The sequence below is a fragment of the Leopardus geoffroyi genome, chromosome B2, assembly GCF_018350155.1.
Source record: "Leopardus geoffroyi isolate Oge1 chromosome B2, O.geoffroyi_Oge1_pat1.0, whole genome shotgun sequence".
In the NCBI taxonomy this organism is placed as follows: Eukaryota; Metazoa; Chordata; class Mammalia; order Carnivora; family Felidae; genus Leopardus; species Leopardus geoffroyi.
In genome coordinates, this window is record NC_059332.1 from 475,300 (window position 1) to 536,554 (window position 61,255).

The window sequence follows — 61,255 nt, forward strand, 5'->3', positions numbered from 1 at the left end:
AAAGACAGATTCTTGGGAAGGCAGAAAATGACTGGTTTCGAGTGTACAGGGTAGTGGTTTGGGGAGGGAAAGGCAGCGGGAAGATTCTGGAGAATAGTCCGAGTGTTGTATCTGAGTCCTCTCCTCATTGGAGGACAGCTTTCACTTAAGCCTTTTTGAAAATCGTTTACAAAGTGGGTTTGGCTGATCACTAACAACCTTTTTTCCAACTGCAAGGAAGTCCGGGCTGGCTCAGATTGGCGGTACAGTGTGGGCAGCAGCGGGGCCGGGTGTGGATGGAAGCTGACAGAGGCGGGTCCTGGGCTTGCGTGTCTTCTCTTCTTTTGCAAACCCCGGGGTGGGATGATGAACAGGAGGAGGCAGCTCTGAGGGAAGCGGGAGGGCAGCAAGGGGTACTGTGGGTCCCCGAGGGTGAGAAACAGCAGGTCAGAGGGTCGGCGAGTGCTGTTGGCTAGGCGCTCCCTTGTGTCACCCACCATGACCCACATCCAGCAGGGGCGTAAAACGTCCTCCCCAAGCACATGACCGGCCGAGACAGCACCATCCAGAGGGATGATTCCCCGAAGCAGATGATAAAATATATGAGAAATGAAGCCACTAACAAGAAAGACGAGTGATTTAGAGCAGATGAGACAGAATTAAGGAGCAGAAAATAAAATAATTTAAGATAGGATGGTAAATATGTTCAAGGTAGTGAGACTATTGCTTGTGTGAAGCAAAACCAGGCATGTACCGAGAAGAACCGTTATAGTTTGTCTGGAAAGTGTAACTGGTTAAGAAAGGACTCGGTTGATGGGTTCAGCAGAGTGGACAAATTACTAAGCTGGACTATACATTCAAGACCTCGTCCCAGACGTCCCAGAAACCACGAGGGAGAGAACATGCCACGGTGGCCACCCTCCTGTGCAGATGCCCCCCACCACAGGGACGCCCTCCTCCACCCACGACGGCATGTTGGCTCTCACTAGTGCTGTCATCCCGTACAGGTGCTCCAGCATCCTGCAGGAGGTCCATGGCAACGCTGGGACATCCCATCACCGCCGTTTTCTCCCCCACCCCGTACCGACACCCTGCTCATAGCTCCTTTCTCTCCGCCTAATACCCGTGACATTCACTTGCCGTGTTAGTAGCTCTAACCGGTTTTGGTGCTAGGTTGTACCCATCCGGTGGCTGTACCTTCCTTTGTCCACCTGTGTGGATGGACGTCTGAGCTGCCTTCAGAGGGGCTGCTGTTTTACCAGCTGCTCTCTGTTCTTGATTCAGTGACTTCTCTCACTGTTTGTTTTTAATTCGGTGATTTCTAATAATCTGTATTCAAGTTCATTGATCTTCCTAAATGGGGTGAACCTATGTACTGAATCTTTCTTTTCTGATTACGTACTTCCCAGAATTTCAATTTGGTTCTTTTTTATGATTCTCATTTCCTTGCTGATATTTCAGGTCTCTGCCTCCTAAGCTCAAGAGCCCTCTGTGCTTTGTTTCAGGTCTACTTTTCTGCACCACTGCCTGGGGAGGGCCTTTCAGCAGAAAAGCAAGTGACCGCGAGGCTCATTGTTATGGTCAATTTTATGTGTCAGCTTGAGACTCCAGTGGCTGGTTGGTCAAACGCTAGTCTAGATGTTGCTATAGGGCATTTTTTTTTGAGAGAGAGACAGAGCACAAGAGGGGGAGGGGCAGAATATAAGGGCATTTTTTAATTATGTGGTTAACATTTACAATCAGTTGACTTTAAGTAAAGCAGATTACTCTGCATAATGTGAGTGGGCTTCATCCAATCAGCTAAAGGCACAATCACATGAGCCAGTTCCTTAAAATCTCTCTCAGTGTCTCTGTGTCTCTGTCTCTCTCATACACGTGTATCTGTGTGTACATATAGACAACGTGTGTGTATAGAAGATATGGAGATGAGACATATCCCACTGGCTCTGTTTCTCTGGAGAATCCTGACTAAATGCCCCCACATGTGTGTTTTGTTGTTTGTTTCCAGGGTTAATGTCCTGTCCTGCCTGTTGTCCAAATTCTGAAAACAGTGGCCCTATTTGTTTTTCCCATTTCATATTGCTTACAGCAGAAGGGTTAGGTCAGTCGCTCAGCTGTATCTGCCTTATTCAGTTTTAAATATTTGCTGCAGAGCTACGTGGTATCTACGTCTCCTTTCATAGTTTTTGACAGTTGTTTTGTGCTTTTCCTAATTGTCACTTGATTCATTTTTCCATAAGTTTTCCAGTAGGTGTGGGAGAAACAGAGAGCTGATGTTTCCTTGTAACTTTGTTGTATCAGCCTCTTTCTTTCTACGGGATTCCCATTGGAAGACACACTCATGTGCTTTCCGTGTGCCATGGCACTTGCCATCTCACGGACACGGCTTGGCTTCCAGCCACGTGTCTTTGCCCGAGAGCTTCCTCTCATGGTTAGAATGCACTGTACTTGCCCAGAGCTCAAAATTCAAGCCGCACAGCACTGATCACCAATGGTTACCTCCAGGGACTCCCAGTTGTTGGTAGACAAGCACCCAGTTTCCTGGCCCTTTGGGGGGTAAATCTGAGGCACAGATGTGCGTTCTGTCCTCCAGTCCCTGCGGACGCTCTGAGCCCTCTTCTCTGTACTGGTCACCTTCTCATTATTGTCACCTTCACCCAAGTCCTTCTTTTCCCTGTACCCACCCCCCGCCCCCCATACAGCGTTCCCTGGGTTACTTCCCAGGTCAGCTGATGACACACAAATTCTCCTTCTAGGATCTGCTCTGGAAGAAACCAAACTTCATCACAAAATAATGGGGGGGGGGGGGTAGAAGAGACAAACAGACAGTTTCTGTTTGTCCCAAATTTGGCAGTGTCAGCAGGAGTTCTGATGGGGACCTGCATCAGGACACTGAAGCAGACAGAGGCTGTTGATGTGTCTTCTTACCTGAGAGATCGACAGAGAAGGAAATGGGGAAGTGTGTGAATCTTGCTTTCCTTAAGTGTAGTATAAGAAAGATTACATTCCACATACGAGTGAAATTGTTATGGTATTTGTCTTTCTCTGCCTGACTTATGTCACTTAGCATAATGTACTCTAATCCCATCAGATGAACGTAGGGGAAGGCAGGAAAAATAAGATAAAAATAGAGAGGGGGGCAAACCATAAGAGACCCTTAAATACAGAGAACAGGCTGAGAGTTGCTGGGGGTGAGGTGGGTGGGGATGGGCTAGATGGGTGATGTGTACTAAGAAGGGCACTTGTTAGGATTTATACGTAAGTGATGAATCACTGGGCTCTACTTCCGAAACCAAGACTACACTGTATGTTAACTAACTTGAATTTAAGTAAATTAATTAAAAAAAAAAGATCTCTAGAAGTCACATTTAAAAAGGATTTTGACCACTATTTTGTCAACAAATGTTCACCCTAAGACCAGTTAGCTGAAATATAATATGCTGAAAAGTGAATTTAAGACATTCCAATTAGGGGCACCTGGGTGGCTCAGTCGTTTAAGCATCTGACTTCAGCTCAGCTCACGATCTCACAGTTCTATGAATTTGAGTCCCACGTCCGGCTCTATGCTGACAGCTTAGAGCCTGGACCCTGTTTCTAATTCTGTGTCTCCCTTTCTATCTCCCTGCCCCTCACCCACTCATGCTGTGTCTCTGTCTCTCTCAAAAATAAATAAACATTAAAAAAAAAAAGACATTGCAATTAGAGATTTAATTTGTTCCCTGCTTCTCTTTGGCCATTAATGGCATCAACAAACCCTAAAATTACTAGGTTATAAAATTAATTCTGTTATTCAGCTACAAGAAGGAAAGAAACCTTGCAATGTGCAACCACATGGGTGAATATGGAGGACATGATGTTAAGTGAAATAAGCCAGACAGAGGAAGACAAATGCTGTATGATCTCATTTATATGTGGAATCTTAAAAAAAAAAAAAAAAATTCAAACTGAAACTCAGAGCAGTAAGTGGAATGGTGGTAACAGGGACCGAGGAGGTGGGGGAAATTGGGACGTTATCAACCAAAGGCGGAAACTTACAGGTAGGTAAATTACTGCCAATAATTTGCTTCATACAATGGATAAGTCTAGAAACCTAATGTACGAGCATATTGACTCTACTTAATAATACTATATTGGACCCCAGAAATATGTTAAGAGAGTGGATTTTATTTTATTTGGTTTTACTTTTTTTATTTTTTTGCTGAGAGAGTGACATTTAGGTACATTTGTGACCTACATAAAAAAGGTTACTATGTGAGGAGTTAATATGTTAGCTTGATCGTAACAATCAAGTACATCAAATCATCCTTTTGTACACCTTAAATATATACAATTCTAATTGGACATTTTTAGAAATTGTGTTGATGTACAGTTGATGTCCAGTCTTGCATTAGTTTCAGGTGCACAGCACAGTGGTTTGATGACTGCATCTCTCAGTGCTCACCGCTGTCAAGTGCCGTCACCGCCTGTTACCCTACGATGTTCTGACAGTATCATTGGCTGCATTCCGGATGCTGTGCTTTCCAACCCCGTGACTTATCTGTTTTATAGCTGGAGGTTTGTTCCTCTTAATCCCCTTCCCCTATTTCGCCCACCCCCATGCTCCTCTTCTCTTTGCAACTGCATTTAATTCTGAGGTGCTCCAGTTATAATCCCTTATTTTTCCGTTCCTGTCTGAATTTTTGAAACTGATTGCCCCCACCACATAAATTCATTATAATCTAAGCTATATCAGAAATATCTACTGAAAGGGGGGCGCCTGGGTGGCGCAGTCGGTTAAGCGTCCGACTTCAGCCAGGTCACGATCTCGCGGTCCGGGAGTTCGAGCCCCGCGTCGGGCTCTGGGCTGATGGCTCAGAGCCTGGAGCCTGTTTCCGATTCTGTGTCTCCCTTTCTCTCTGCTCCTCCCCCGTTCATGCTTTGTCTCTCTCTGTCCCAAAAATAAATAAACGTTGAAAAAAAAATTAAAAAAAAAAAAAAAGAAATATCTACTGAAAGAGTTTAAATAGGTAATTAACAACTAAGTGGGGAGAGGTCTGGGTTAGGGTCTGGGAACGTTGAGTTGGGGAGCAGAGGTGTTTGTTTTATCCATTCCTTTTTCCCCTCCAGTGCCTTATTTGAGAAGCAGGTGTTGGAGAGTGAGCCAAGTGTGAAATCCAGGGTGAAAGCATGGTTGCTGAAGCATCAGTAGACAGGAATATGGGGCTTGTGGTGACGTACTTGATACAGACCTGAGTTCAAAGTAGGTTGAATGCCCAAGTTACCTGGAGGGTATTATGTGATGCAAAGGTCCTGGTAGAATATGATAACAGGGCACAAAACCAGCCATGAAGTAAATTATTCCCCAGAAGCAAGCAGTGAGCGTATGTAGAATTTAACGCCACCTCTTGGAAATGGTAGACGAAATGCACAATGTCACCCCTTGTCCACAGTGGGTCTTGTCTTTCTGCTGAGCCCTCATCAGACACACTAATTAACTGAATGTCAAACCCAGTTTAATTTCAGTCTAAACTGGTAATTCAAACAGTCCCTTTAGGTAACATCCAGTCTCACTTTTACATAAAAATATTTAGTCCCTCCAAGAGGCACCCATTCGTCCGGTTTCCCTTCTTAACCTGCATCCAAGGTATGAAGGAAGGAAACGTAGGTGTGCCAGGTTAAGGGATGAAGTTTCATTTTGCAAATGGTATCCTTTCTCTGGCTTTCAAAAAACATCTTTGGGAAATCCTGGATGCGTTGCTACTTAACCTGTTGGTACTGCCAGATAATGTCTGCTCTTCGAATAATCACAAATTTACCACTCTTGGCTTAATCAGACCTGGTGACCAAAACAGTCTTAACATTCCCTCAGCTTGACTGAGGTTGAGACAGGCTTCTTCCTGAGTCAGGACCCCTGACTTGCCTTTTCGCAGAGCATTTACTTTAGAAGATTTGTAATTGTAGACTCTTTCTCTGCTCCTTTGAGATAAAAATCTTTGTAAATTTTCCTGAGAGTTGTACAATCCAGGAATGTCTTTACCAAAGACCAGGGAGACATCCCACAAAGGTGTAGTCATCAAGGAAGATACCTTTCCTATCTCCCAGTGTCTGTGGGAGGGCAGGAGTCCACTGTGCACAGGCGCTTTGCTCCAAGTTCTAAAACTATCTCTTATTGAGAAGATACAAGAAAGTTCACTTTTCCAGGTGGTAGAGCCAGTTAGCAGACAGATGGCCTTCAGTCTCCAGCTGTTTGCTTCAGTTGAGTTGAGCTCAGGCTGAGTCCTACAGTGCAGTGGTCTTGGATGATGTCTTCCTTGCCAGTTACCTGTGTCCAGGGCAGTGGTTCTGATGTCCTCTGTGGTTTGAGGGCAGGGCAGACAAGTAGACATCAGAGGCCCTGGACCTAAGCTGTGGTTCAGCCTGGTTTACTTTGACGTGGCTCCTTCCTTGATGGGACACACCAAATTCCACTCTCAGTAGTACTCCCGAATTACGGGACATTTCCTCCCTGGGATTTTATCCCAGAAAGGCCGTAGCAAGGGAATGCATATGATCTCAGGGATCTCTTCAGTCCTCCCCCTCCTTTCTTCAGGCCATAGCGTCTTGGATTAGATAACGTGCAGGTGATTTCTCTGCCTTTCCCTGTTATGTCTCCTCCTTCCTGAAGTCACTTGAGCATTACTGGCAAGCGGTCGTCTCTGTTTGCAGGAGACAGAGCCTCATGAAGTGAGTACGTCCAATGTGGTTGCCGATTCTCTGAAGGGGGATCAGGGAATAATCATGTCAGTAGCTGATTTATAAAGCTCTCATCCTGCTTCGGGATTCGATCTTTTTGTTCATCTTTCTTTTTTCTATTATAAATTCTGTCACCACCACAACCTTATGGAGGTATAGACAGATTAGTTCCCCCTTATTAGGCGCTTATTATCAAGTGCTGTTCTAAATGTCCTACGTGGGTTAACATTTAGCAAGCTCTGCCAAGTCATAAGTCCCTGTTAGGAACCCTATTCTATTCTAGGTAGAGAGACGGAGACTTTGAAAGTGTAAGAAACCACCAACAGTCATGTGACTAGCAAGCAGAGGAGCCAGCGTTTAAACCCTGGCAATCTCAGGTAAGTCCTTGCTTTTAACCTCCATGGTACTCCAAGGGCAAAATAATTTATTCTTAGGATAAAAACAGCAAAATTCATTAAGACATTGAAAATATTACTTCACAAAGACACACACTTTGTTTGCACAGAGTATTCCCAGATCTACCTTGCTTCTGAATAAGAATTACGTTTGAAAGATGGATTATTCTGTTTGTTTATTTATTTATTTATTTATTTATTTATTTATTTATTTATTTTTGAAAGCAAAGAACTCTTTATTACTTGTTACAACTAAGGACACAGGGAGAAAACTCTCAAAAGACCGTGTCCCTGAGAGGTTAGTACAGGAAGCTTTCATGCAATGCATTAGGGGACAAGGCACAGGGAGCTTACAGGTTCAGCTGTGATGCCCAGCCTGTCAGCATGTTACTGCCTGCATCCTGTATCCCAGGATGGTGGATATGTCCGCCCACAGGAGGAGCTCTTTGTTTTATAATGAGCTAAGGGTAACTTCAGGACAACTCAGGCCGGTGTTCTGTGCAGGTCCTCAACCTCCCAACTGCTCATACTGGCTCATATTTAGGGCTGTCAGGTAGACACCTCGCTGGGCTTCCCCTTGGCTGGAAGTGCTGGTCTGGCAAAACAAAACAGATTCCTTCCCTAGTTTTGTTTTTTCTCCATCCTCCTACTGATTGCTTTCAGCCTTCCTATTGGAGTCAGTTCTCATTGTCTCCTAGCTAACACAAGGAGAACTCTCTACAACAAAATCTTCACCAGGTTGCCCTTCTGAAGCCCTTCCTCTCAATTTGGGGCAATGCTCCATGACACCTAGATGTCCCAACTTCAAGCTCTGTGCTCCCTCACCTGGTGCACATTCACCTAGACCTACTGTGTGCCAGGCTTTTCCAGATACCAGGGCACTACAGAGGTGAAGCTGGGGTAGGGGAGGGGCTTCTCCATTCTCATACAGACTAGCAAGATGACAGTAAAAAATAAGTAAAACCTACTTGTTCAAAACCCAGGGGGTGATTTGTCCCATGAAGAAAAGTGAAGTCAGTAAGGAAGTTTGAGAAATGCCTGAAGGCATTTGGGGAGTAGACAATGCAGTGTACGTGTATTTAAATCTGGGAGAACACCAAGTACAAAGGCCCTGAGGTCAAGATGGACTGCATGTGGAGAGTCTTGCTTTTTAGACTGGGTTCTGAGCTTTGCCTTGTATAGGAGTTTTGCTTTCATTGGTAGTGCTAGGCTTCACTTTCATAGCTAATTAACCTGTACCTGGTCACCAGGCGCTTGAATTCAGTAAATTCTATTCCAGTGATTCAAACTGAAACAGAGGTCATTTGGGGTCTAGTCAGCACATGGTTACTGAGGGTCCTCCCTTGTCCCAGCACTCTGCTGATGATGAGGAGGGTGTGGCATGAACACACTGGGCTCTCCACCTTGATGACTACAGTTAATGAACTGCCTCCGTGTTGTCAGGCACCTTTCACGGTGACTGCTCTCCATGTCTAGTGGGACATGACCTCTGACCTATCTGTCACACTTTGTTGTCTACGTGCGTCTTGACTCAGCACACTCTGCCAGCGACTCCCCCTGCACCGCACAGTGTGTATCTCAGAAACATTCTCTCTGGCATCACCATTGCCTCCTCTTGCTGAAGTCCCTCTCTTTGGGGGAAGCCCCAAAGGCCCATTCTCAAGCCCCAAGTCCACCTCTGCCACACGCTCCGGTGTATCTCCTGCAATGACTCCACTTCTGAAGGCGTCCTTGACATCCATCCTTCCCCCATCAGCCTGCGGCTGTGCCTCAACTTCTCTCTCTTCAATAAAACCTCTTGAGGAATGTACAGTTTCATATTGGGACACTGAGGGCACACAGGCGTTGTTGCTCTAGGGGGAGGGTGTCTGTCCCTTGCAAAAGCAGCCTGAGTGTCACGAAAGAAAGGGCTGTGCTGGCATCAGGTGGAGACTCAGCCCAGGGCTTAGATGGTTGGGGTACCAAGTGAATTGCTTGGGGCTCCCAGGATGCCATGGGGAAGAGGTTATAGGGAGCCTCTGGTTGGCTCTGGGTGTCGTTAAGGCTGCGAAGGGGAAAGGGTGGGATGCTGTTGTCTGCCCACCGAGTGGTAGGGGGATAAAGATGGCCACAGGGATTGCAGTGGGCAGGTGGAGTTTGGGGGTTGGAGGCAGGAAGGGAAAGAGGCAGGAGGTGTCTGGAGGGAGCCTCACTTGAGGTGATAGCATCAGGAGAGGGCAATGATGGGAGGCATGAGGCTACAGCACCCTATATTCCCAGGCAGTCTCCCATCCATGTTCAGGCTTGGGTAGCCAAAGTATCTGGGAGAAAAGCCACATGGACCATTTTCTGTGCCGAACCTGACCTTCCTGCCCTTCTCTTACTCCGTCATGCATTGCTCAACCCGAGCCCTACCTAAACACTGGTCACATGTCTGGCTTCTGCTCTGTGGATGGCACTAAGAGGGTGCAACCACAGCTTCAGCTTCGCAGTGACCAGTGCAGGTGCCTGGCCAGCCCTGCCTCTGATACGGCGTCTGGCACAGCATCACTGTGAGGGGGCCACAGATTCACTTAGGGCTGGGAACTGAGGCTCAAAGGCCTTAGCTAAGCCACCTGATTCTTATAAGCCACTTCTAGACTATAATAGAATTTATATAGAAAACACACACAAAATCAGCTATTACTCTTGGAATTATTAGAAATTAAGCGAGTGGCTAGATTTAAGTTTAAAGTGTAAGAATCAGTGTATTCCTCCTTAACAGTTATATTTCCTAAATTTCTTAGTTGTAACACACAGAACCAGTCCTGGCTACACTTAGCTATGTCCCAGAGTCCCCCTGATAATCCAGTGTAGGGACAGGAGCCCAGGCAGTGAGGGGGACGGCACAGTGTTGGCTCTGCGGGGCTGGGACACATGTGCCCTGTGGGATCTGGGACAGATTCCAGACTCCATCACTCTCCCCAAAGTGGGCGTTTGGCCACCAGCCTCGGCAGAGCCACAAGCCACATGGCACCTGCTTCTTCAGGCTGAGGTCTCAGGCTGGACAGTCTAACCTTAGAACTTGGGTCCTGTGCCTGCATCCAAGCCATGAGGAATACCCGGAAAGTGAGTGTTTGTCCTCTGCCTTGGGAGATTGCAGTAGTGACATGGGAATCCCTGCAATCCGTGGTAGCGTTCGGTGATGCTTGGTGTCCGCGGTGCATGTCTGACATGAATAGACCGTGAGCCAGGCTTGTAGCAACCACACAAATGCAAAATCATAAAGCCAGCCGACTGAAAAATGTGGGTTACTTTCATGAAGAGAATCAGCAAAATTTTCTTCAGTGTAAACAATAAACCTTAATATTTCTCGGTAAAAAGAAACTATTGCAGAGCATTATTCCAAAATTAGTCTATAAATTATGAATCATTGAATGACTTCAAAGACAAATGCAATATTTATTGAAATGAATTAAGAGGTTCAAAAGAAGAATACAATGTGATAAAAATACCTTACAGATAAAAGAAGGACTCTATGGCCCAAATTATGACAGCGAATGATAATGCAGTATTACTTAACTAGCAGAAGTATATAAATACAGATTAATAAAAAATATTTGAAAGCATAGGAAAAGAGATAAAAATTGATATGTTCTGGGTGCCTGGGTGGCTCAGTCGGTTAAGCATCCGACTCTTGATTTTGGCCCAGGTCATAATCTCATGGTTGGTGAGTTTGAGCCCCACATTGGGCTCTGCTCTGACAGCGTAGAGCCTGCTTGGCATTCTCTCTCCTTTGCTCTCTGCCCCTCCCCCACTTTTGTGCGTGTGTGTGCGCGCTCTCTCTCTCTCTCAAAATAAATAAACCTAAAAAAAATAATATGTCCTTTTTGTAACTAGGTAGCATCATTAATAAAATAAGTCAATGAAAGAAAATTTCATAAATTGTGTTAACATATTTGGTGTACAACTTAAAAGGAAAAAATATAGTTTAGGGGCACCTGGGTAGCTCAGTCTGTTGAGCATCTGATTCTTGATTTTGGCTCAGGTCATGATTCCAGGGTTGTGGAATAGAGTCCCACATCAGGTTCCGCACTGATGCCACGTGGTCTGCTTGAGATTCTCTCTCTCCCTCTCTCTCTGCCCCTTCTCCACCTGCACACGTGTTCTCTCTCTCTAAAATATATATTTTATAGAGATTATGAAATATACGTATTTAATATATATTTTATTTTATATATAAATATATTATATAAATATAATATAATGTTTAATATATAATATAGGATATAATGTAAATATATATCATTTACATGTTATATATTATGTTATATATAATATATTATATATTAAATTGTTATATATTACATAATATATAATATAATAACATGTAAACTCTCTCCCTCTCTCTCTCTCTATATATATAGACAGAGAGACACATATATATATAATCTAATATATAGACAGATAGTTTACACATTACTGAAGATGGATTGAATAGTCTAATATTTGAGGAGAAAAAATATTGGATTAGTAGTCATTGAAGGCTATCTCTTACTAACCTAGACAAGTTTTGTTGCTACATTTAAAAACTCATATTCAACTTATTTGATATAATATTTGCAAAGAAATACACCTGGAAAAAATGGACTTAAAGAGGGGACCGAGAAAGTGGCTGTTGCCATCGTAAAACACAGAATACTCATGTGTGTAAGAGTTTACACAATTAATAAAGCGTAAAATGTTGAAAATTAACATGGATAATATGGAGAAGGAAATACGGTAAACATGTTTAATCTCTTGATCTGTTGCAACTTTTAAAAAATAATGAAGGTAAAATATTACTGCTATAAAAATTAAAAAAAATTAAGGATCCCCACAATATCCCATGCTGTATAGATCTTATGCACTTTTGTAGATACATGATATCTTTTTATCAATGACAAAAAGACCAAAAATCCACTTAAAAATGGGCAAAAGATTTGAACAAACACTTGCAAGTTCAAGATACATAATGCCTAAGTGGCTGAGAAGCCCATGAAAAAATGCTCAACCTCATTAGTTATTAAGGAAACACATTAAAACCGTATTGATATGCTACTAAATGCATATTTTATTTTATTTTTTAATGCATATTTTAAAAGCTAAAAAGTTAAAGAGAATGACAATACTAACGTTGGTGTGAACGTAGAGAAACTGGAACACTCACACATTGCTGGCATGTTTTATCTGGGGAATGTAATACAGCACAGTATTTTTTTGTAAAATTTAGCAAGCATGTACATTATGAATTCAGCCATTGCACTCCTAAATATTTACTCAGAATGAAATATGAGTGTGAAAAAACTTATAGAAATATTTATAAAAGCTTTATTTATGTACTCCAAACTGCAACTGATACCCCAGACCCAATTGCTCATGGATTGTGAATGAATAACAAAGCATAGTAGCATATCTATTTCACAGAACACAGCCCAGAACTCAACTAGATGGATAAGTCACAAGACCATTGTGCTCAGCAAAAGAGGCTTAACATCAAAGAGTGCATATGATTTCACTTGCAAAAATTCTAGAAAATGCAAACAAATGTTTAACACATTTAATACATGTTAAATACCAATGTTTAATGACAAAAAGTGGATTAGTGACTTCTTGCCGTAGAGGGCAGAAGGAGGAAGGACTCCAGATACACAAGAATCTTTTTGGGGTGATGGAAATGTTCTGTGTTTTGATTGTGGGTATTGTCAGTGTTCATTGATTTATACACTTGAAGTGTAATAACCTTCATATAAATTTTACCATAAAAAAGTTGATGAAAAATGTAAAAAAGAATCAAAGTGTATTGTATTCAAAATTGAAGTTGTATTGTAATCAAAATAGAAGATTTGTAGGAATCAGTTGAGTCTCCTCCAGTGCACCAGCCCAGGATAATGTTCCCCGGGCCAAAAAGATGTCCGCAGACACAGAAGATGTGATCAGTAGCATTTTGGTGCAGTATGGGGCCTGAGTAAAAGGGAATATTCAGTGATCTGAATTGAGCAATAAGGTAGGCAAAAGAGCTATTTATGGAGATAAAAAATGAAGAATAAAGAAAAAAAATGAACAAGTGAACAAAAATAAATTGGACAAACTGCCAGTGATAACCTGATTATTGATTAACCTTATCATAATATCAACAATCTTCATGTCAGTTATCTGTAACCATTATCTTTTCTTCTTGATTGGCAGTCTCTGGGTGGTTTATCTCATTTACATGGGGACATTCTTTACAAATAATGAATTCCTCATCTGAGAGTTTGGTTGAGGTCCCAGGAATATTTTTCCTCTTTTTTTTTTTTTTTTTAGTTTTTTTTTTTTCAACGTTTTTTATTTATTTTTGGGATAGAGAGAGACAGAGCATGAACGGGGGAGGGGCAGAGAGAGAGGGAGACACAGAATCGGAAACAGGCTCCAGGCTCGGAGCCATCAGCCCAGAGCCTGACGCGGGGCTCGAACTCACGGACCGCGAGATCGTGACCTGGCTGAAGTCGGACGCTTAACCGACTGCGCCACCCAGGCGCCCCAATATTTTTCCTCTTAAATCTAGCTCAAAATGATCTCATTCAAAAAAATATGAAATTCTACAAGTAATAATTATTTTTGTTTGATACCATTTCTTCCCTTTCCCTTAAGAAGTAAAAAAAAAAAATCCTCTGTAAGAAAAAAGACATTCCACATAAGTAAATTTAATTAAATAAAATTAATAATTATTAAATCAAATTAAATTTAAAAAATAAATATTTAAAAAATTTAAAAAAATTTATTCATTTTTGAGAGACAGAATGTGAGCAAGAGAGGAGCAGAGAGAGAGCAGAATCCGAAGCAGGCTCCAGGCTCTGAGCTGTCAACACGGAGTCCAGTGCAGGGCTTGAACCCACCAACTGTGAGATCATTACCTGCACTGAAGTCAGACGCTCAACTGACTGAGCCACCCTGGTGACCTATAAATTTTAAATATTATTTAAATAAAATTTTAAAGCAATAAATATTTTCTGTGAGGATAAAAACCACTCTATGAAATTGAATACATAGAATTATGTACGTAGAAGTACATAGCATATGTACATAAATACATAGAAGTTTCTCTGCTTTAGAGGAGATAAAGCAGAAGACCAGTGGACATCCAAGGAGATTCAATGATGTGTTGAACACATGCAGGAGGTGGGAGAGTAAAGAGGTAATTCTACTGCTAGGCGTGTAGCCTGAGGAATTCATTACCTATGTATAAAAGACATGCCTGGATGAAGATATTCACCAATGTGTTGTTTAGAATAATGACAAAAAGAAACATTTTCAAAAGGGGATGGGTTAAATACAGCACACAGCCATTGAAATGATTTTACGTATTTCTCTAGAATGATGTTATTTCATAATGGGAATTTATCAACCGTATGTAAAGTGGTATTACAGTGCAATATAATGTTCACACATGTATACACATAAATATAAAAGTGTCTAGCGGCGCCTGGGTGGCTCAGTCGGTTGGGCATCCGACCTCGGCTCAGGTCGCGATCTCGCGGTCCTTGAGTTCGAGCTCCGCGTCGGGCTCTGTGCTGACTGCTCAGAGCCTGGAGCCTGTTTCGGATTCTGTGTCTCCCTCTCTCTCTGCCCCTCCCCCGTTCATGCTCTGTCTCTCTCTGTCTCAAAAATAAATAAACGTTAAAGAAAAAAATTTTTTTAAATGTCTAGGGGCACCTGAGTGGCCCAGTCGGTTAAGCATCTGATTTCCGCTCAGGTCATGATCTTGTGGTTCATGAGTTCAAGCCCCACATCAGACTCTCTGCTGTCAGTGCAGACAGCCGACTTTGGATCCTCTGCCTCCCTCTCTCTCTGCCCCTCCCCTGCTGTCTCTCTTTCAAAAATAAAAAAAAACATTAAAAAAAGAAAAATATCTAGAAGTATAGTCATAGATAATACAATATCCATTCCAATGGGTTGATGGTTTACTTTAAAATTTTTCTTTGTCCTCATTATGGAATTATTTACAAATAATATGCAACCTGTTTAGACTATATATATATATATACACACATATATACACACACACATATTAATGCACATCTAGAGATAGAGGAACCACTGTGGACCAAGCTTTAAGACTGCAAAATATGACACTGAGAGAGATTTTGTCCTCAATTTCAGCTTCATACTTGAAGAGAAATAAAATGCATGACCTTTAAAAACAAACAACAAAACAATCTTCATGTGTGTACATGCATGTGTAGGTTACTATGGACAGAAGCATTAATCCAAACAGCCATGTAAAAAACATTTCCCATTATTCAGCAATCGCTCATCCCCACTGTTCTCAGTGTACTTTAGTTCACTTCAGCAAACCTGGGAACCAGTGCAGTATTGTCCTCTTGTGATTTATGAGCCCTTCATGGAGAAGGTCACACAGCCTCCTACCCCAGAAGGAGTCAGACCTTGGACCCACAAGGCCTGGGACTCATGCTTACAGGTTGGAGCTGTTCCCGTTCCTCATCCTTATTGTGTTTCATGGACCCGGGAGGCCTCCCTGCCTTACTCTGTAAAAACATCTTGTCAAGCTCTTCTATGGATCAGAGTAAGAAATACATTAATGCAAACAACTCTAGTAATGGAAAAGCAGTACTGAATTACAGTACTATGTGCTTCTGTTTCTATGTTTATACACATAGACACACATGCTGGGAAGCATTTGCAAGTAGATGCAAATGAACAAGCTTTGAGTCAGACTAATATTAGTTTCAATCACAGCTTTATTACCCTTTTTTTAAATGTTTATTTTTTTGAAAGTCTTTTTTTTTCATGTTTATTTATTTCTGAGACAGAGAGAGACAGAGCATGAGTGGGCGAGGGGCAGAGAGAGAGGGAGACACAGAATCAGAAGCAGGCTCCAGGCTCCGAGCTGTCAGCACACAGCCCGACACAGGGCTCGAACTCGTGGATCGCAAGATCATGATCTGAGCCGAAGTTGGACGCTCAACTGACTGAGCCACTCAGGTGCCCCAATGTTTATTTATTTTTTTTTGAGAGACAGAGTGCTTGTATGCATGACGGAGAGAAAGAGAGAAAGAGAGAAAGAGCAGGGGAGGGGCAGAGAGGGGACAGAGGATCTGAAGTGGGTTCTGCACTGAAAGCAGTGAGCCTGATGCGGGTCTCAGACTCACCAACCATGAGATCATGACCTGAGCCAAACTCAGATGCTTACCTGACTGAGCCCCCCAGGCACCCACAGCTTTATTTTTTATTTGAGAAGTCTCAAGAAACCAATCTTTTCTAAATTTAGTGTCCTAATTGATCGAATGGGGACAATGTAGCATAGCTAGAAGAGTTGTCTAAAGGAGTTCAAAGAAACCCATGTATAATGAAACCGACATTTATTAGGGACTGAAAAAATTGTAGGAAAAGCTATTGAAAAGCTTAATAGGAAGGGGAATTAATGTAGAAACTTGACAGAGGTAAGAAACTTGGAGGCACACCAGCAAGCACACATGTATACCAAGAACTATACCAGGAACGTGCCCCCATAAACACAGTCAGCCTATGTGCCAGCAGTCTGGAGCCTATCTGTTAGAAATCACCTTCAGATGATGCCGGGCAGGCCCTAAACTCATTGCCCTTTCTGTTTTATTTCAGAAAAAAAAATCCTAAAAGATGCCTTAAAATAACACTTGAATTGGAGGAAGGAAGGCCACTATCCTGAGAAGCATAATATCTTACTCAGGTTTTGAGCAGAATATGAAGAATAGAAACATTGGAAGGGTGGAAATCAGACTTAGTCTTTTGCAATCTGAAACCTAATGACAGTAACTTTTATTTGTACGGTTCTTTAGAATTTAAAAATGGCTTTTAAATACATCTTTCTCGGGGAAACTTCTCCTTGTGACAGCACCTTCCTCAGAGCGGCCTTCATGGCTTCGTTGCGTAAACTGTAGATGACCGGATTGAGTGTGGGTGGTATCACTGTGTAGAATATGGAAAACATGAGGTCCATAGCTGATTGGGAGTCAGAAGGGGGCCGCAGAAACTCAAAGCCTGCTGTGGAGAGGAAGAAGGTGACTACAAACAGGTGTGGTAGGCAGGTGGCGAAGACCTTGGTCCGGCCCTCTGCTGATGGGATCCTCAGCACGGCAGAGAAGATGGGGACGTAGGAGAGCACCATGGACACCAGGCAGATGAACGCTGCTGAAGTTGTGAAGGCAGCCACTGCAATCTCATTGACGGATTCATGAGAACAAGCTAGTTTCAGCATCTGAGGAATGTCACAGAAGAACTGGTAAATGACTCTCTCCCCGCAGAGAGGCATGGAGAAGTTCACAGCAGTATGCATGAGCCCAGAGAAGCCCCCAGCAAGCCACACAGCTGCCACGGCGTGCCTACAAGTGCAGGGGTCCATAATGGTCTCATACTGCAGGGGCCGACAGATGGCGACATACCGGTCATAAGACATCACAGTGAGGATGGCCACTTCCGATGAGGCCAGAGCTACGAAGAAGAAAACCTGAAGGATGCACTGACCAACTGAAATGTAACCGCTGTTCGTAAGTGCATTTGCAATGGACTGAGGCACTGTGACAGAGATGAAACAGAGGTCCAGGACAGAGAGGTGCTTCAAAAAGTAATACATGGGGGACTGAAGGCGATGGTCCAACGTGGTCACGGTGATGATGAGGAGGTTCCCTGTCAAGGCCATCAGGTATGTCACCAAAAACAGCAATGCATATAAAATCTGAAGCTTTCGGTTTTCAGAAAACCCCATGAGGAGGAATCCACTCATGGAGGTCAAATTGGCCATGGTCACACTGAACGTAGCAAGTATGACTGTCTAGGAAGCCAAACAACAGTAGAAAGAATGTATCATATTTAGTATATCTGCATGTCAGGTTAACAGTGCACCCAACATAGACCTACCGAAATCAAGACAAACGTATCCCCGTAGTGATTAGGTAACACTTCATCTAGAAGAACCTTTACTACAGATACCATATGTTTTCACTCTTATGTGGATCCTGAGAAACTTAACAGAAACCCATGGGGGAGGGGAAGAAAAAAAAAGAGGTTAGAGTGGGAGAGAGCCAAAGCATAAGAGACTCTTAAAAACTGAGAACAAACTGAGGGCTGATGGGGGGTGGGAGGGAGGGGAGGGTGGGTGATGGGTATTGAGGAGGGCACCTTTTGGGATGAGCACTGGGTGTTGTATGGAAACCAATTTGACAATAAATTTCATATATTAAAAAAAAAGAAAAACCTTTACTTATTATTCAGAAACAGAAGCTCTAAGGGTGACCAATGGCGTCACATAGCTTGAAAAAAGTCATCAGAACTTTCTGGAGCAGAGTTTGGATTGTTAAAGGTGTGAAACTGACAGAGACGATGAAATCTTTCCACTCGACGTAGTCATTGAAGATTGTACTAGTCTTATTGCATCTTATTATGATACCTTAGTATTACAGTAAGGTAGTAACATTTCTTTTGTTAACCATCTAAAATTAAATTGTTGGTACCACCTTGTAAGTGGATCTAAGAACAGACCAGAGGCAAACGTAGGGGAGCTGTTCACTCTAAAAACAGTCATATTCCTTGCCTCTGAAAGGCTCTCAACATTTTTAAAATATGAAACTTGGTTGGAATGAACTTCCCAGAGCAAGCTCAAACAGTGAAATAAACCTCAAAATTGTCACATGCAGATGCCACTGAAACTAAGCGTTGAATTCTGAGGTTTGGGACTTGATAGATATCACAACTGTCTGATGGTGCCTTGTCCTTTTAATTTTTAAAACCTTAGGATGATTTGGATTTGGATATGTCCAATCAGGTTCATTTGAACAAATAATGAGGTTTTCTAAAAAATATTGAGTTCTGAGGCAGTGGGTGGCTCAGTCGTTTAAGCGCCTGGTTCTTGATCTCGGCTCAGTTCATGATCTCACAGTTTGTGAGTTTGAGCCCCACATAGGGCTACACTCTGTCAGTGAGGAACCTGCTTGGGATTCTCTCTCTCTATTCCTCCCCTGCTCGCAATCTCTCGCTGTCTCTCTCTGAATGAATAGATAACTTAAAAAAAAAATTGAAGAAGTATTTAGTTCTTACTACATTGTAGGTAGAATGCTAGATAATAGAGTATATGCCTTTCCAGTATTATCTATATTGTGACTTCTCCAATAAAAGTAAACATTTACTTTTCTTTTTCTCCAGGACATGAAATATATTAGCTAGTGAGTGCCCATTTCTAAAAATAATCAATCAAACAAACAAAACCTTAATACCACATATAACATAATTGTTAGGGGGATTGGCTGGTGTCACGTTTTATGTTAAAGGTGATACTATAGAATCATAAAGCCATTCTGTGTATCAGAGTTTACTCCACTGATTTCTACTTCTTTTTAAAAATCTGTGGATTTGTTGAAAGGTCATTTCACCTTCAGTGAGTTTCTTGGTCAAGAAGGCAATTCTTGGTCAAGAAGACACCATCTCTGTCCATTTCTCCACCTTTGATAATGGTACCTAACATAGAAGCACTAAGTAAAGATTTATTTAACTGGGTATATACTTGATTGATTTCAATTCTGTACAGTTTATCAAGTTGCTTGAATTAGTCCATCAGATACTGTGGTTTATTACATTGATTAATCCCTACCCGATGGAAAGAGGTTGAAAATCACTGAGGTAGTACCTTTTTGTTGTGCTGTAATCTATTTTGAGAACTCGCTGAAACTAATTTTTAGGAAGCATTCTGGCAACAGCATGGATGTTGGATTAGCAGGATGTAAGATTGAAAAATGAAATATTGCCAGAGATGGTGAAGGTTTGAACTGATCTGTAAGTGTGACAAGAAGAAGTGACAAGTACAAGAGAAAATGGGCAGATAAAAGCTGATGTGATGGACGTACAGAGAAAAGATGTCGTGCTATTCTCCAAAACAGATACAGACAGGGAAGTGGTTGGGAGAGGAGGTGACCCTGATGAGAAAGACCCAGTCTGAGGTGATTGTGTGCTGAGCTTGAGGTCGAATATGAGGATCTAGAACTGAAGACACCATCAATGTAGAAAAGCAGTGAACCTAGCTCCTTTGAAAGGCACTTACAAGAATATTTTTAGGGGAAAAAAAAGACAGAAAATAGGGCTGAGGATGATGTTCAGATGCCGTCAAACTTCAAGAGATATGCATGAGAGGAGCCAGGGGCTGAGGAAGACAGTCACAGAGGAAGGAGAAAACCAGCAGTGAGTGGCCTCACAGAGCCAATGGAAGAGAAATGTTCTAGAAGAAACTATATGGTAGGATCGTATGTTGAAGAAAGGAAATTTAAAATAACAACAAAAGCACATCGAATTGGCCATTTTGAAGATCATTTGTGGACTTGCTAGATCTATTTTGGAGGTTTCATAGGTGTCTGAACATGAACGAGGTTCCGAACATGAATGAGATGTGAGAGGAAGCACAGACATCGTGACCATTCTCCTCAGGAGGATGGCTATACATTTCGTAAAATACGGAGAAGTGGCACTCACCAGAGTTGGTCTTGGTCAGTAGGAGCAAATCTCAATTGATCCTAAAACTGAGCGTCTTTGTTTTAAAAGCCAAGTTGGTAGCCTGGTCTCTGAAATGTTCAGGCCGGGAAAGGACTGAGATGCTTTCATAAGAGGCTGAACAGAAGGCATAGACCCAGGGACCTTTTAACTTCTCCCAAAGCCCACTGACACTGAAAAGAATCGAGTGCGGCCCAGGTACCAGGGAGCAGGTCTGCTCGGTGAGGGTGGTGTTTCAGGTAAACACAGTTCAGAGCGTGGGGCTTAATGGAGTGGCCCCCCAAGGGATTGCCTCAGTGGAAAGTAATTAATTACCATCTTAGGTTAACTGTATCTTGTAGCCTGTGCCTTCCAGGGAGGGAAAAATGCATAAGTGGATAACTTATTTTCTACAGTATAAGGTCAGACTTAGATTTCTCTAGAAAACGGTATTTTTTCATTAACAATTCAATCTCTATTTCAATTCAACTTTCTATTAACAATTTCAATTTAGTGGTCCTCAATAAAATCATGCCTGCTCATAAGGGCCTCATTTAGAAAAAGGGTATACTGGGGTGCCTGGGTGGCTCAGTCGGTTGAGCATCCAACTTCGGCTCAGGTTATGATCTCACAGTTCATGGGTTCAAGCCCCGCATCCACCTCTGTGCTGACTACTCAGAACCTGGAGTCTGCTTTGGATTCTGTGTCTCCCTCTCTGTCTGTCCCTCCCCAGCTCATGCTGTCTCTTTTTCTTCTCTCTCTCTCAAAAATAAATAAACAGTAGGAAAGAAAAAAAAAAGAAAAAGGAAATATTTAGTAATTATTTGTTTGTATACACTTATACATAATAATAGAATCAAGTATCTTAGCATTAAAGCAATATTCAGAGCTCACTGAGTTTAAACCTCATCTAAACACGATCTTTTCTAAAATAACTCTGAACCTGATCATCTGAGTCCCATTATAACAATCACATAAAAGAGTAATTTTCAACTAAAGACCGATGTATTCAGTTTTCAAATTCCTATCATTGTAGGAAAGGCATTTTTTATTGCAATATGAACATTAATGAAATCTACTTTCTTTTTTTTTGTTTTATGATGTTTATTTATTTTTGAGAGAGAGTGAGAGAGAGAGACAGACAGAGTGCAAGCAGGAGAGGTGCAGAGGGAGGAGACACAGGATCCGAAGCAGGCTCCAGGCTCTGAGCTGTCAGCACAGAGCCCGACGTGGGGCTCGAACTCAAAAACCGTGAGGTCATGACCTGAGCCAAAGTTGGATGCTTAACCGATTGAGCCACCCAGGCGCCCCAAGATCTACTTTCTTAACGGTAAAAGAAATTAAAAATTTTTTAATCTTCCAACTACTCCTAAATATCAAAATTTCAATGTCAGTTATATTCCATTTGACCACCACTTAAAAATAGCTCTAAGTTCCCCTATTTTTAATATTAAGAAATTGAATTTTAAAAGTTATAAACCAGCAGGCTTGGTTTTGAGTCCAGATCATTAGTTATAGTCCTGCCTCAGTACCTCAGGAAGTGTCTCTGGGAGCATCTCACCTGTTTTTATAATGTTTTCATGAACAATAAAGTGATCAAAAAGTAACCAAAGTGATCAAAAAGAGATCTCTGAAATTAAGTTTTCAGAAGACTATCTGCTATTTTAATACAGGTTTTTATTGTGATCTGATCAATATTTTCATTAAGGCTTTGGATCAGAGCGGTAGATGATTATCAAAAGAAGTTAAAATCAATATTAGAGAATCCAAGCATGTCAACATATTAATTAGTGGGCTAATTCCAAGAAAATCATGGTATAGTTCAAATAGGACAAAATAATAAAATATATCTCATATACAAAATCACATAGAAATTGGAGAGGTGGGTGGGTGTGTTTTCTTGTTTAAAGAATGGGTAAATCCCATAAATACATGGTAAAAGCATCCAATGACCGCCAAAATACTCAAAAAAAAAAATCTAAAATAATATCTACTGTCCTCATCAAACCAAAACTGAATCATTCCAGAATTGAAAACTTTAAGAGGATTGTAGAAAAAGGAGTGTGTTTGCAGCAAAAGTGATTAGCTGTCATTTATTCAAATTACTGGACAGCTCAGAAGGGACCTATATTTTCAATACTAAAAATGGTTGTCAGGTAAATAAGTCATATAGAGATAGACAAATACTGTGTGATCTAAACAAAAAAGGAACTCATATTTACAAAGAACGGATTGGTGGTTAACACAGGTGAAGGGAGGGGCCTGGGCAAAATGGGTGAAGGTCATCAAAGGATATGAACTTCGGGTTTAAGACAAGTAAGTTCTGGGAATGCCTTGTACACCATGGTGACTATACTTAACAATAATATATATTTGAAAGTTGCTACTAGAGTAGATTTTTGTAAGTTTTAATTTTAATTCCAGTTAACATACAGTGTAATATTAGTTTCAGGTGTACAACATGGTGATTCAACACTTGCAAACAACACCCAGTGCTCTATACCCTCCTTCATCCCCATGACATTTCTCTCTCCCCCCTCCCACCTCCCTCTGGTGACCATCAGTGTGTTCTGTATAGGTAAGTCTTTTCTTGCTTTGTCTCTCTCTGTTTTTCCCCTTTGCTCATTTGTTTTGTTTCTTAAATTCCACATATGAGTGGAATCATAGGGTATTTATCTTTCTCTGACTGACTTATTTCACTTAGCATAATACACTCTAGTTTCATCCACATTGCTGCAAATGGCAAGACTTCATTCATTTTCATGGCTGAGTAATAGTCCATTGTGTGTGTGTGTGTGTGTGTGTGTTGGGGGGGTGTATACATACCAAATATTTTTTATCCATTCATCAGTTGATCAACACTGGGCTGTTTCCATAATTTGGCTATTGTTGATAATGCTGCTATAAACATCAGTGTGCATGTATCACTCTGAATTAGTGTTTTTGTATTCTTTGGGTAAATACCTAGTAGTGCAATTGCTGGGTCATAGGGTAGTTGGAAAAATAGATCCTAACTGTGCGTGTGGATGGACGGTATCTAGAGTTATTGTCTGATCGTTTCACAACATATGCATATATCAAATCACTTCAATTTAAAAATTTAAATTTTAAATTTAAATTTTTTGAGGTACCTCCATACTCTGTTTTCTAGAGTGACTGCACCAGTTTGCATTCCCGCCAACAGTGCAAGAAGGTTCCCCTTTCTCCACATCCTTACCAACACCTGTTGTTGCCTGAATTGTCCATGTTAGCCATTCTGACTGGTGTGAGATGGTATCTCATCATGGTTTTGATTTGTATTTCCCTGATGAGGAGTGGTGTTGAGCATCTTTTCATGTGTCTGTTAGCCATCTGGATTTCTTTGGAAAAATGTCTATTCATGTCTTCTGACCATTTTTTTATTTAACTTTATTTTTTTATTTTTTAAAATTTACATCCAAATTAGTATATAGTGAAGCAATGATTTCAGTAGATCCCTTAATACCCCTTACCCATTTAGCCCATCCCCCCTCCCACAAACCCTCCAGCAACCCTAGGTTTGTTCTCCATATTTATGAGTCTCTTTTGTTTTGTCCCCCTCCCTGTTTTTATATTATTTTTGTTTCCCTTTCCTATGTCCATCTGTTTTGTCTCTTAAAGTCCTCATATGAGTGAAGTCATATGATTTTTGTCTTTCTCTGACTAATTTCACTTAGTATAATACCCTCCAGTTCCATCCATGTAGTTGCAAATGGCAAGATTTCATTCTCGCCATTTTTAAAAAGTTTTTATTTAAACTCCAGTTAGTTAAGGGGCACCTGGGTGGCTCAGTTGGTTAAGCGTCCGACTTTGCCTCAGGTCAGGATCTTGCAGTTTGTGGGTTCAAGCCCCACGTCGGGCTCTGTGCTGGCAGCTCAGAGCCTGGAGCCTGCTTCAGATTCTGTGTCTCCCTCTTTCTGCCCCTCCCTGGCTCATGCTCCATCTCTCTCTCAAAAATAAATAAACATTAAAAAAAAATTTAACTCCAGTTAGTTAAAGTACAGTGTAATATTAATTTCAGGTGTGCAATTTATTGATTCAGTATTTACACACAATACCCAGTGCTCATCACAAGTGCCCTCAGTTCTGCCCAGAATTCGTGATCCCCAAAGATCGCCAGGGAGCCGAGTCCCATGCAAAAGCAAAAGAGCCTTTGTTGGAGCTAGCTCGAGCTCAATCCCCACCTGCACCGACGCAGCGGTGAGATACCGGGGAGAGAGGGCGAGTTTCAAAAGGACAAAGGTTTTATTGGGGCCTAGGGGCAGTTGGTGAGGTAATGGCTGTGGCCTCAGCCGATTGGCTGGGGAAGGGTCCCAGTCCTGTTAGGCAGGTGAGGGGGGCGGTGCTCAAGGGGAGGAGGCGTGGTCAAGGTGAAGGACACAGAACAAGATGGAGTCGCAGGGGTAGGCCCGCCTTTTTCACCCTCCTTGATCCCCATTCACCCATCCCCCGCAGTCTCCCCTCTGTTAACCATTGGTTGGTTTGTTCTCTACAGTTAAGAGTCTGTTTCCTGGTTTGTCTCTTTCTGTTTTTCTATGATCATCTGTTTTGTTTCTTAAACTCCATGTATGAGTGAAATCATGCGGTATTCATCTTTCCCTGACTTGTTTCGCTTAGCATAATACTCTCTACCTCCATCCATGTCAATTGTAAATGGCAACATTTCATCCCTTTTGATGAATAAGTAATATATTGTATGTATATATATATATATATATATATATATATATATATATATATTCCACGTCTTTATCCATTCATCAGTCAAAATTACAGTGAAATATCACCTCACACCTGTCAGAAGCCAGTTAGGTGGTGAGTGTTGGCTGCTGGTGGCCACAGGAGGGAAATGGCTCCGGCCACGTCCTGTTCCTAGTGGGGTCTTTCTGAGAATGCTGCCTCTCTGGGATGTGCACAGAGATGAGCAAATAACCTCCCCACTCTGCACCCCAGGAGCTTCTCAGATTGCTTCCTCCTCGCTGTCCTTGGGCTGTTTGTCCCTCTGTGTCTCTAAGAGCAAGGCAGTGCCCTCAGGCTGATCCCAGCCTCCTCCTTTAACATTCCAGGCTTGAATTCCTGCTGTTGCCGGAAGTCAGGAGATCCAGCCCCTCTAGCCCTGCTGGATGGTTGCTAGGGAGATTCATCATTCCCCACCCCCTCCCTTGCCCTTCTCCTTGACCTCGACCTCGGCTCCCTCCCCATCCCAGCGGCCAGGGTCCATTTCTCTCCCAAACTGCATCTGGGCATTCCTACCTTCTCGGCTGTGGCCTCTTCTCTACCTTAGGTTGTGGAGCTTGTCCTGACAGTCTTCAGGTTCGTTTTGGGGGGTTCGGAATGATTGAGTTACGTAGTTGTGTTCGTGGGTGAGGCCAGCCCAGGGCCTTCCTGCTCCACTGCCCTCTTCCCACCTATCTGAAGAGTAGACCTTACAAGTTCTTAGCACAAGAGAAATAGTTCCTAACTGGGTGGGCATGGAGGGTATCTGGACTTATTGTGTGATTCAGTTAACATAAGGAATGCTACTTTGGCTTGCTTGCTGGTTTGAGCGTTTTCTCCGTCACGTACCCCTCCCACCAACCACGCCGTGGATTTACCCAAAAACTTTAAGGGTTTTTTACTTGCTAAACCGAACTCAGAAAATCATCTGCTGGCTTACGTTTATAAACATGGCTATCAGTGTAAAGTGTCACACAAGCAAAATTGGTTTGCACTTCTTATAGGTGTACGTGGGGTATAATGGGAATACTGGTATTTTACCTAATTGTGGTATTTATTTTCCAGGTATCAAGTTTAAACACTTTTTCACAATAATGCTTACCTTACTTTTGGGATTTTATGTGTGCTGTACCTGTATTGTTCAAGGGAGGTTAGGGCTAGCTGCAGTAACAATCCCAACTCAGTAATTTAGACCCAAATACTACATTTTTTATTCATATAAAATATGACTTTGGAAATCAGTGTCTTATTCTTTCCAATAACCAGGTGATCCAGACCTCTCAAAATGTGACCTGCAAGGTTGCTGAGGCCCAGGAGAAGTGCCAGAAGTAGGGGGAAAGACAGGAGTTTTATTTTATTTTTTTAATATAATTTTTGAGAAATTGGTTTCTCAACACCCAGTGCTCCTCCCAACAGGTGCCCTCCTCAATGCCCATCACCCACCCTCCCCTCTCCCCCATCCCCCATCAACCCTCAGTTTGTTCTCAGTCTCTTATGGTTTGCCTCCCTCCTTCTCTGTAACTTCCTCCCCCACCCCTCCCCCATGGTCTTCTGTTAAGTTTCTGAAGATCCACATAAGAGTGAAAACATATGGTACTTTCTTTCTCTGTATGACTTATTTCACTTAGCATAATACCTTCTAGTTCTATCCATGTTGCTGCAAATGGCCAGATTTCATTCTTTCTTATTGCCAAGTAGTATTCCATTGCATATATAAACCACATCTTCTTTATCCATTCGTCAGTTGATGGACATTCAGGCTCTTTCCCTAATTTGACTATTGTTGAAAGTGCTGCTATAAACATTGGGGTACAAGTGCCCCTATGCATCAGCACTCCTATATCCCTTGGGTAAATTCCTAGCAGTGGTATTGCTGGGTCATAGGATAGTTCTATTTTTAATTTTTTGAGTAACCTCCACACTGTTTTCCAGAAGACAGGATTTTTTTTTATAAGTATAGTCTTATTTTTACTTAAAAAAATATGGAAGGTACACATTGAGAATTGAAATACTATGTCTTTTCTTTCTAGAGATGTGACATCATGTTTTCTGGTAATTTCTATGAAACATTGTGCTAAATCAAAGCCTACATATGACTAGTAAAGCTGTTTGCTCTCTCCTCCTCATGCTGAGCCAGCCCAGTGGAACACTGCCTTGGTAGGGAGATTTTGACAGGAGGAAGGAACTGCAGAGTCCCTACTCCAACAGAAAACCTAACAAACAGAAAGCGTTTTAGCAAACCTGTACGAACACTTAACATGCTGTAAGAAAGGGAGACCTTTTACTTCCAGCATAAACACACACTCATTGGGGCCAGTAAACGAGGTACACCAACGTAGAAAGCATCTTTGCTTTGATAGTGATAATAGCTAAAAAGTACACAGTATATAATACTTTGATCTTTAAGTAGGTAATCATGGTAGCTCCGAGATTATAGCCACTAGGTTAGCCTGAGTATTCATCTATAAAAATAGTTTTTTAAAAATGCTTAAAAGAATTCTGGAAACAGACTACATCAGGACCAGCAGAAGACAGAGTGATGCAGGGACTGCCGAGTGTAAGACAAGGAAGTGATTTTCACATGTAGCTTCAGGTCAGGGGCATCTCTCAGTTATTCCTATGGCCAGGACTAGCTGGGATGGGAGCTGCTGCAGAGGGCGGCCAGCTCAAGGAACACCCTAGAGAAATGTTCCCACACAGGTAAAAAACCCCTCTGGGGCTGCAGGACCGAAACTGATGCATAGAGGAAGCTGTGAGCGCACAAAAAGCCTGATGGACATGCGGAGCCAAAGAGGGCTGGAGCTGGTGGGTTCTTCCAAATGCTGCTGACCTGCCAACATTTATGCTGGGGAAGGGGTCCCTGGGGGAATGCGGGCCTCAGGCTTGCTCCGGAGGAGCCTGACTCAGGCCAGAGAGAGGGGCCTCCTTGGGGAGGAGTGCTAGGATTACTGAACACAAGGTGCTTCAGGGGCCTAGGAGGGTCAGAAGACTGTCTTCTGACCCACCAATACTTAACGTCAGTGAAGAGTTGTGGAACAGAGCCAGTCTTTCCAAGATGTATTCTGTCGCATAGCCAAAGCCTCTTCCAGTCTATGGGGCTGGCGACGTCCAGAAAGATATCGTTGCCTGGTGGTAGGACCTAGTGCCGCAGATCATTCTGGGAAGCTGGCACAGGGGATGATTTGCACGATGAAGTCACCACCAAACCACTGCTTAAATCCAGTCCCCGGCCTTCTTTTTCTGCTCTGTAGTCCAGAAACATTTCCTTAAAAGCCAGAAAATCTGTGAACGTGAGCAGCATGTCAAATGTCACCAGCCACTTCATCGTTATGGTGCTGCAAAGTTGTGGTGAAAGGTGCCATGTTAAATCCAGGAATCCGCTCTAGCAGCTGTTCTTCAATCTACTTTTCTACCAAAGAAATATATTCGTTAAAAATAGGTGTGTAGGTGAGTTTATTCTCTTCTGTGTCTTCAAACTCCTGGTAGTACTTGTCCATGAAATTCCTCTGTAATAACTGGAACTCATCATCCATGAGAATGTCCTCTAAATATCCAACCACAGCATCAAATTCTGCATCAGAGGCAGAAGAGAAGGACAGAGCGAAGCTCTCTTTCTCTAGGAAAACAGCCGCCGCCGCGGCTGCCTCCTCCTCCACGCGCGAGCAGGACCGTCGGCCTCTTTTTTTTTTTAAATATATTTTTAAATATATATATTTTTTATATTTTATTTTATTTTTGATAGAGACAGAGCACAGGTGGGGGAGGGGCAGAGAGAGACAGAATCCGAAGCAGGCTCCAGGCTCCGAGCTGTCAGCACACAGCCCCCCGCAGCGCTCAAACTCACAAACCCCGAGATCATGACCTGAGCCCAAGTCGGACGCTTAACCCACTGAGCCACCGGAGGCGCCCCCGCCCCTCCGCCTCTTCTCCCGCCCGCGGCCGGGGCCCAGCCTGCGCTCCGCTCCTTAGGGCCCCAGCCGGCACCTGGGAGGCCTCGCCGCCAAGGCCGCGGCGGCTCGCGGCCTAACGAGTTGGGCCCTGCGTGTGTGGCCCCGCGCTTCAGGCTCCCCGGCGGCAGCCGCGCCGGCTCGACCCCACGCGGGGCCAGGCCTCCCTCGGCGCCCAGGTTCTGCGCGCTGCAGCCGCAGTGAGGGACTGGTGGCAGTTACCCGCAGCCCGGCGGCGCGCCCCGCCTCCAGAAGACAGGAATTTTGAAGACACTTATTACTTACACTCCCATTTTAGTTCCCTGAGTCACGTGGTCCCGATGTAATTAGAAGGTAGATATATTTATATCCCTATAAAAGGTCTTCATCTTTTTTCTGGAAGTTACTTGGAAACGATCTGATACTGCTGGCTCCTTTGAGGATTTGTTAGTTGAGACCAGGGCCGTTGCGAATGGCTGAGGGTGATTACTGCCCCGGCTGGGGCTTTGGGGCGCCGACCCCAGTGTCCATGATCCTTACTTAATTAAGTCCGGCTGCTGGGAAGTCACAGCGTCCCCAGCCCTTGTGTAAGCTCGGGGACCGTGTCCTCCACTCCCTCAGCCTGGACGGTTTCCTGCGGGCTCGTGACAACCGCCGTGCTGCTGGACACTCAGCTGGACACTGGCCCTCTGCAGGATCCAGAGATGATTGTCTCTGTTTCACAACGTCGTCTCTCACCCTTTACAGCCTTTACCTTTTAGAGTCTTTCTAGACTCTCAGCTTTGTGTCCTTATTTATTCACATCTCTGTTTTCTTCTAGATTTGTACTCTTTGAGAACGGGCCAATGTCTTATTCACTTCAGATTGCCTCTTCTAGTTCAGTGACTTACATGCATGTGACATCAATAACTATTCACTGAGTAAAGGAATAAACATTTTCAACATAAGTGACACCTCACTATTGGAACAGTTAATTAAAATGCCACTGCCTTCCTTGTTTTATAATGTTTACGCATTTTTAATAATCTAATTCTTTTAAGGCAATGGGTGTTCTTTTATTCTTATTCTGTTTGGCTGCTATAACAAAATACGATAGGCTGTGGCTTATCCAGAACAGAAATCTGTTTATCCCAGTTCTGGAGTCTGGCAGTTCCAACGTCAAGCAGCCAGGAGACCCTCGTGTGGTGTGGGCCTCCTGGTTCACAGACAGCCGTGTTCACTGTGCTCTTTGCTCATGGGACAAGGGACCAGGGGGCTCTGAGCCCATCCACAGTCTCCCCCTCTCCACCCCATCAGCTCCCGAAAGCTCACATACAAGTACTAACACATGGAGAGTAAGTTCCACATATGAATTTTGGAAGGATACCCACATTCAGTCTATAGCAGGTGGTTAATCCAAAACAGTAATAAAAATTGTGATCAGAGGGAAACCTTGATTTGTTCCTGACTCTGTTGGGAAGTGTCTAGTTCTCCTTCCGTAAAAACAATAATATGACTTTGTTTTGTTGTAAATATTTTTACCTATTGAATGTGCTCGCCTGCTGTTCTTTCTATATCACAAAGCATTTTTCTATTTAATGACTTACTGATATTTGCAAAATTTTACAACATAATATTTAACCAATTCACTAATGTTTCAGTAATACTTTCATGAATGTTAAAAAGATTTCTTTTTTAATGTCGATTTTAACCCTGCACCAAATTGATTTGCCTGCTTGGCAATACACATACAATAATTCACTTAGTGATGTATATAAATATATAAACTTGTAAAATACCAGGCAGAATTCATGAAGAAGTATTAATTACATTTGTAAAATTAAATATTCAGTTCTTTTTTTAAATTTATTTTTTTAAATACATCCAAGTTAGCATATGGTGCAACAGTGATTTCAGGAGTAGATTTCCTAAACCCCCTTATCCATTTAGCCCATCTCCCCCCATCCCTCCAGTAACCCTCTGTTTGTTCTCTATATTTAAGAGTCCTTTATGTTTTGCCCCCCTCCCTGTTTTTATATTATTTTTGCTTCCCTTCCCTTATGTTCATCTGTTTTGTATCTTAAAGTCCTCATATGAGTGAAGTCATATGATATTTGTCTTTCTCTGACTAATTTCCCTTAGCATAATACTCTCTATTTCCATCCACTTAGTTGCAAATGGCAAGTAGCTATTGAGTTCTTTTTTTGCTTAAATCTCGAGGTTTTGCTCTACTATATCTATAATACTGAAGATAAATCAAAATATATCCCTAGGGTTTGGGGACAGCCTCTCACATCAGCACTAAATATTTTTGAAAACCCATGTTTTTGTTTAAAAATGTATGCAACTTCCACACAATAATATATCCCTGATCATTTCAATACAAAATAGTTGTTTTAATGTTCAATTATTTTTAAGTCTATCTAGACCTTTAAACAAAACTAACAAACCCAAGAAGATGTAGCATTTTTGCCTAGTGACTTCAAATACCCTCTGAGAGATATACCGCTTTACTAGAATTAATGAATTAATCCCATAAACATTTTTTCTTAATACATACTAGGATACATTTTATATTTTAGATAGTATTGATTTGAGGTTCCATGTTAAAATGAATCATGAATTCGAGAAACACTGCAACCAAAAAGTTTTTTAGTGGTTTAAAGAAACCAAGGAGAAACATTGAGGTAACAGACTGTCTTTCCCTTGTATAACCAGGAGCCTTTATTTTGCAAAAGCTTTTTCCTCCCTGTTCCACCTTCATCTGACTTACAGCTGGGCCACGGACAGTGATGTGTTCATGGCACATCATTAACAGGAGCAGAGCCTCACACTGTCCCTTCAGGAAGGGGGTTAGTGCAGTGGGCATTGGGGAGGGAAAAAAGCCATATCTTGACCTAATTACATTAGTGTATTTACTAAATGTTTATCATGCAAAAGCATTGTAAAGAAATCTGCAGATATGTAAGGCATTAAAATATGAATATTACAGGGGGGTTTGGGAAGGAGGTCTCCTGACAGGCAGTGAACACAATAAAGTGTTCAAACAGAAGCCACTGCAGGACACAGCCCTTAGGGTTGTGAATTTTTTTAATGAAGTTTAATATGCTGAGCTAGAAATGTCCAGGATTGATGCTGATATGTGGGGAGGGGGAGGGTCCTAGGAAATACCCATGGCAGGATTGATGGTGATATGTGGGGAGGGGAAGAAGGAGGGTCCAAGGAAATACCCCATGGCAGGATTGATGCTGATATGTGGGAGGGGGAAAGGGAGGAGGGTCCTAGGAAGTACTCCATGGCATGTGGTAATCTCCATTTACTAGAGTATTTTATCTCCGGGGAGAGATTTTATGCATGTTTTGCATTATCATTAACATTTGCAATTCCAAATTTTCAGAATCTCTGACAGGATATTGAACCTGATATATCCTTAATGTTCCCAGCCATATACCAGTTTAATCCAGATTCTAGAATTCAGTCAGTCAGCGTATTTATTTCCCCAAATTAAAGAACCTTGTAAAATACACTGAAGGATTCTCAGAAAATTATTCATGTTGATTAAGACCTTGGAGTGTATATTATTAAGGGACTCTGATGCATTAGTGTAAAATAACTGCAAAGAACTGAAATGAAATAAGTAAAAATTATTAAGTGTATTTGTGGATGGGTAGACTTTGGAAAGGATAATTTTATACAGAAAGCTCAATAATGTGTATTAAAAGGGAGACAATGACATAGAAATTGTATTGATGTCAGAGTACGTGCTTAGTCCATGATTTTATAAATCTTCAAATTGAAAATGCATTAGAGCTCTATGAATTTAGAATTCAAGTTTTATTATCTAGATTTGCTTGGGGCACCTGGGTGGCTCAGTCAGTTAAGCGTCTAACTTTGGCTCAGGTCATGATCTTGCGGTCCATGAGTTCGAACCCTGTGTCGGGCTCTGTGCTGACAGCTCAGAGCCTGGAGCCTGCTTCGGATTCTGTGTCTCCCTGTCTCTCTGTGCCTCCCCTGCTCATGCTCTGTCTGTCTTTCTCTCTCAAAAATAATAAACTTTAAAAAAATTATCTAGATTTAGTTTGTAGGAAACAGAATTACAATATTAAAATTAAAGTCAATGTCCTGTGAAGAACATAATTTCACACACCTTTGAATTAAGGCACATGTTAGCACCCCTTTTTAGTGGCAAAGGATCTATAGTCAAAGATGATGAATTTTGTCCCCTAAAGGCACACGTGACTCCGTTGAGGGGGTATATATACCCATTCATGAAATGTGAGATTTGATTTTCACTTCAGGCAATAGCATTGAGTTTTTGCTGAATTCACTCTATTTTGACTAAAATGTATGTGTGAAACAATTTATAGCCAGGAGTTATAAAACATTTTTTAAACAATAAGTCTGATAGATGAACTAAGGCTTTGCATTCAACATCATATTCCCCTGACTCCCACACTGAAGCAGGACACGTTCACATGGTGAAAGAAGCCACTTTGTCAAACTCTCTGGTCACTAGTACAGTTTCTTGACTTAGAATATTTCCCACTGTCCACTGTGCTTTGTTTTGTCTCTTGGCCCTGAGTAACTTCTGTTTCATTGACCATGACCTCATTGTTGTTCATCATAACAAAGACTGACTTGGGGTTCAGACCAAAATAATGTGTACTTAAATTCACTGACTCTAAATTTTTTCATGGAGTTTTCCCTTTGCATATTTCTATTTTAGATGCTTTTGACCTCAATGCCTCTTGTGTTCACTTGCTTTTGGGTCCAAGGCCCTCATGGGTGACACGGTTGGTCACCAAATGCCAGAGGATGACTGCATGGTGTCAATGTGTGTTGATTAAAGTCGACTCAAGATGGCAGTGGCATGGTTGTTGTTTTTTTAAATACGTGATTATTTCTAATTTTTTGGGGATTCATTTAGAAATAATGCAGGCCAAATATATTTTCTATATTTTCTAAATATATTCTTGCCTAGTTATTGCACCAATTTCCCCTCTGAAACTAAGTTAGCCAGCAGTTAGGGTTAACTAGTAGCCAAGGTTGGGGAGGAAGGTGACATGACCTTATGGGATTCGTATTGTAAGACACGTGTTCTCATAAGTGGAAAACAGCTCTGAGGTCACCCAGACTTGTTGCTCCTTTCTGGTCCTGCTCCATCTGTGAACTTCATGACACATGATGCAGCATTGTCTCATAACTTCATGCCCAGAATCCTCCCTGAAAGGCTGACACATCCCTCCTTGCTTTGTGGGTCTCCTTTCCAGAGATCATCCTGTCTTGACCCAGAACTCCTTGGTCAGTGCCCTTCCCAGGGCAGCTTTCACGTCCTTGTTCCTCAGTGTGTAGATAAATGGATTGAGTGTGGGAGTGACAATCCCATAGAAGAGAGCCATGATCTTCCCCCTGTCATGAGAGTAGCTAGAGGGAGGCTGGACGTACATACTGATGGCTGTGAAGTAGAAGAGGGACACGACCAGCAGGTGTGAAGCACAGGTATTGAAGGCCTTCCAGCGACTTTCAGCAGAGCGGATCCTCATTACTGCCCGAGCAATGAGCACATAGGTGCCCAGGATGAGGGTGAGGGGCACCAGAAGCAGCAGCGCCCCCAGCACGTTGAGCTCAGCCTCATTCACATGAGTATCAGCACACGCTAGTTTCAAAAGAGCAGGAACTTCACAGAAGAAATGGTCCACCACCCTGTGTCCACACCGTGGGACCACCACGGTGAGGGTGGACTGCACAAGGGAGTTGGCAAAGCCACTGATCCAGGTCCCAGTGGCCATGTGGATGCAGCGTCTGTGACTCATGATGATTGGGTAGTGCAAGGGCTTGCAAACAGCAGTATAGCGATCCAAGGCCATGATGGCTAGAAGTATGCATTCAGTAGAACCCAAGGCCAAGAAAATGTAGAGTTGGGCCACACAGCCACCATAGCTAATGGTCTTTTCTGGTCCCCTAAGGTTGACTAACATCTGTGGCACGGTGCTGGTAGTGTAGCAGAGGTCCAGTAGAGACAGATTAGAGACAAAAAAGTACATGGGACTGTCAAGCTGGGGGTCTAGGCGGGAAACAAGGATAATGGACACGTTCCCAAATAAGGCAAAGATGTAGGCCACCAGAAAGATTACAAAGAGTGGCGTCTCCAGCCAGGGGCGGTCGGAGAATCCCAATAAGATGAAGTCATCTCGAGAGCTCTGATTGTTGAACCGCATGTTGTCACGGACAGGTGACGTGCTAGCTGGAACCTCTAAGTGCCCACTGCCAGGCACAGGTGTCAGTGGTAGGAGGGAGCTGCTGAGAAGTAGGGACAAGAGGTGGTGAGCTGGGCTTCCCATTTCTGCTGTGATCTGCACCTGCACCTTGATTATAGTGACACGTTGAGTCAACATTGCCAATGTACCACTGAAAGATCCTTGAGAGAGGAATAAGGAGAGCACCAGCAAAATAGGAAGTGTGGCTTCCCTTGTGGGTGCTGTCTGGTTAGCTACTCACCCCTTTCGGGATTTTGTATCTTCCAAAAAAGTTTCATAGAACTTCCATCACCTGTACACGTTATGAATATTTAACGACAACAATGGAGTACAGATTAAAGCCGGGTGGGGAGGAGGTGGAGCTTCCCAAATACAAGTCAAACAGAGGTCAGCTTGAGGGTCAGCAGGTGATGACCTTCCTTAGACTGACCCGGTGACAATCTTCCTGGGAACTGCCCTGCACAGATTTTACGTTATGGGAGTTTGCACTTTTAGGACGCCGCTCACCCCTTCCCAGCCTAATGCTCATCCTATTCAGAAAATTTTTAAATAGAGGGAAGAAACAAAAAGTTCAAACAGGATGATATCCACACAAAACAATCCTCAAAACCTCGCTTGCTGAAAAAATGTTACTTGAAGAATATCTGGATAAATGTGAGGCAAGCTTTACCTCTGAGGGAGGCATCCAGAAAGAGGTTCAGATGTTTGGCTCCCTGAGTTTCAGGGCTAAATATGAATTTCTAAGCCTTCAGGATAGCCATTTAAATTTACCCCCCCCCCAACTTTATTCTCTTCTCTCACTCACTGTCACACATTCCTGCCTCCTGGTGCACCTGCCCCTTCCCATCCAGATCACACAGCTCTTTATTATGCAACAATTGGATGATGTGCATGGAGCTAGAGAGTAGAATGTAAGCAAAATAAGTCACTCAGAGAAAGACAAATACCATATGATTTCATTCATCTATGGAATTTAAGACACAAAACAAATGAGCAAAAGGAGAAAAAGACAAACTAGGAAACAGACTCTTAACTTACAAAGAACAAAGTGAGTGTTGATGGAGGGAGGCGGGTGGGGGATGGGCTAGATGGATGATGGGCATTAAGGAGGGGGCACTTGTGAGGAGCACTGGATGTTGTGTGTAAATGTTGAGTCACTCTGTTGTAGACCTGAAACTATATTACACTGCATGTTAACTATAGCGGAATTAAAAAAAAATCCAATGAGTACTTTTTCCGTTCCCTAAAATCCTAAATTCCTTTCAGTTTTGCTCCCATTTATGGCAAATTCGTGTTGTATTTCTCTCTAGGTATTTTATAAAAGGCATTTTCCTTCTTGCTTCAAACCTGGCCATTCCATTTTGCAGGAGTGTGACTTTGGAGATGTCACATCATCTTTTTTTGTGGTTCAATTTCTCAGCTTTAGAATGACCATAATTTTCTCATAGGACAGAGTGATACAGTGTAAACGGCACATGTAACTCAGTTCTTTTCATATGTTGATAATTCAGTAGCTATTAATAGTTATTATTTCTTTCCCTACTCATGAATTCCCTAACGTACTGGAAGTTTCTTAACTTCTGTACACAGAGTATGTGATATTTGCAACCAGTGGGTGATGGGTCAGGAGGACAACTCTGGAACCCCTCTGCTCCTCCTTCTCCTCTTGCCCCCCACTGGTGGGATCTGTGTGCCTGCGTGGCTGGGTCCTATGCTGCTGTCACTGGGTTATGAAAGCAGACAGAGGGGAGTAACAGAAGGCAACAGAAGGCAGGGAAACGTGTCTGCTTCAAGCCCAGACCTCAGAATCACTAAATCCAGACCTGACTCCTTCTCACACTCACAGCGTCTGTTTTTTCTGGACAGAACCACAATTCTTTCAGTGCCCAGAGCAGAACCCTTATCTGTGAATTGCAATTGCCTGTGTCCCAGGCTGTCAAGTGGGACCAGTTCTTCCTTCACACTGTCTGTCACATCGACCCATGAAATCTGTATCTACTCAAACATATCACAGCAGACACAGAATATAGTTCCATGTTCCATAGTCTCTAGCTGTCCAGCTGGTCTCCCCACTTACAAGCTCTCATCTTCATAGAGACCCAGCACGTTTGGAGAAGTCTCTCCTTAGTTCAGACCTGACCATGCACAGCTCAGAATTCTTCAGTGAATCTCCACACACTATATCACAACACAGCCTTAGACTCGAGGGCTCCAGCCATCCGGACGTACCCACAATCCAGCCCGCTTCTCCTTCCCACTTTGTGGGAACATCCACTGCTTTCTGTCCTGTGAGCATCATTTCAGGTTAAAAAGGTTCCTAAGTATGCCCCACCCTCTTTACTGACCCTCCAGAACAGTGTATTTGTAATTCTCCTGTGACACACAATACATTTTATTTTATGTGCATACACCTATATATATGTGTGTGTATAGACTTATATCCTTGTTTTAGTACCTGGCCCCTTTTCCGACTGGACTTAATACATACTCTCTAAGAGTAAGGGTGTGACTTCTAGACGCAAGTTTAGACGATGGGTATTTCCCACCTTTTAATTAATTGGAATTCAGTTAAAGCCTGAAGCTCTGAAATGCTTCCCTCTGGGGTTGTGGTGGGTTAGATCACTCCAGCATCTTGACGTTATGATTTCCTTTCACTCATGGCCTCAGTGGGTCTTGTTGATATTTTGTCACCGCAGAACTAGATACACCAGCTGCTTCTCTACTCCCTGACCAAGAAGCCAGGGCAGAGTGAAATATGCCCACATTACTCGTAATGCAAACGTTCTAAGTGTTTTATTGCCATATTTTGGTGTTCGTTTCTCCTGTGATTCACTTCAGATATTTCTTCTTAATGTGATGTCTACGAATCGTCCCTACAGCCTGATGCCATGCCTGGATGCCATGTACTGGATTCCCTTGTTCTAAACAGTCTTGGATTTGTTTGAATGGTGGGCCTTTCAGATCTCAGTTGGTTCCCACACGAAGTCAGTACCTTATTATCTACAAACTTTGTAATGTAAATCACAATTTCAGTCTAGAGGAGTGGGGAAAAGGCACATCTTACGATATTTAAATGAAAATACAAGGTCCCAAAGGTAAACAACACTAATAGGAAACAATTGCATTTCTCCATAGCTTTCCTTATAACAGAATAATGTATAACAAGGATCTGCAAATACCAGAATGTTCGTATCTAACTTTCCATAATATATAAGTGTATATAAGTTTTGTGTATGTATATATAATCGGTTTTGTGCATATAATAAGCCCTCCTCACATGTACGTTTCATTTGTTCTCATAATAATCCCCTAAAGTAAGAATACTTTTTTAAATGATAGAACAGAGAAAACTCAGGCACCGAGAGGCTACAGGACTTGCCCAAAGCACATAAATCTGGTAAATTTAGAAGCAAAGATTTGAATAATATGTGATTTGAATCCTACATCAGTACACTTTTCTTTCTTCTTTTTTTTAATGTTTATTCATTTTTAATGAATTTTAAAAACATGTTTTTATGTTTAATAAACATTTAAAATGTTTAATAAACATTTTAATGTCTATTAAATTTAATAAACATTTTTAATGTTTATTCATTTTTGAGAGAGAGAGAGAGAGAGCAGGAGTGGGGGAGGGCAGAGAGAGAGAGAGAGAGGGAGACACAGAATCTGAAACAGGCTCCAGGCTCTGAGCTGTCAGCACAGAGCCCGACACGGGGCTCGGACTCATGAACTGCAAGATCATGACCTGAGCCGAAGACGGAGGCTCAAGCGACTGAGCCACCCAGGCACCCCAATACACTTTTCTTAATTCCATTGTTTTCGCAAACAAAAATGTCAGTGGCCGTGAAATCAATATTTTTTAATTATTTATTTTTTTACTCTGCAGTTCTATTCCTGAATGCTTCCTTCCCCAACTGTATGGAGCAGCAAAGCAAGGTTCCCTCTGATTTTGACTCTCCTTCCCTCCCCAAACCGTTGCGTTGTTGACCTGGTGCTGGGCTGTAAAATCTATCAGGTTGTTTGCTTGGGACAGAGAGGGGCTGTTGGGGAAGACTGACCTCGGGCTCAGACGTGACTCCCAGACCCTGGTCTGCTGTCTGGATTTCCTTTGGGCTCTGTGCAGCGTCAGCCCCGCTCCCCTCACCTACTGAAGGGTCAAGGCACCGGCTCCCAGTTATGGCCATCCCCAGTCCCCGCAGCCCCCCGCAGCGCTTTCCCCTGAGTCTGCATGCTGTGATTCCATGTAAGCCTCTGAGACTCAGCATAATTAACGTCTGCCACCAACATGCCCGGGACAGAAGAGCCAGAGGGACCAGCAAGTGAGACAATCTCAGAAGCAACCAAGATAAAGTTTCCAACCAAGTACAAACTTTGGGCAAGTTCAGAAAGTCACCTCAGAGGAAATTAAATCCATTCCAATAAGACCTGGTCTTAGTGGTTGTTCAGATGATTTTTATAATATCGATTATGAATTAGGTAAAATTACTCCTTACATATGCTCACTATTCTGAGAAAAAGAAGAACTTCATTCAGTCACAAAATTCATCTTTCTAAAATGATTTTTATATGTTTCTCTCCCATAATGGCTCTTCATTCTAACTCATATTTATCATACAAGGTATTTAATAAACACAAGATATTTATTAATTCATTTGGTAATCATAGCCACTGTATAAATTAGGGAAGCACATTTTAACTATTCCTATTTAGCTGATGGCAGCCCCCAAACTCAGAAAAATCAAAGAACGTGCCCAAGATCATAGCCACGTAGACAGGGAGCAAGACAAATGCTCCCAAATTTGATCTAGATTTTCTTCTTCCAAGCTACTGAGCACTGCCAATCTATACTCCTCAGGGCGAGCCACCAAAATGAACATTCAGCATAGATTTTTGCTCCTGTCTCCTTTACATTAGCCTTGATTTCTCCGTCTGTCACACCTTTGGGGCAGCAGAAGGCACAGTGGGAGTGAAACGATGTGATTGTCCACACAGGACACCTGTCAGCCTCTGTCTTCTCTATCCTGTCACGAGCCGCCTGCTGGGCACATTTCTTTATTTCTTTATTTAATATAATTTATTGCCAAGTGGCTTCCATAAAACACCCAGTGCTCATCCCAATAGGTGCCCTCCTCAATGCCCATCACCCACTTTCCCTTCTCCCCCACCCTCCCATTAACCCTCAGTATGTTCTCTGTATTTAAGAGTCTCTTATGGTTTGCCTCCCTCTCTGTTTGAAACTTTTTTTGCCCCTTCCCCTCCCCCATGGTCTTCTGTTAAGTTTCTCAACTTCCACATATGAGTGAAAACATATGATATCTGTCCTTCTCTGACTGACTTATTTCACTCACTCAGCATAATACTTTCCAGTTCCATCCACATTGCTGAAAATGGCAGGACTTCATTCTTTCTCATTGCCAAGTAGTATTCCATTGTATATATAAACCACATCTGCTTTATCCATTCGTCAGTTGATGACGGACATTCAGGCTCTTTCCATAATTTGGCTATTGTTGAAAGTGCTGCTATAAACCTTAGGGCACATTTCTAAACCCTTCTGTCTTGATCGTCCTGCTGACACCTGCCTGCTCCCCAGGCTGCCCTGAGGCTCCAGTTCTGGCTCTTACCAGCTGCCTCGCCAGTCCTCTGAGAGCAGCTTCTCCCCCCTTCCTTGGTTTCCTCCCATCCTTGTCGTCTCACGTCTTCCAAAAGTTTATCCATCTGTTCTTGGCTGTCGGTCCCTCTCCAGCCTGCTTGTCCTTATAGATTCACATCAGCTTTTATGTAATGTAATTTTTATGGTGTTGAGAAAGGAATGGGAATCAACATTTTTGTTCAATTTACTGTGCCTAATCAGAACTCTGTTTTAAAAATCTGTTTATGTTGCTGCTTATGAGGATAAAACAATAGACAAATGTGTGCTAAGCTCAACAAATGCATCTCAACTTTTTATTCAATAAAGATTTGTACAGTTATAAAAACGTAGTATGTAGTATCATTTTTATTCCTGATGTATATCGCTGGGAGCCAGTGACCTGATTTCCATCATTCAGAGATGATGCTGTCTGGTCTGGCCCTCAGGGTGTCCAGGTCATTTTTGCCTGAAAAGTGATTCTTGTATTCCTTGTATTTGCAGTTTTATGTCTTTCTTCCGAGTGTTAGGCACTGGTCAGGAGGTCTATGCTTTGTTATGAATCTCTCAAACACACAGGCATTCAGTGTACTTGTCTTCTTGTTTTATTTTGTATCTATTATGACCTTTCAACTATTTCACAAATGAAGAAATATATTTTATAAGAATATTTTATGCTGCTTGCAAACAGTGATAGCCATTTGCCAATGGCTACATTTCAGCTTGTATTTATTCAGGAAACATTGGGGAGGATATTTTTATTTCATAGGTCAACTACTTTAAATTCACTGTTGGCCAGGTTAATAGTAGCACAGTTTCCTGTAGAGAGTAATTCCAAACACAATGAATAGACTAGATGCCTTTTGGCAATGACAGCTTCAGCTCAGTTACCACCATTAAAGCCTTGCGTCAAAAAGAAAAAAAAAAAAAATAGGGGCACCCGGTCGCTCAGTTGGTTGAGCATCAGACTCTTGACTTTGGCTCAGGTCATGATCCCAGGGTCGTGTGTTCGAGCCCTGGGTCAGTCTCCTTGCTGAGCGTGGAGCCTGCTTGGGATTCTCTCCTCTCTGCTCCTCCCCCACTCACGCTCTCCCTCAAAATAAATAAGCATTAAAAAAAAAAAAGATGTGTGTCACACTTTCTATAAGTATGCAGAGAAAAAATAAGTCATACGTTTTTTCCATATTATAAAGACCCAAAAAAGGATTAATTTACCCATATTTTCGGGTGATTGATTTTCCGTTCAGATGTAAGCATAAGTGGGCATCTAATTACTGACTAGGTAAGAATTCGTGTTAGAACAATTGAAAATAATAAGCACGTATTGGGTCCAAATAAGAGGAGAGTACAAGACTGAAGAGCTGTTAACTGATATTTATTGATCACTCCTTTCCAGGTCCTTTTCCTATTGTTTTGTGCTGGTCTCAGCCTATCAATAACCAATATTGTGGTCGCAAGGGGCTTGTGGTTCCTCTGATCGCAAGATGCCTGTAGCCACGGCCAACAGGAACAAGTCACTGTCCCTCGCTGTCCCCGAGAGAGCGGGCCTGGGCTCTGCGTTTCCTGAAGGAGGGGGGTCTAGACTGTCACGGGTTTGCTGTCTTTCGGTGAAAACAGGAGTGGAGTTAAAAGTGCAGCATCAGAAGGACATGATGCCCCAAACGGTCGTTTATCTAAGTCAATCAAGATCCGCAAACAAAGGAGCCTGGGAAGTGGGGCCTCCGGCGGCTGGCCACACAAACTACACCCCATTTCACCTTGACCCGATGTAATAAGCTCATACTTTTCCCGCGCACGAGTGAACTCAGACAAAAAACAAAAACAAAAACAAAAACAAAAACAAAAACAAAAACACACTTCAATAAAAATCCCACAGGCTCAGAAAGGAAGCCTTGCGGTTCAAATCCAGATTCTCTGATCCAATCTGTCTACAGGGCACCACAAGGTGAATGAAAGCTTTTCCTGTGATAAAGAGGAGATTGTTGTTAGAGATGCTGGTGGTCAGGGATTGTTGGCGTGGGTGGGGAGGGCGGAAAGCAGGCGCAGCTGGGAGGGGTCGTTGGGCACGTGGAGAAACGCGCCGGGACAGGTGGAGCTGCGGGCAGGAGGGAGGGCCGTCTGCCTTGAAGTCACAGCGGTGGGGGACGGCGGGGTCCCGCAGAAGCCAGAGCGGGTGGACCAGAAGGGCTCCGGAGGCTCGTTGTGAAGCCGTGTTCCTGAGACGTGAGTGTCAGGAGCCGAGGTAAAGTCTACCGCACAAAAAGGTAAGTAAGGGAGAAAGAACTGTTAGAAGGATACGGTGCGCTCCGTCTGTGGCTTATGAGAAACCGTGTAAAGGAGGAGGCTTCAGCGACATTGATGTTTCATGTACGTAAATACCGTTTCCCGTATTTGCTCCTCAACCAGGATTTTGAAGTGATTTTTTTCCTCAAGAATTTTTTTTTTTTAGTTTATTTTGAGAGACAGCGCGAGTGTGGGGCGGGGCAGAGAGCGAGGAGACAGAGAATCAATCCCAAGCTGAGAGCTCTGAGCCCCACGGGGGGCGGGGGGCGGCCTGGTCCCCAGAACCGTGAGATCGTGACCTGAGCTGAAACCCAGAGTCTGACACTCAACCCGCTGAGCTGCCGGCAGAATGCCTTTCCCCAAGAATATTTGTTATATAAACGACAGTCAGCTTCTGGAGATTTTAGTGGTTCTTTTTCCTAGAAAATGGCAAACATTTGGCTCTTGGAAGTAATAAACATTTATATCTGTGTTCCGAATGTTTAATCATTTATATCTGTGTTCTAAGTGTTTGATCATTATGCACACATAATTTCAAAAGTATTTCCTTCACGGACTAGTTAACTCTTTTAGTCCACTAGCTTATTAATATAAATTCTCCTGATGCATTTATTTTCTTCTTCCAAGATTTTTTAGAATTTCAGTGAACATGCGTGTAGCACTAGTTTCAGGTGTAGCACACAGTGATTTCACACATGCAGCTGGTGCTCCTCAGGACCAGGGCCCTCTTCACCCCCATCACCTGTTCCCCCATCCTCCCACCTCCCCTCAGTGTGTTCTCCGTGGGTAAGAGTCTGTTTCTTGGTTTGCCTCTCTCTCTCTCTCTTTCCCCTCTCTGTTTATTTGTTGGGTTTCTTAAATTCCATGCATGAGTGACATCGTATGGTATTTGCATTTAGAACATACAGTGATGCTGTAACCGTGATGCATTGGGGCAGCACAGCATAACGTATTAGCTTGTCCAATCACTTGTACGCCTGACACCAGTGTAGCATTGTGTGTCAAATATACTCAAGTAAATAAATAATAAAAATATCTTAACATGTTCAAATTAAAAAAAAAAAAAAACCCAACCCAACCTCCTGGCCTGTTCTGGTGCATGGTGTTGAGGAAGGAGTCAGCTTCTGGGCCTGCATGTTGATGACCGGGTAGCTGAATCTCAACACGGGGATAAGGGTCAGGGAGAGGAGGTTCCCTGGTGGTGTGTAAGTCAGTGGCCTCGGCATAGACATTTTACCTTCTAGAAGATTAAAGAGGCCGAGATTTGTAATGGGCTTTTGAAAGTCCAGTTGTAGATGAAAATGTTTAAAATACACTCACTGAGACAAAGCATATTTCCAAAGACCATCACTGTGTGTCATGTTTAAGACAAATGGGCACATGTCCTCAGGCTTCACAATTCTTCCCTCATAATAACTGCACATCTTGAAATTGTTTTGTTACTTGTGAAAAATAATCATGAAAGTAAAATATATTAAGTCATTCTCAATGATGAACCCTTATGTTCAGGTAACATAGCATGTGACAATATACTTGCAGATCTGGGTCTGGGCATCCAACAGCAGCACAGGTGCAGAATGGTCTTTCAAAAGAGTGAAAGGAAGTGATACTATAACAACAATATAAAAGGGCCCCAAGGAAACACTGGTTTACATGTATACTTTCTAATTCTAATAAATGCACCCCCAGTAACGCACATACATACCGCTGAGCACAAACGCATGGGCACGCTCATACCTCTGCCCATCCCCTTTCACTGTCAATTCCCATCTATACATACTCTACTCATTCTTCCTTTTTAAAAATTTCTTTAATGTTTATTTTTGAGAGAGAGCGTGAGTGGGGAAGGGGTAGAGAGAGTTGGAGACACAGAACCCGAGGCAGGGTCCAGGATCTGAGCTGTCAGCCCCAACGTGGGGCTCGAACTCACGGACCGCGAGATCACAACCTGAGCTGAAGTTGGACGCCTAACCGACTGAGCCCCCCTCGCGCCCCATTCATATGTCTCTTAAGTGCAGTGAGGGGCTCTGCCATCTGTGTCTCTCAGGGTCACAGCCTGACTGGTGTCCACACCCCTGACAGGCTGGCAGAGGGAGAGGAAGGCTCCAGAAGGACTTTCAGGGGAAGCCAAGCATTCTGGCCTGGAATTAACGGAGTGGGAGAAAGTGGTCGATATTGACTGTTCAGTGGACATGATGAATGGATTTATAGCAATTGCCCCCAAATGCATAACTGTGAGAAGCTGAATGAGACAGCCTTTAGCTACGGAGTAAACTTTGCTGTCGCCCGTGTCCTTTTCCCTCCGCGGTTTTCCACTGGCAAGTTCACAGCCCGTGCCTAAGGCGAGAGTAGCACACACAAGGTGGAGACAGAGACCCTCATAGCTCTCAATTCCCCTGCGGGTTCTCGAGCTGGACCAGGCCTGAAGGCAGACACTTCAATCACAGACATGAGAATATTTTATTACTTAAACGTGGGCATTTTTACCACTTAAGAATGACCAGAAAGATCATGGGACATTGTAAAGACGGAGTCCAGGGGGGAGAGAGCCAGCACATGGCAGGCAGGAAGGGTGAGGCACTAAGACCTGTTTTCATCGCACCCACACACTGCTCTCACCTTCACCAAATCAGCAGGTAAGTGTGGATTGAGCTCTGCTGGGTGCCAGGCTCCCCACCAAGCACATTACACACATCATTTCACGTATCACTCACTGGCACTATTGTTCCACTCAATAAAGATGAGGAAACCTTATCTTCTAGAGGAGAAATATCTTGCCCAGGTTCTGGAACCTACGCTGATCTGACTCCAGAGTCTATGATCTTACAAAATACAAGATGTGCTGCCAGAGTTCACAGGAGAGACCAACCTCCTTCACAAAGCACAGGAGTCCTTCTTCTTCTTTTTTTTTTTAAACATGAAATTTATTGTCAAATTGGTTTCCATACAACACCCAGTTCTCATCCCAACAGGTACCCTCCTCAATGCCCATCATCTACTTTTCCCTCCCTCCCGCCCCCTCATCAACCCTCAGTTTATTCTCAGTTTTTAAGAGTCTCTTATGGTTTGGCTCCCTCCCTCCCTAACTTTTTTTTTTCCTTCCCCTCCCCCATGGTCTTCTGTTAAGTTTCTCAGGATCCACATAAGAGTGAAAACATGAGGTATCTGTCTTTCTCTGTCTGACTTATCTCATTTAGCATAATACTCTCCACTTCCATCCATGTTGCTACAAATGAACAGATTTCATTCTTTCTTGTTACCAAGTAGTATTCCATTGTATATATAAACCACAGCTTCTATATCCATTCATCAGTTGAAGGACATTTAGGCTCTTTCCATAATTTGGCTATTGTTGAGAGTGCTGCTATAAACATTGGGGTACAAGTGCCCCTACGCATCAGCACTCCTGTATCCCTTGGATAAATTCCTAGCAGTGCTATTACTGGGTCATAGGGTAGATCTATTGTTAATTTTTTGAGGAACCTCCACACTGCTTTCCAGAGCGGCTGCACCAATTTGCATTCCCACCAACAGTGCAGGAGGGTTCCCCTTTCTCCACATCCTCTCCAGCATCTATAGTCTCCTGATTTGTTCATTTTGGCTACTCTGACTGGTGCGAGGTGATATCTGAGTGTGGTTTTGATTTGTATTTCCCTGATGAGGAGCGACGTTGAGCATTTTTTCATGTGCCTGTTGGCCATCTGGATGTCTTCTTAGAGAAGTGTCTATTCATGTTTTCTGCCCATTTCTTCACTGGGTTCTTTGTTTTTCAGGAGTGGAGTTTGGTGAGTTCTTTATAGATTCTGGATACTAGCCCTTTGTCCGATATGTCATTTGCAAATATCTTCCCCCATTCCATCAGGTGCCTTTTAGTTTTGTTGATTGTTTCCTTTTCTGTGCAGAAGCTTTTTCTCTTCATGAGGTCCCAATAGTTCATTTTTGCTTTTAATTCCCTTGCCTTTGGAGATGTGTCAAGTAAGAAATTGCTGTGGCTGAGGTCAGAGAGATTTTTTCCTGCTTTCTCCTCTAGGGTTTTGATGGTTTCCTGTCTCACATTCAGGTCCTTTATCCATTTTGAGTTTATTTTTGTGAATGGTGTAAGAAGGTGGTCTAGTTTCATCCTTCTGCATGTTGCTGTCCAGTTCTCCCAGCACCATTTGTTAAAGAGACTGTCTTTTTTCCCATTGTATATTCTTTTCTGCTTTGTCAAAGATTAGTTGGCCATACTTTTGTGGGTCCAATTCTGAAGTGTCTATTCTATTCCATTGGTCTATGTGTCTGTTTTTGTGCCAATACCATGCTGTCTTGATGATGACAGCTTTATAGTAGAGGCTAAAGTATGGGATTGTGATGCCTCCCACTTTGGTGTTCTTCTTCAAAATTACTTTGACTATTTGGTGTCTTTTGTGGTTCCATACAAATTTTAGGATTGCTTGTTCTAGCTTCGAGAAGAATGCTGGTGCAATTTTGATTGGGATTGCATTGAATGTGTATATTGCTTTGGATACTATTGACATTTTAACAATATTTATTCTTCTAATCCATAAGCACGGAATGCTTTTCCATTTCTTTGTATCTTCAGTTTCCTTCATAAGCTTTCTATAGTTTTCTGCATACAGATCTTTTACATCTTTGGTTAGGTTTATTCCTAGATGAATATGGATGCAAAAATTCTCAACAAGATACTAGCAAATCGAATTCAACAGCATATAAAAAGAATTATTCACCATGATCAAGTGGGATTCATTCAGGGGCTGCAGGGCTGGTTCAATATTTGCAAATCAATCAACATGATACATCACATTAATAAAAGAAAAGAACCAGATGATCCTTTCAATCAATGCAGAAAAAGCTTTTGACAAAATCCAGCATCTTTCTTAATAAAAACCCTCAAGAACGTCGGGATAGAAGGAACATACTTAAACATCATAAAAGCCATTTATCAAAAGCCCACAGCTATTATCATCCTCAATGGGGAAAAACTGAGAGCTTTCCCCCTGAGATCAGGAACACGACAGGGATATCCACTCTCACCGCTGTTAACATAGTGTTGGAAGTTCTAGCATCAGCAATCAGACAACAAAAGGAAATCAAAGGCATCCAAATTGGCAAAGATGAAGTCAAGCTTTCGCTCTTTGCAGATGACATGATATTATACATGGAAAACCCGATAGACTCCATCAAAAGTCTGCTAGAACTGATACATGAATTCAGCAAAGTCGCAGGATACAAAATCAATGTACAGAAATCAGTTGCATTTTTATACACCAATAATGAAGCAACAGAAAGACAAATAAACTGATCCCATTCACAATTGCAACAAGGATCACAGGAGTCCTTTTGTAATGGGTCCTTTCATCCCCCAGGAACTTCCTGCCACTTCCCAGAGTCTCTCCCCTAGCTATAACTGAGACCTTGAGTTCCTTGGAAGATTCTTTCTTCTCACAAATCCACTGATCAGCACATGAAAGATGACTGGGCAGTTCAGAGGATGAGGTCATGGGCAATCAGCCCAGGATCAAGGCCACACTTCTAAAGTCTCCAAGCTTTTTCATCCAAGGATGAGGTTTGGTGAGATTTTGAGAACTAGATGTGGTGTGTGGCTCATAACCTCAATAAAAGGAAAAGACATTCAGAAACTTCTGAGTGTTTAAATATTAACTGAACAAGCTGATCATAGCATAAATAGGGCATGTTGTAGGAGAGATAAATTAGGTCAAAATGGTGGAGAACCTGGAACTTTATTTATTTGTTAATCATTAGGGGCCATTTCAGTGAGAGCAGTGGGGTCATGTATGGAAAATAATTCTTACAGAATAATCAGACTTATCATGGAGAAAAAATAAGATCTGAAAGAAACAGCTTGGAGACTTTAGAAGTGTGGCTGTGATCCTGGGCTGGAGGGTGACTGCCAAGCTCTTGGGGTGGGTGGGTGGGTGGGCTCTGCTGTAAAGCTGAAGGACCATGGCACAGCAGAGGTCATGACCTCTGACCTTCAGACCACACTGCCCATCTGACTGCAGCCCAGGCCAGGCCTTCACCAGTTGCGTTAGAGCAGGGAGAGCATGTGAATTAGGGCGACGGCAGGTGAGGAGGGTGAGGGGTGCTGCTGGGACCCCGTGCATGTGTGGGGCCTGTGCGCCCCCTCCCCGCACCGTACAGAGGTTATCCAGGGCTGGGGGAATTAGCAGGAAGAGTGGCCTTAGACGTGATTGAAAGCCTGAGGTTGAATGTTAAATGGGTGACGAAGGTCTCAGTGCCCAGAGGTTTGGAAGCATGTGTGTGGTTACAGGTAGAATTCTTATTGGTGGTTCTATTAATATGCAAGTGGCCTTGGGCTAATGTCACATTTCCTTGTCACAGCAGCTTGTAAATTAGCGGCCACTGTCACCACAGTAGTGCAGGTGAGGACCCTGACTGGCCTGGGGCACTCGGGCACGAAAGCGCCTCCAGGGTCAGGTGGCTGGACGCACTGGCCTTCACGCTGAGTCACGTGCAGAGCCCAGGCTGCTTAGTGAACACTGCCTTGCACAGTGGAGCTGGGCCATCCAGGGCACAGGCCAAAGAAGGCAGGTCTGGGCTGGGCCGTCTAGGGCACCGGCCGGGGAAGGCGGGTCTTGGCTGGAATAGTCTCATATTCCGTATATTCCTAATAATGTTTAACATGAAATGCCAATTTCTCCCAGATTGATGTTTTTACTTTTGATGACTAGAACTCTTATTTCAACCATTTCAATAAGTACTAAGACCCAGGGCGAGCACAAAGCGGGTATTTCCATCACCTCCAGAGAGTAGCATAGTTTATGTACTTTTATCATTATTATTTTGGTCAAATGTTTAAGATTAATTAATTAATTAATTAATTAATTTATTTTTTTCAACGTTTATTTATTTTTGGGACAGAGAGAGACAGAGCATGAACGGGGGAGGGGCAGAGAGAGAGGGAGACACAGAATCGGAAACAGGCTCCAGGCTCTGAGCCATCAGCCCAGAGCCTGACGCGGGGCTCGAACTCACGGACCGTGAGATTGTGACCTGGCTGAAGTCGGACGCTTAACCGACTGTGCCACCCAGGCGCCTCAAGATTTATTTTTAATAACAATCATGTCCATGGAATCATGGCATGAACAGAATCCACATGTTCCAAATGCCATTATAAATCAACCCTGTCACCAGGAGCAACACCATTGCTGGCTAAGGAGACAGTTTCCTGATATCAGTTTCTCTGTGGCCTCGAAGATGGTTTATGTGCACCTTTTGCAGAGCCCGAGTGCCCAGAAAACAGGAGACACACTCCTTTCAATTTTAAGGCTCTGCAGTAATCCTCTTTGTCATGAGCTCTGACCTCCATGTCCACAGGGCATCATGCTGGCCCTGTGTCTGCCGTGCTGACCTCTGACTGGGCAGCGTCCACCACGGAGCTGCTCCCACCCTTTGAGGCTGCACAGGGGACAGCTGTGTCCCCCTCCTCCGGGCAGCCCCCCGAGCCCTGATTTGTCTTCAGGGTCATTCTTCACTTTTCTTGAAGGAGAAAATACGTTCACAGCCACATTGCCCCATTTCCCAGCCTGTAGAAACCCAGGAGTCTGACAACCTGGCCTTCTTTTTTTCATCTCTGTGCCCGTTGGTCCAATTTATCAGTGTCTCTGCTGGTGTAATCCTGTCTTCTTCTGAGATGAATGAGGATTATCCAAATCTTCAAGTTCTGATTCCTTCACCTCCAGTTTATGTCTCTCCTCTTGCATTTTACTGTTGGAAGCAAGGAGACAGCACCTCACGTGATGGAAGCAGGTGCGTGGCCTTTCTGGCTGGCAAACTCCACGATGCCCAGAGTGGAAGACTCTTCTCACTGCCCCTCCATGCCAGAGCTCATGATGGGAGGCTACCATGATAGCAGAGGGCCGGTTACAGACACCTTCACAGCAAAGTGCATGTGTACGTGCATGTGTGTATGTTCAGAAAGTGGCATAGGATTGATTGCCTCCCAATGACCCAGAAGTGCAAGCCTCTAAGGGCCTTCTCTCTCCAGAGACGGGAGTCTCCCTGTGATATAGACGGGACGCTGCCTGGGAAGGAGCTCCAGCAATGTGTGAGGAGTGAACTCGCCAACCTCCATCCACCTGCAGGGTGATTGAGCCAAGAGATCACAGCTTATAGGCTGCCCACACGCAGATTCCCCGCTGCCAGTCCCAGAACTCTGATCAAGACTGAACTTTCCATCACAGCCTCCAACAGCTTCTGGATTGACATTCTTCCTGGAAGGTAGGGCTGTTTTTCTCATGTGTGGAAAAAGATAAAGGAAGTTTATTTTAAAAGTCCAGGCCATCCAGAGCTGGTTCCCGTTAGCAGCGAACAGGATGAGGTTTTCATGTGTCCCAACATCCACTATATTTTTAGTCATGGAAAATTGACTCTCTCCTTCTCTTTGCAGACATAAATCCCCTCATTGGCATCTTGGTTCACAGAAATGTGAAAAGAGAGTTTCAGTATGGACTCACCTGGGAAAATGTGGGTTATTCTTGGAGCAGAAATACCCCAGGACAAAATTGTGGTGATGTAGAGTTGCATCGGGCCAAGTGGGCCCCCCACGCACTGTGTTTCTTGTAGACCCAGCAGCCCCAAGCTTTCCCTCTTCGCAGTTTGGGGGAGGAAACCTAGCAGCTAAACCGAAGTCAATTCTGTACCACACAATTCAGGGTTTTTCTTTACCACCAAACCATGTGGTCACAGGGACATATGGTAAACACAGTGACTACTTCCTTTGTTTCAATTAGTTTCCTTCCTTTGTTTCAATTCTGGAAGGAGGGTTGAACTCACCCAAAACACAGCAGTTTCACTCAACCAGAGTTCAAACTGCAGCTGATGATTGCCATGGGTCCTGAGGAAAGTAAACAACTTATTCTCCTTAAAGTGGATTACATGACGATTGCCTAAGATCAGCTATAATGGCCGAGGGCTCTTAGAAATACAGTTATATTTTCTGGTCAGGATATTGAAGAGAATTTTCATTGGATATTTTTGTTTTTTTATTGTAAGAAACCTGTTTAGGTTTGACCCACAGGTAATCCATCTGCCCGGTCATTTGGAAACGCTAGGACCGAGCATTCAGAGGGACCGATGTTCCTAACTGCACTGCCTAATCTCTGCAGGCTAATAGCATGAGGGACACTGATGCATTTTACACCATTTACTCTCTGAAATGTCAGTGGATTGCATTAGATGACTGAATTCAGATACTCTTGTAGTGAAAGCATATCAAAGCGTGTGGACTTAGGACCCACTGGGGAGAGAGTGTGCTTGTTGGGGACTGTGAATTAGACTTTCCTAGACAGCAATATTCATGAAGACAGTAGACCTATGACTCAAATAGGGAGATCACAGAAGTTTTGCTTAATGCTATTATCAGGTCAGTAATTATTTGCTTCATAGAAACACAATGAATAGGAATGATAACCATGTCTCACTGCTCCTGTATAAAAATTCTATGTGTCTCCAACTGTGTGTACCTTCTCTCAGACCCTTGCTCACTGCATGGATCTTTCAACTTATCTGTTACATATATTGTCTAGCACATGTCTATATAAACGAATCACCTTTTCAATTTCTCTGCTTTTTCATAGTGTGTGCATTGATGGCCTGTGTATTTTAATCCTCAGGTGGTTTGGTATATAAATCTCAAATCTGGTTCAGTATATGATTCTAATGTCTCTCCTATGTTTGTATATTTCCTTTCAATGCATTTAGTATTTTCATGACTGAATATATTTGTCTTTCTTTCCGGATAACAAGTCAACCTATTATATTTGTTAGTTTGCATAACTTTACCTTTGTCTGTTTTTTCTCTAATTCCAGTCCAAATGCTCATTTCACTCACTTTGTTATTTTTCCAGTGGTTATGAGACCTGATTTTCTTCCCGCAGGAATAAAGCAGGAATGACAAAGAAAGGTGACTCTCAGGTAGGGAGGAATGAAAGGGACAAATTCTAGCAACCCGGCAGGGTTTATCTTGCTGGGCTTCTCTGAGCAGCCCCGGCTGGAGAAGGTCCTCCTTGTGGCCATCTCCATCATATACGCACTGACGCTGGTGGGGAACACAGCCATCATCCTGGTCTCCTTCTTGAACCCCAAGCTGCACACGCCCATGTACTTCTTCCTGTCGAATCTGTCCTTCCTGGACCTCTGCTTTACAACGAGCATTGTCCCGCAGATGCTGGTGAATCTCAGGGGCCCCGAGAAGACCATCAGCTACACGGGCTGTGTGCTCCAGCTGTATGTGGCGCTGGGGCTGGGCTCCACGGAGTGCATCCTCCTCACGGTGATGGCTTACGACCGCTTCAATGCCATCTGCCGCCCCCTGCACTACGGCGTCATCATGCACCCCAGGCTGCTCCGGCAGCTTGCAGCTGTGGCCTGGAGCAGTGGTTTTGTGGAGTCCACGCTTCAGACCATCCTCGTCTTCCAGCTGCCTCTCTGCCACCACCACAGGGTGGATGATTTCATGTGTGAGGAGCCCGCCCTGATTAAAATTGCCTGTGTGAACACCACCTTCCTGGAGAACGAGCTCTCCGTAGCCATCGTCCTCTATGTGGTCATACCGCTGGGGCTGATTCTGGTCTCCTACGGCTGCATCGCCAGGAGCGTGCTGAGAATCAGGTCCACGGAAGGCAGGAGGAGAGCGTTTGGGACCTGCGGGTCCCACCTGCTGGTTGTGGTTTTGTTCTTCGGGACTATAATTTCCGTCTACATCCAACCCAAGAGCGCGTACACGCAGAACCACGGTAAATTCCTCACCCTCTTCTATACTGTAGTGACGCCCTCGCTTAATCCTCTCATCTACACGCTGAGAAACAAGGAGGTTAAGTGGGCTCTGAGGAGACTGCTGTGGAGGGACCCACATCAGGGAGAACCGTGACACGTACTCAGCCATTCCCCGGGTGCCGAGGACTTACACATCCCGCGTCTGAGGGTCACAGCTTCGGCTCCGCAGTAAAACAGGTGTGACATTTCCTTTCGATGGCGTCCTGAAGGTACTACCCTAAGCCCTTCTTTTCATCCTCCTTTCCCGAACTGTTATGTGTCTTTTTCTGGCTAATTTGTAAAGATTCTGTGTATACATGAACACGTTTAGAGGCAGGAGCATGTGCACATGAATCATACTTCCAGGAATCCCCGAGTTATTGCTCTGGTAACGAGGCATCGCCATGAGCAGACAGAAGGCAGCTCCGGCTCGTGCTGGTCACGGCTGCCAGGTGGGTCTAGCTGAGGACAGGGCTCTGCAGCAGGGGCTGCGTCTGCAGCTCGCCGGCCGGTTAGGGCCCTGCACACCCACAGCCACCTGACGGTTTGTCTTCTCAGGGGTTGTTGATTCTCACATATTCAGCAGGGCGTCTGGGGTTCCATGCACCCGGGACCATTCTGATCTCTCCCAGCCACAGAGAAAGTCTCCAAGGAGAACGACCAACGTGACTGTTTCTCTACGACACGTCTCTTGTTACCACAGAGCAGCCCCCAATCTCTCGATTGACCCCTTAGTGCTATACCTGAATTGAGGGCAAATAAACACAATTTGAAGTATTGTCATTAAGTGTGAATATTTAAATCTCCCAAAAGTAAGCAGATGTATTTATAAATAAACGTGTTTGTCTTTGCCATTATAACATTCCCTTTCACAGATATTGTAATTTCATAGAATTTATAAAATTGTTTTCTTCATATTGAATATGAAGTTTTTATCTGTTCTGATAACACAGCTGAAAATCTGGGTAATTTTTAAAGTGTGAAAATATTGGCCATGCTTTCCCTATATTCATAATAGTTATCGGTTTATAAAATATTATCAAAATCCTTATTGGCTTTAATCCTAGAGACTACTTCAACATACTTACAATGTGTTATTGTTTTATAAATGTGGTTTTATAAAAAAAATAAATGCTTTTAACAGAGATTAATCCTAAGCAATTATTTTAATACAGATAAGTAACTCTAGCTGAATATGGTAAGTTGAATGGAATGATTTAAAAAAAAAAATGACCTCATTGGAGGAAAAAAAACATGATCTACTAAGAAGACATTGATAAGGTGCCTTAGGTGTTGTTTATACAAACTAGTGCTTCTATTTCTCTATTTATATGATAGAATTTGATTGACATTTGATGGAAATTGGGTTAATTGTGGTCAGAGTTAAATAAAATATTTTTATAGATGGATTAGGACAGCCAAATACCTAATCAACAGTATGATTACCCAAATCATTTAAAATGTTATAATTTCAAATAGACAATAAATGAAAGCACTAATAAAAATGGTATCCTTATGTCCCCAATAAGATTAAAAAATTTAATATTTTCTATATATGTTCTACATTTTTAGCAGTCATACCTAGAGGTATTCATGATTATCAGTTTGTGTACATTTATCCAAAAACATTTAAAAATATTTTAAAGTAAAAATATATAGATATTAATGGTTTTAGATTTACATAAATAATATTAAACTACATGTATCACTTACACTAGTTTAAGAACTAGTTACAAAGATATTCAGATTATTTAATTGTATGCATGTATCTCATTTTATTAAGAATATTTATATTGTTTCAAGTTTTTTACTCTATCTAACCATGCTGCAATAAACATTCTTGTGTGTAGATGCCAGTTTTTACCTACTTTTGTGGGGATGATTCTGTGTGGTCAATAACTACATGTGGAAGCCTTCAGGTAAAGGAGATGCCCATTAGAAACTACAGAAATCCGCTGATATGGCAAAGATTTCCGCAGGTAACCATATTGATTCACAACCCCACCTTGACTGTGTGAGAACCTCATTGCTTATCCTCCATTCAACCCACGATGTAGCCAGATTTGAACGCCAGAAACTGTGCCCAGCTAAAATGCTGAAAGTACCCATTGTTTCCGCATGCCACTGTTGAGAATCTTTTTTTTTTTTTTAATTTTTTTTTTCAACGTTTTTATTTATTTTTGGGACAGAGAGAGACAGAGCATGAACGGGGGAGGGGCAGAGAGAGAGGGAGACACACAATCCGAAACAGGCTCCAGGCTCTGAGCCATCAGCCCAGAGCCCAAGGCAGGGCTCGAACTCACGGACCGCGAGATCGTGACCTGGCTAAAGTCAGACGCTTAACGACTGCGCCACCCAGGTGCCCCTCGCATGCAACTGTTGAGAAGATTGCATTGTTTTTCTCCTATTATAATCTATTACATACTTCCTGTGTTAATAGATTTTCTACCTTGAAATAATATCTGTGTTCCTGGAATAAGCTGGCTTTGTCTGTGATGTATTGTTTTTAGAATATTCCTTCTATATTCAAAATGTCTTTTGAGAATTTTTATAAAAATTATGTAAGATGTAAAACTGTATTTGAGTTTATAATGGAGATTGGCCAATAATATCATTTTCTTATGTCACCTGTGTTCTGTTTATGCATAAAAATTTTACTAGTCTCATAAAACCAGTGGGGCAACTTTCTATTTCTTATTAAATTTGAAGAGATTAAATAAACCTGGAATTAATGGTTCCTTGAGTTTTCTAGAAGTCACACAGAACAGATCCAGCCTTGTGATGCTGAGGGTACACTGTTGGACATTAGAAATCCTGAGCTCATTAAAAAAAATATACTGTTCTACTCAGGCTTTTTCCTTCCTGGGAATTTTGACAATTTATATTTTTCTGTAGAAAATTATTCGTTACATTTAGATTTTTAAGTTATTGGCTCAACATTCTTCCTGAAATGATGTGTTGTGGCATTAAATCCCTTTTATACTCTGTCATTTTTTATCTTAATGATACTTATGTAAATAGCCAGAGGTTTACCATTTTATTAGTTTTATCAAAGAACCAGCTTATTATTTTATTGGTCAAATCTATTTAATTGTTGTATTAGTGTTCTACTTCATTCATTTCTCCTTTTATCTTTATTATCTCCTTTATGCTATTTTCTTTGGGTTTATTTTGTTGTTCTCCCCTTAATTTGGTATTTTGAATGTTTAGCCTCTGTTCTTCCAATTTACCAATAAATGCATTTAAATCCATAAATTCTCTTTGAGTACTGCTGCAATACACATGTTTCTATACATATTTTGAAATTTAGCTATAAGTGCCTTTTAATTTTAATTTTTATTTATTCTGTAACTTGAATTTATTTAGGAATGTGGTTTTTGGACTCTAAACTCATGGGATGTTGGCTATGATTTTGTTAATGCTGTCTATTTTATTTTTTTGACTATCACTTTGTTATTGATTTCTTATTTTACTATATGGCATCAGTAAATATAACCTGAGACAAATCCTTTAGAATCATTGGTTTGTCATTTCACCTGGTAGCTCTGAAAGATTTGGCTCTATCTTAAGGCTTGTTGTTTTAATTGAATAGCACAAATGGGAAATCACTGAAAATCGTTTCATGGGGAAAACAAATTGGTAAAAATAAGAGCTTAATTCAGCCTATGACAGATCAAAGATGTATCTTGTAATGTCTAAGCCACTAAAAGAATAAGACTTTAATGTAATGCCAACAAGCTTGAAGGTGAGGCAAGTGTTCCAATAAAACTATTTGATTAATTATAAAAACATAAACGCAGTAGAAGAAAAGGCAAGCAATAAATTGGACAAATAGAAGCTGCATAGAAAAATAGTAGCCACCAACTCCAGCAATTATATAAATTATATTATTTAAATTATGGGTATCAATTATATAAATTTGTATATAAAGTACATTATATAAAATATATGTATAAATTATATAAATGTAAATGGCCCAAACTGTCCAAATAAATAAAAATATTTTCAGAGTACTGTTTTTTAATTAAATTTTTTTTTTTAAGTAGGCTCTATGCCCAACATGGGGCTTGAACTCATGACCCTGAGGTCAAGAGTCAGATGGTCCACCCACTGAGCCAGCCAAATGCCCCCAGAGTGCATTTTTTTTAGAGACTAAGATAAAAACTACATGTAAGATGCAGGGTAAAGGTTAAAAAAAGACATACCCTGTGACGGTAGACAGTAGGAAGTTGAAACATGCTAATATCACATGACAGAAACTTTAAGGGAAGAGTGATTACCAGGAATAAGGAAGGACTTTTCATCATGCTAAAATATTTAATCAGCCTGGAAATTATAACACTCCAAGATTCATATACCTCCTGTAACATAGCTTCAAGGTATGAAGCCAAATCAGACAAGTAGCAAAGGAATGAGAGAAATCCACAGCGGAGTTGGGGGAATCACTGGTAGAAAGACACACAAACATGAGTGATACACAGGGAATATAGTTAACACAACAAAAATCACCTCAGACGTGCAGAGAGGACACTCAAGCCAATGAGTTTATACGAGTGTTTCTGAAGCATACACAGAACATTCACAACATGTTGACCAAATATTGAATAATACAGCAAGTCTGAACACATTCCAAAAGCTTAAAAGCACATGAGCATTTATTTTGAGAAATATGAAATCGAGATAGAAATCAGTAACACATACTGGACAAAGGATTACTGTTTTTCACATATGAACATTTCAAACATAGTACACGGAGGTAGGAGAGGATAAGATAACCCACCAACATCCAAGTCAACATTAGCAATTATCAACATCACGCCAATTTTGTTTCAAATATTTCCTCCCACAGTTTTTGTTTTTCCATTTTGTTTTGTTTTGCTGTAGTTTTTAAAAGTAAATCTCAGGCATTGTATCATTGCAAACAATAATATAGAAAGAAAACGAACAGTATTTGCTTACCGTAATCCGTCAGCCCGTGTTCAGATTTTCTTAAATGGTTTTTGTCTTTGGTTTGTTCCAATCAGGATCCAAAAAACTTCCACCCCTTGCATTTTGTTGGTGTTTCTCGTGTGCGGACGTTTCCGGTGGAGGGCAGGTACCTGGCATCTGCAAACACTGAACTCTGCAGGTACGGCCCTGAACCACGTGTTGGTGAGGGGGCTGGGGGGTCTCCACTGAGCCTCATGTACACAAATAGGCAGTAGGCAGATTTGGCCCATGGCTTAGAGTTTGCAAACCGACCTGTGGTTTGCATTCTGCAAGGAGACAGGTTAACCTAGAAGAGGTGATGGCATGCTCTGATTTTGTAACTTGGTATAGACAATAACTCCAAGAGTGAGACAATTAATAAATTCCTTTTCAAACTGTCTCTCTACCTAGATTTCCTTGTCATTAAGCCCTGGGCTACCTGTCTTATCTTCTGCTGGTTCATCTATTATTGAATGAGATAAACTGTAGCTCATTCTAAAAATCTATTTGAGAATTTTGCTCTCAGAACATGCTGCTGACTGTGTTTTTATGTAAATAGGAGGTAAACAATTTATGTGTGTGATTTAAAGATAACAAGCATAGGTGTTTGGGAATCTCTCTTTCTCTCTCTGTCTTTTTTTTTGTCTTTTTATTTAAATTTTAGTTAGTTAACATACAGTGCAATATTAACTTCAGGAGTAGAATTCAGTGATTCCTCACTTACATACAACACCCAGTGCTCATCCCAGAAAGTGCCCTCCTTAGTACGCATCACCATCTAGCCCATCTCCCCCCACCTCCCCTCTAGCAACCCGCAATTTGTTCTGTATCATTATGAGTCTCTTGTAGTTTGTTTCCCTCTCTTCTTTATTTTCTTCCATACCTTCATCTGTTTTGTTTCTCAAATTCCACATGAGTGAAATCATATGGTATCTCTCTTTCTCTGACTGACTTACTTCACTTAGTGTAATGCCCTCTAGTTCCATCCACATCATTTCAAATGGCAAGATTTCATGCTTTTTGATCGCCTAGTAATATTCCATTGTGTACGTATACCATATGTTCTTTATTCATTCATCAGTCATTGGACATTTGGTCTCTTTCCGTAATTTGGCTATTGTTGATAATGCTGCTATAAACATTGGGATGTATGTTCCCCTTCAAATCAGCATTTTTGTACCCTTTGGGTGAATACCTAGTAGTGTGATTGCTGGGTCATAGGGTATAGGAGTTACTCTTAAATATAAATCAAAAGTTACTGTTTACATCACATATGCTGATTCAAACCAAAGGAGAGGCTTTCACAAAGAAAAATAAAATTACCCCTCTGAAAAAATCTCACAATTAGAAAGAAACCTGAACACCATATTTGCCCCTTCCCAGTGGATACTCTCTGGTATTGTTTGGTCTTTTCACTTTCACTTTATTTATCTCAGGGACAGAGAAGGCAGGGAATCAGAACTAATGGGAATGAACCTTCCTGGAAGTCATGGCTGGTGCCCCACACTGGTCCTTGCTCACTTTGGAGATGAGAGGTTCCAGCCTCTGCTCCTGGCCTCCAGGTGTGTAGACTGAGGACAGTAGCACAAGGATGGTTTTTAAGGTCACATGGAGTGAGCTTAAACTGCCCTTTTATACACTCAGAATTCGGTAAACGTGGTTGTCATTATGGTTGGTGGCACTGTCTGTGCTGGTGCAGAGGAAAGTGCACTCCAGAGTCTCCCCAACACCACATGGCACAGGCTTGGAGGAGCAGAGTTAGTAAAGAATGTCTCCCTATAACTAATATTCAGGAACATGCAGTAGAGAAAATACTGAGGGTAAGTTAATTCGTGACCATGTAGATATTTAAAACAAACATTAAATGTTCTAGAAGATGCATTTTTGGTACTTTTTATATATTCAACTGCTTTCAAAACAACATATATATGTTTTCATAACATAATCTTTCATGGGAAGGGACTTGAGTGTGTGTGTGTGTGTGTGTGTGTGTGTGTGAGATTAGTGGAAAGAAAAAGGCTAAAATAAAATAAGCCAAATGTTTACATCGGCTGGGTTCAAGGAAGATAAATGGATTAAATTTTCAATTTTACACTTTTTAAAAAAAAA

General features: G+C 42.4%; 3 protein-coding genes and 1 pseudogene across 3 annotated transcripts; 1 reads left to right on the forward strand and 3 right to left on the reverse strand.

The window, feature by feature from the left end:
• Nucleotides 1–16,757: 16,757 nt before the first annotated feature.
• Nucleotides 16,758–18,052, reverse strand: LOC123609652 (olfactory receptor 14J1). The gene has a single exon (XM_045500827.1). The coding sequence runs from the start codon at nt 17,860–17,862 to the stop codon at nt 16,897–16,899; it is 966 nt and encodes a 321-aa protein (XP_045356783.1). The 5' UTR covers nt 17,863–18,052; the 3' UTR covers nt 16,758–16,896.
• A 10,060-nt stretch (nt 18,053–28,112) lies between these two features.
• LOC123609380 lies at nt 28,113–32,081 on the reverse strand (annotated as a pseudogene).
• Nucleotides 32,082–34,193: 2,112 nt separating this feature from the next.
• Nucleotides 34,194–36,283, reverse strand: LOC123609653 (olfactory receptor 2B6-like). The gene has a single exon (XM_045500828.1). It carries the CDS (start codon nt 35,605–35,607, stop codon nt 34,486–34,488), a length of 1,122 nt encoding a protein of 373 aa, XP_045356784.1. The 5' UTR covers nt 35,608–36,283; the 3' UTR covers nt 34,194–34,485.
• A 17,065-nt stretch (nt 36,284–53,348) lies between these two features.
• LOC123609654 (olfactory receptor 2G3-like) lies at nt 53,349–54,980 on the forward strand. Its single transcript, XM_045500829.1, has one exon. It carries the CDS (start codon nt 53,349–53,351, stop codon nt 54,291–54,293), a length of 945 nt encoding a protein of 314 aa, XP_045356785.1. The 3' UTR covers nt 54,294–54,980.
• The last annotated feature ends 6,275 nt before the right edge of the window (nt 54,981–61,255 follow it).

Excerpts from the sequence above, each read along its gene's own strand:
- LOC123609654 (XM_045500829.1), top strand. The coding sequence starts at position 53,349 with ATGAAAGGGACAAATTCTAGCAACCCGGCAGGGTTTATCTTGCTGGGC.
- LOC123609652 (XM_045500827.1), bottom strand. The coding sequence starts at position 17,862 with ATGGCCAATTTGACCTCCATGAGTGGATTCCTCCTCATGGGGTTTTCT.
- LOC123609653 (XM_045500828.1), bottom strand. The coding sequence starts at position 35,607 with ATGTTGACTCAACGTGTCACTATAATCAAGGTGCAGGTGCAGATCACA.